General features: G+C 36.7%; 1 long non-coding RNA gene across 1 annotated transcript; it reads right to left on the bottom strand.

The window, feature by feature from the left end:
* Positions 1-19343: 19343 nt before the first annotated feature.
* On the bottom strand, positions 19344-60731 carry LOC105377841 (uncharacterized). Its single transcript, XR_942657.1, has 5 exons — positions 60630-60731; positions 59347-59588; positions 56584-56745; positions 47237-47318; positions 19344-19401 (listed from the first exon to the last, which is right to left on the bottom strand). It is a non-coding gene; the product is annotated as an uncharacterized LOC105377841 (long non-coding RNA).
* Positions 60732-72089: the final 11358 nt, after the last annotated feature.

Genomic DNA, 72089 nt, shown 5'->3' with positions numbered 1-72089 from the left:
CAGCTCACTGCAACCTCCACCTCCCAGGTTCAAGCGATACTCCTGCCTCAGCCTCCTGAGTAGCTGGGACTACAGTCACATGCCACCATGCCCAGCTAAATTTTTTTGTATTTTAAGTTGAGACGGGTTTTCACCGTGTTAGCCAGGATGTTCTCGATCTCCTGACCTCGTGATCCGCCCTCCTTGGCTTCCCAAAGTGTTGGGATTACAGGCATGAGCCACTGCACCCGGCCTTGAGCATCTTTTCGAATGCCCTTTGTACATCGTTTTTTTTGTGTGTGTGTGAAATGTTTCTTCAAATCTTTTGCCTATATTTTACAGAACTTTAAAATTTATTATTGATTTGCATATATTTCTTATATAATCTGGACACAGATTTGTTATATATTTTCTACTAGTCTGAGGCTGCTTTTTTAAAAAAAATTTTGTTTGGGAATATGATATAACATAACATAATACAATAAGAGAGTGTAATCTAAATACAATACAATACACAGGTTTTATGTGTTCAGTTCGATGACGTCTGAGTATTGTATACATAGTATAACCAACACATAGGATGAGATAGTGTTTCCATTATCTAGAAAACAAGTGTCTCTTGTGCACTTTTCTAGTCCATTTGCATTTTCACACAGGTAGCCTCATTATGATTCCTATAATCATAGATTAAATTATACTGTCTTATAATTTTATATAAATAAAATTATATGATATATTGTTTTTAGTTCATCTTCTTTCACTCAACATATGTTGATGAATTTGTGATGAAACATTTTTTCTATATTCTTTGAGGGTGTGGTAAGTATAATGTACTAACAATTGTCAGAACTCAATAAACTAGACAGTTAAAATATAGTGAGTGGTATTGGTTTTGATATAAGAATAATAATGTTGAGATTTTCTTTTTAAAGTTTGATGTACTGAAATATGAAAAACAGTTTTGGGAGGCTAGGCAATTTATTAAATAGGAACTATAATAAAAATGATATATTTTATCAAAATAAGGAGAAGGCAATGTGGTTAATATCCTAGGAGAATATGAAAATTAACAATTGTGAAACCATAACTCTATACGTAGCTGAACTGTGATTTGACAATAAAGGCAATTTTAATACTCTTTTTAGATAAGTGAAAGCATAGTGTTTGTCACTTAAGAAACAGATATTTACATCAGGAAGAAGGAAAATTATTTCAGTTGAAATGTTGATAGAAATAATTGGTAAATGTGGCTTTATCTACAAAAATTATTGTTTAATTTTACAATAACCAATCTGAATGTAGAAAATAATTAAACTCTAAAACTTAGAACACATTTAGAATAGGCTCATATGAAATGGCATGTTTTCAAGCTTTCTAAGATTTTTGTACTATTGAGGAGAAGAAAGGAGATATTTCTTGGTGTTAACATCTCTTAGTATTTTTTTTTTTTTGAGAGGGAGTCTTGCTCTGTCTCCAGGCTGGAGTGCAGTGGCAAAATCTCAGCTCAGTACAACCTCTGACTCCAAGATTCAAGAGATTCTCCTGCCTCAGCCTCCCCAATAGCTGGGATTACAGGAGTGCACCACCAAGCCCTGCTAATTTTTGTATTTTTAGTAGAGATCTTGTTTCACCATATTGTCCAGGATGGTCTCGATCTCCTGACCTCGTGATCCACCCACCTTGGCCTCCCCAAGTGCTGGGATTACAGGCGTGAGCCGCCGCACCAGGCCAAAGTTTCTTAGTATTAAAAGTTAAGTTTTTTAGCAAAGGTTTAAGTATATTCATTATAAAATTTAAAATAAAGAATAATTTCTAAACTAATAAAAAAGAAAATACTGAAAGAACACCAATGATCCAAAAGAAGGCAGGAGAGTAGAACAAATGAAGCACAGAAAGAAACCATGTAAATCAAAAGTGCAAATTATAATAGTAGAAATAAATTCAAATATAGTTGTGGTTACAAGCAATGCACAGAAACAATTATCTCTACTTAAACAGTAGACATGATGAAATTAGGTTAAATATATACACTATAATTCTTTACAATGTATCTCAGGGCATGGAAAAGTCAACAGTAAATATATGGGAAAGTAACTAGGATAAATAATAATAAACAAAGCTTATGAAACTAAAAGAGAATGTCCTATTTCTATGTAGCTAGTGTATAAATCACTTATTTATAAGGAAAACAAATAGGAAACCAATAACCCCCCAAAAAACTCAAACAAAACAATCATATTACAAGAAATGTAAAACACAGCAGGTAAGCAAAATAAAATGATGAAAAAACAAATAAATAATATGAATCATATCAATGATAACAACTTATATCAGTATTTTACTTCTATTAAAATGGAAAGAAAATTAGGATGCATTGAAATGATTAATAATAAAAAATACAAATTATTTGCTACTCCCTAAAACATATCTAAAACAAATTGGCAAAGATGTTTTAAGGCATAAGAATGGGCAAATATGTAAAAAGAAAATAAGTAAAATTAAAGGTTGGACTCTATTAATTTAAGAAAAAGTATTAGGGCAAAAACCATTCAAGGTGACAGAAAACATCCTATTACATGGATACAAGATACTATGTACAATGAAAATATCATAGTCATAAAATTTTATGAACCAAGTAACAGAGCATAAAAGTATATTAGGCAGCAGTGTTAGAAAGTCAGAGATACATACAAACTACACAAATGTACTGGATTTTAACACATCATTATCTGTCCAAGAAATATCAAATAGTAAGAAAATAGAGCCATACAAAATTTGTACTATACATAACACCGAGATGTTATAGGAGACAAAGCTAAAGAACTGTGTTGTAAATTTCATTCTTTTCTTTTTTTCTTGCTTTTCTTTTCTTTTTGTTTTTTGTTTCCCCTTTTATTTGTTTGTTTGTTTTCTAAAGGCGTATATTCACTTACTTTAGAAGCATACTTTTGAGGATATGTGAGGTGGGAAATTAAAAATAAAGAGAATGACTTTTTAGTTACTCAAAATATTTTTTTCCATTCGTTGTAAATAAGACAATGGTGATACAGTTAAGCTTAACTTATATGCTTCACTACGCTATGCCATGCTAATATGTTTATTTATGAAGAAAATTTAATGTAACATTATCAAGACTATATCCTTCTAAAGTTAGAAATATCTTAGCTCCACAAAATAGGAAGTTAGGTGACAAATGCCTTAAAATTTTTGTTATTCTTATTGTGATATGTGTGGAGGTGTATTTTTTTTTCTAAAAGCTCTCTTAAATTGAGACAATGCCATAAAAGAAAAGCTATTTGTAAGTGCTCAAGTAAACTCATGTTTGCTTGTTTATTTATGTCTTTTTTCAGAATTATTTGGGAATGAATCTGTACAATTTTCTCTCTCTTTTTTTTTTTAGATGGAGTCTCACTCTGTTGCCCAAGCTGGAGTTCAGTGGCGCAATCTTGGCTCACTGCAACCTCTGCCTCCTGGGTTCAAGCCATTCTCCTGCCTCAGGCTCCTGAGTAGCTGGGATTACAGGCACTCACCACCAAGCCCAGCTAATTTTTGTATTTTTAGTAGCGATGGGTTTCACCATGTTGGTCAGGCTGGTCTCAAACTCCTGACCTCGTGATCCGCCCACCTTGGCCTCCCAAAGTGCTGGAATTAGAGGTGTGAGCCACCGCACCCGGCCTGAATCTATACAATTATTAATGTAAACTACAACAGCTTTTAAGAAGAGAATGTCTTATCACAGCTTGGCACACTTTTTGGCACTGTATTTTTTTTCCCCTTTTCGCTAAGATTAAATTCTTCTCTAACAGAAAAAAAATAACAATGGCTCAAGTCGAAAGTTTCATTTCTTTCTCATACATTAAAAATAGGTGGTTCAGGATGGGAGAGGGGATATGAAGTCATTAGGGATACTAGGTCTTTATGTTTTCTTATTTGGCCATCCTCCGTGAAGGAATCGGAGGAGGCTGCTGAATTGCAGCCTTTCTTTTATTCTTATTTGTTTTATTGTTCAGCTTTCTCTTTCTGGGCAAAAATCAGAAAATGCATATGAGACATTTTCCATTCTAATATCTGCTTGCTTAAAGTCTGAGCTCCAGAAAGGGATAAAGGACAAACAAAAACAAAACAAAACACCTTGCCCCTCCTGGAGTCCTGTGTTCTGGATGTGACCTAGAATGAACTGATCTTTAACTGAAGGGACATGGGCCTGATGGACAACTGAACATAGTGAACATGAATAAGTGATAGGTAGATTACTTAACAGATTTCCACAGTATAAGTTCCAAAGCCCTTTCTCAACCATTAGAGGCATCTCCAAAACTGTCTGAGATTGAATTATGTACCAGTTTGTTGTGTGAACACAAAATATCTGAGACAGGCAGGTCTCAATCAATTTAGAAAGTTTACTTTGCCAAGGGTAAGGATGCACCTATGACACAGACTCAGGAGGTTCTGACAACATGTGCCCAAGGTGGTCGGGGCACAGGTTAGTTTTATACATTTTAGGGAGACATAAGGCATCAGTCTGTGTGTTTAAGATGTACATTGGTCCGGAAAGGCAGGACAACTTGAAGCAAAAGAGGGTGCTTCCAGGTCACAGGAGACAAAGGTTGCATTCTTTTGAGTCTCTGATTACCCTTTCACTGAATACACAATTTACATGTGACAGGAGGGCAGAGGAGTAGTCACTTATGCCTCAGTCCGGCTTAGTGAAACAAAAGGGCAGAGGAAGCAATCAGATACGCATTTGTCTCAGGTGAACACAGGGCTGACTTCCAGTTCTCTCTGTCCTTTGTCTATGGGAAATTTTCTTGTGTGAAAATTGTGAGGCGGGTGTGTAGCTTTTTTATCTTTGCAGCAATCTTATTTAGAAATAAAATGGAGGCAGGTTTGCCAGATGCAGTATCAAGCTTGATATTTTCCCTTGGCTTAAGTTATTTTGGTCCTGAGATTATTTTTTACAGCTGACATAATTCAAAGATGTGTTGAATGTGTGTGTGTGTGTGTGTATGTATGTGTGTGTGTGTATATATAATATATAATACACATATATAACACAATAGTAATATACATAACATATAATATATGAACAGTACCTAATAGTAATATATAACATATATATTAAAATTTATATAACATACAAATATATGTTATGTTAATATATATGATATAATAATATATATTATTATGTTATAAATTTATATATTATATATCATATATGTATATATTTAAAATATAGAATATATTTAAATATATATAACATATTTATGTAATAATGTATAACTTCATAACATATAATACATATTAATGTAACATTACATATTAATATATTATATGTTAATATATATTTTATATATATTATGGACTGAATTATCTCCCTCCAAAATTCATGTGTTGAAGCTCTAACCCTTAATATGACTGTATTTTGTGATATAGCCTTAATAGAAGTAAGTAAGGTTAAATGAAGTCATAAGAAAGACACCATTATCTAATGGGAATGTGTCTTTACAAGAAGAAGAGACACCAAAGAGTTCTTTCCCGCTTGCCAAGTACACACAGAAAAAAGGTTATGTGAGGACACAGGAAGAAGGCAGTAGTCTGCAAACAAAAAACGGCTCTCACCAGAACTCAAATTTGCTAGCATTTCAATCACGGACTTCAGTGAACAATAAATAACTGAAAACAGATCTGTGTTGTCATTATAAAATGACAAGGAGTTATTTGTTTAAGACACTCAGTCCATAATATTTTGTTATGGAAGCCCAAGGCAACTAATACATATGAACATATGTATGAATAGTTGTGTGTATATACACACTCACATGTGTACACACAAATATTTATAACAAAACTATTTCATTGCATATAATATTATGCTTCCATTGTCCATTTCATACTTATATCATGAGATAACGTTCCATTAATATAGGTCTAACCTGAAATAATGTTCTATTAATGTAGGTCTAGTCATTGATTCCTCATGCAATTTTGTGGGTGATTTTTAGATATATTGAAGAGTTTTCTAGGTAAATAATTATTCCACCGGTTGACCACAAGTTCTAATCTCATAGACGCTTGTCTTCTAAATTTTTTTAAATTTTGATCTACTGCTAGATTTATAGAATAGTTGTAAAAATAGCTTAGGGAGTTTTAATACATCCTTCAATCTAACTCCTCCAGTGTTTATGCCTCACATGTCTGCAACCCGATTATCTTGTAACCAAAACTTTTATGAAAATTTGACATAAACAATGCATTTGTTGAATGCGTTAATGTTAACTCGGTTCTGTTTTACAGTAATAACAGTTGTGTATTAATAAATGCAATTTATTAATATATGTGTGCCTGTTAACTAGATTCTTACCTTTTTTCTATTTTTTCCTATTTTTTCTTGTTTATTCTGAAAAGTCTTGCCTATACTCTTGCTTTTGATACTGTAGACACTTTAATCAACAGACTGTTAGATCATAAACAATGAATTATGACCTCTTATGTGATCAAACAGCAGGAGAGAAAGAAACTCCTCAAATATGACAAATTTAACAATTAGCAATTTAGGGAAGGATGTAACCATAATACAGAACAGATAATTTAATTAATGCATTTTCAGAATGCATGTGTGAATTATTTGACTCAATTCAAACTAATATGAAATCTCAGAAAGCTGTGTCTACCTTATCTTTCTAAGCATTATCGGGCAGGAAAACACCAGAGATGATACCAGCTGTAGTCTACAGTCATCTGCAACATTCTTATTCTTACAGCTCATATTAGCTTTTTAAGTAATAGCACTGGAAGCGTCCACAAAACTGTAACCTCTGTATGATATCAAATTCATAAAAGAACTCCAGTGGCTTACCTTTCTCTACCATTTATATGTGAAAGACACAGAACTGCTCAATCAAGTCACCTTAATCTACTAAAGTTGTTAGAAGAGTAACTCCCATAGTTTTCTCTCTTTTCTATTAAACTTATTTGAAAACATAACCAATATTAAAGAAATAATGGCTAACAGTGAGACACGTCAATGTTCACAAGATAACAAAATTTGAAATCTATTATTTCATGTGGTAGAGTTCTTGTAATTATATATTTTATACTAATCCCTATCATGTGACCTGGGGTCCCCAACCCCCAGGCCACAGACTGGTAGTTGTTTGTGACCTGTTGGAAGCCAGGCTGCACAGCAGGAGGTGAGCAGTGGGCAAGCATTATCACCTGAGCTCTGTCTCCTGTCAGATCAGCAGTGCCATTACATTCTCATAGGAGGGCAAACCCTATTGTGAACTGCACATGCAAAGGATCTAGGTTGTGTGCTCCTTATGAAAATCTAATGCCTGATGATCTGAGGTGAAAGAGTTTCAATCCAAAATCATTGCCCACCCCCAACACCCATGCTGGTCCTATGGAAAAATTGTCTTCCATGAAACTGGTGTCAAAAAGGTTGGGGGACTGCTGATGTAAGTGACCAACCTGAAAAGTAATTGAGCTAAAGCCTCAACTTATTGGATAATATTTTATTATCTATGTGTTCTCCATGATATTTAAATGAACTCATAGCTTCATTAAATGTCTAAATTATATAGACTATGATTACATATCATTGCTAAATAAAAAATATTTTCTAATGTAAGCTTAATTTTTGTATTTTAAAGTCTACTCATATAGAAAAAGGATTATGAAATTTAAGTGTGAGATGCTTTAGATATTCTATTACTATCTACTTAACAAAATGTAGTATTATTAATTTAAATAATTCTGTGATTTCTTCTTTTCAAATTACTTCTGAATGACTTCACTGAATTTTTATGCTACATTCATATATGGCAGTCAGAAAATTGTCCTTTCCTTGTTAGCAGAAATGAAATATGCCATTTTGTAACTTTTAAAGGGCAGAAGGTAATAAACATATTTGAACTATTTGCAGCTTTAAATAGGTGAAACAAAGTATTATAGAATGTAAATCACTAAATATATAATACTTAAACTGAGAACTGTCAGTCCACAGACCTATTATATCACCATATGGAAGTGATATTTCCTTATAAAGTGATAAGATGATAATTAATACATGTGTTTTTCACATCAGAGTTTGACTGTCTATAAATGCAAGACAGAATGAGAAGTACATCAAACAGAATACAAAATAACCTGATCACTGAGGCAAAACATTTCTTTCTCTTTTCTTAAAATATGTGAAAAAAATGATGCCTTGTTACAGGCTTATATTCAGGTTTTTATTTTGAGTCCTCTTTAAATGACCCAAATACTACTACTCCATAACGTACAATGGAGTGATGTCAACTTTAATGGTAGAATAGACGCTAAACAGAATCTACCCTGTTCTGCTCTGTTACACACTCGAGAATCTGAATTTTCCACATGTACTCCTGGGATTCTGTGTCACAGTTGCCATAGGCAAATTTATGAAACTTTATGAAATATACATTTGCATAGTGGGGAGAAAAAAATAAGTAAAACAACATACATTCAAACCAAAAATTTATCTCAATTGTTCAACTCAGAGAGTGGTCTCAATCAATATGAATCATTAAAACCATACTGAATCTTCACATTTTAGCTGTTAAAACGACTGACTAGCATTGCCTTTCTGCAGCATATATTTTTAGTCACTTATAGCAATAGTCCCAGTCTCAGGGCGCTTATTGAAATTAGCAAATCTATAACACATTTGGAATAGTTTTGAAGGCAGTCTAATGAAACACACAGTGTACAATCAATACAAAACAGCAGGAACAGAGTTATACAGTGATTCTCAATCATACATTGTAATGCAAATTGTGAAGCTTGCTGTGTAATGCTTTCTATAAATCCTTACATTTCAGAAACTGTAGAAAATGGTAGGATTTTTTTTTCCTTGAAAAGAAGAGCAACTAAAATAGTATGCACTAACTTGAAAAAGAAAAGAATAAAATAATAAATGTACCTCTATAGTTTGGAAGTCATACTGTACAACAGGTTCATAGTAGATTTTTCTTTTAACAATTCTTTACTTCATTAAAAACAAATATTCATTTTCCCTTTACTTTATTTGTTCTTTTTCTCATTGCCAGTGTTATACATCTTTCCCTTAAATCTCCTGGCCTATGCCTCATAAGTGTCACTGACACCCAATAGGACCTTAAAGCCAAGGAGATATGAACTTTACTCTTCTTTTCACAAGAGCAGAAGCAACAAACAGAAGTCAGATTCCACCACAGCGTGCAAGATACTTTCCTGTACCCTTACCTAAATCAGTAAGGGTGATTGTGCCCTTCTCAGGGGATATTTTAAAATGTCTAAAGACATTTTTGTTACAACTTCAGGAGGAGGTGGTTACTAGCACATACAGTGAGTAGAGGACTGGGATGCTGGCCAGGCATCCTGTAATAAACAGGTCAGACCCACAGCAAGTGATTACCCATCCCAATATGACAATTGCCTAGAGATTAAGAAATTCTGCTTTATATGAGCATTGGTTTGCATGTATGTTTTTCTGGCACACAAATATATCTTTCATGAAATTTATTAAGATTTGATTTTTCTCTTCAACTTTAACTATGACAATTTCATATTTTCTCCTCTTTCTGATGTTGCCTTTATTTTCACTGTCTCTGGTAAACATTATTTTTGCTTGTTTGCTGTCAAGTGTTATTTCTGGGTGGGCTTTTTTTTTTTTTTGCTTCAAATAATTATATATTCACTAAACTTCTCTTTTTCTTTATATAGCTTATTATATTGCATTCCAAAACCTAAGTAGGACCTAGAAAGAAATATTTAAATTTAGGAATTCTACTATTGAGCACATGCCATGCATAGAGTATTTTCTGGATACAGATGTGTTGGATATAGGAAAATAGAAACAATCTCTCCTGCTTTCTTGGTCATTAAAAATTTGGAAGAAAGAATACCTTGCATAAATATTTTATATCCTTCATACTTTCAATTGAAGGAATTATCAACATATTTATAAATAGTGGCATATGTGTTTGTGTTTATCTGTAGGTATATGTACAAATATATGTATATACATACACAGGTATACACACATAATGCACATAATGACTGTAATTTTAATAGAGTACATCTCAGAATCATTTGAATATTACATGGAATTCATATAAAATTTTAATCTATTTTGATTTTTGTTTTGTAAATTAATTTTTTAACTAAACTATTTTATACTATATTTTATAATGAAGTATGCTTATGCCACTTGAGTTTTTATTTTAATGTAATTCAATTCAACAAAATTGTATTACACGTATTGCAAGTGTTACAAAATAAGAAAGCTGAAAATTTGGAAATGGTAACTGGGATTTATGAACTTGTAATTCAAAGGCAGGAGAGTTTACATTAATAATAAAGGTCATTATATGGCCAAGGAAAAAGGGTTGAAAAAAATGGAAAGGCAGAGCATTGGAAGAGTTGGTCAAGAAAGCAAGAGGCCAGGATTTTGAATGGATCACTCACAAAGATAAAATTTTGTCAAAATCTGGACTGTGAAGGAATTGCCAAGTTACTGAGGAATGATGGAGATTGACCAGAATGTTGCTAAGTGCAAAAATGAATGCGGCTATAGGACAAAATAGGCAAATTATATAAAGCTTGAGTAACAAGGACTTGCTTATTTATTTTTATGTGTTTAGTTATTTATTTTTAAATTTAAACCATGAAGGAACAATGTTTTCAGAAAAACATTGCTTAGGAAAATAAAGAGGAAAGTGATCTTTTCACTCATGTTACTGTATCAGTTACTGTATCAGTAACATGAGTGAAAAAGTATCAAAATTTGAAAAAGTATCAAAATTCCACTTGAGACAATTTCAAGAAAGCAATCTTATGAATTACCAACTTTAAGGCTAAGTGTTACAGGGAACAGTCCTAGAAGATTTTAAGGATGTTGAAGCAGCCTATTAACTGCCTTCCACTTCTAGGTAAAAGGGAATTGTGAGCATCAATCAAAAAGTCATATCTATTTCTACTTACATATTCAATTAAAATATGTTTGATTGTCTTGAAAAGTAATTTTAAATTACTGAGCGGTCTTTTGTAAAGCAAAGGCTATCTCTGATTTCCAGTTTTTCACTTGCCATTTTTATGGCAATAAGTGCTGAAACGCTCAATAAGAAAAGTATAAGAAAAAGAATCAAAACTCACATATCTCAGTGTGATAAATAAGGGTAAGTTTGTGTCAAAGAACAACAGACTTCTCTAAGACTTGTTGAGTAAAATTCATGAAGCCTCATTCCCTTTGTCCTTAAGTCAGTGAGGTCATTTTTGGCAAGGTCTGCCGCATTTATTTGCTGTCCATGTCAACAAAAAAAGCATCACAAATCTATGTTTCAATTTTGAGGTCATCTGAGCAAGAGTAACCTTCAACAATTTTCTTCAGGGTTTCCAAGTTTCTGCAGATTTCTGCCTGGAGATAAATTAAATAGGATAATTTGCATAGTTGCCTTTCCCAAGTAACTTTAATATAGAGTACAGAGTACTAGCTAGGCCAAAAGCAGAATCCATAATAATGACTTGCAGGATTTTGAATTCCAAATGCTTTTACTCACTCATACATTCCTAAAACTCTACCAAACAAGCCACATTATGGATTTACTCATTTTCAAATTATTCTAAAAGTGGCCTTTTCTTACATTTAAAAGCAGATCCTTCTGCTAGATTTTGAATGAATTATTTTATCACATGCTTTATTAAACATTATGTAGTTGGGAAACTTTGCATTTTTCTCTTCGATTTTTACAAGTCCACTTGAAAAGGCTCTAAGTTTTAGTTCATAGAGATATGATTTCATGGCATTAGGTTTAAAGTATATAGTATTTTTCCCTTCACAAAATCCATCAAAGCTCATCAGTTGTGAAGAATCAAAAAAGTCTCATAAGTTAATGAATTATCAAGAATTTGCTTTCAGTTGAGCTACTCTTTGACAAAAAAAAGGCCACCCACAATTTTATGTTGTTCCCATAATGTTAGTATATGTGTTTTGAATTTTGAGGTGACTATTGTAAAAATAGAGGTCATGTACTACCCTATATTACCATATATCACCCTAAATACTAGAAATCAGAAATTATCTGAAAAACCTAATTTGGAGTTCCAGGTTAACAAAATAAAGACTTACTTTTTTTTGTCCTTATGAAATTTTATTCTAGCTATTGTAAGAATACTATTTTTAAAACTTAAAACTACAATAATAGAGATTATAGGAGATACATGACAACAGCTACAAAAGTTTATCAGTTGGAAAGAGATAAATGAAAGCAGCTCTGAGGTAACTGAAACCTAAACTAGAGTGGACAAAGGTGAGAAAATACATGATTTCAACTAAAGATCCCTAAAGAGGATGAGGAACAGGTGTCTTTGAAATTAGCAATAAAGGATTGGTGGCTAAGATAACAGGGGTTGCTTGAAGGCTATTTGAGTCCATTAGATCTCTACATCACAAACAGCAAGCTGCTACAGAATTCCACCTTTCTCATCCCAGCTGAATTATGAAATTATATTCTCTGTTACCAATTACAGTTCAAGTATAGATATCAAGTATAGATACCTAAAGCTATTCTTCCTTTTAAATAAACATATCAGAATTATGTATCATGTTTAATTATGAGATCCACAATGGTGATTTACTATGTCTAAAAATAAACAATGAGACCAGAATGAAGTATCTTTGATGTTTTCATTCTACGATCATCAGCTACAATAAAACCAAAGAATATGTGCTTTCCAGTTTATTTATTTGTTAACATATTACATATTTCCATACTTGCAAACATAAATGCCTAAGCTTGAAAATTCTTTTTTAAACAATAACTTGACACATTCTCCAATGTCTACAAATGGTAATGCAGATGAAAACACAAAATTGCCAAAGTGTCTGAATAATCATACATTTGCAATCTGTATAGATGCCTGGCATTTGTGTAGGCTCAAGAAGAAAATACGGATAACAGGTATTAGTGCTTGCTTTGGAGAAAAAGAATTAGATGGCTTGAGTAAAAGAGTTAAAAGGATACAATGGAAACTTATTCTGCACTTTATTTTGTGCTTTCTTAACTTTGTATAACAACACATTACCTGTCTGAATGTAATTAAAGATATATATATAAATATATATTTTTATCTTTATATGTAATAATTATATATATTATATATAATTTAAATATATACATATTTCCCTCTATCAATAAATAGGTAACAGTGCATCAACCACTGGAAGAGAATAAATTTTTAAAATTCAACAAATATAAAATATTTCTTACAAATATTTTAAAAGGACAGGAAATCTTTGAAGAAAAAAATGTTCTTTTATATTTGAGACATGACTTTCTTCAAGTTTATTCATTAAATTTCTAACTTAATAATATCAAATTTTAGAGATTACAATTTTTTTAAACCATAAATTTGATAGGTATGGCTTAGTTCCACACTTCTTGTATTTTGTAGCAAGCGCATTAACATACGAGGCAATACATTTATTTTATGCATCCCCTTTTCCCTCTGAAATCTGAATAGAGAATGTATGTAGAGCATTAAGAGGCAAAATAATAGAGCTTATGAGCAAAACAAATATTAAATTACATGATGCTAGTTGCTAGATTTATCTATTAGGGATGTTTTAGCTGCAAGTTATTAAGCATCTGACTAGACTGTCTTAAAGAAATAGGACTCTTTAGGATTTATTAGGATGACAGGTCTACAGGTAGAAGCTTACTGGTTTGACAGTGCAATGGTATCAGAAACAACACACCTGTGATTCTTTCAGCATCAACTTCAGAGTTGTAAGATGGCTCAGACAGACTGAGCCATCACATAACTATCTAACAAAAAAGAGGAAGGAAAAGATATAAGAAAAATTCCAGGGAGCTTTGGGTTATGGTTCACTAATAATAATTAGAAAAAATGGGCATGCACATTGAGAGAGATAATAGTTAGGTAACATTCTCAACAATAGTGGCAAGCATAAGAAAATATAGGTTGAGTGTGCCATCTTGCTGTTTCTTATACACCATAAAGAGAGGCTACTACTTGATAAACTATTCCTTATCTTCGTGATGGGCATTGACCTTATTTTCTAGAATTTCTCAAATGGACTCAGACCTAAATAAATAAAGTAATATGTTTTGTTTGCAGAATTGGCCAGCACACCATCTTCCACTATCTTCTTCCATCTGACATTGGATGTTGACTCTAGAGTGACTCAGAAATCATGTAGTGAAGATGGTGAAGTCTCCTGGATCTTTGAATGTTTAGAAATACACTTTCTACTACCCATTAGAAACACATATTTTAGAATTAATGATAGAGAAAATTTTATGTATAAGCTACTCAAATTTTGAGACTTATTTCTTATAGCAGCTAACTTAATTAATATAGCATCTTAATTTTCTTTATCACTATAGCATTTAACAAAATTTATTTTAAAGAATCTATAAAGACTTCTCTCACAAATAAAAAAGTCAGTATAAGAGATGTTTATTTTTTCTTTTTTGTAATTTACCCATCCTCAATAAAATACTGAGCTATTGAAGTATTTTAATTTGAAAATTATACTACTAGTTGTGCATTTTACAATATTTACTATGGCCATGGTGTAAATTTGCTGTATGTAAGACTGCAGATGGAAGGATATTGTCAAAATAACTTGAGTAAAATGATGAGTTTCTAAAAGAAGAGATATACAGTGGGGAGGAAAAGAAGTTTATAGATAAAAAAAGTAGAATATTCAAAAATAAATTTGTGATTAAATTATTGGAAAGAAACATGGTTTCAAGAGTGTTGACCAAATTTCTAGTTAGGTAAACGTGTAGAGGTGGAGTCACTCACAAAAAGGGATCATGGGAGAAGAGGCATATTTGAGGAGACAATATATGCTCAGCTTTAGACATGTTAACTTTGAATTTCATGTCTGTGGCACATAAATGTATAATCATCCGGGTTATGGAACTTATTATAAAAATATAGATTTGAAAGACTCTGATGTTAATTGGGTACATAGGAATAAATAAAATAATAATGATATGAATGAGAAGGAAAACAAGATCATTCTTGAGGAAAACAAAAAGCAGTCATCTAAGAGGAAGACAGTGAAGGATCAAGAAATAGAAAACAAAGAAAAGAGAATTATAAGCAGTGTAGAATGATCAATGATACCATCTGCTGTTTAAAGCACATGCTAAAACCCAGTCTACTAGTGATTTTAGCATGACAATCCCTCCAGGTTTTGTGGGGTGATACAGGTCATGGTCAAGTTCGACGTATTGAGGTAGAAATGCTACATCAGAAAGAAGAGACAGTGTAAGTTCTCTGACAAGCAGCTACAGGAAGAATTCCTATAAAACATAGGATTCAAATTTTTTAAAGGAGATACTGAAACATATTAATGCTAGATTAAAAGATCACATAGAGGGAGTGAAAATACTGGTCAAAAAGGGAGAAATTGTAAGATTTATGTTTCTAAGACAGCTAGGGATGAAGAGATCCAGAGTGGTGGGATTACATTGACTGATTGTATGAAGAAAAATTTCTGTGATGGTTGTCAAAACCTGAGAATGATGACAGTAGATTTTGAAATTTAGGTAAAGTAGACCGAAAGACATTCTAAAACCAGGCACTGTGGTGTGCACCTGTAGTCCCAGCACTCGTTAGGCTGAGGCGGGAGGACTGCTTGAGCTCATGAGTTTGAGGCTGTAGTGTGCTACGATTGCACTTGTTAATAGGTACCACATTCCAGCCTGAGCAGCATAATGAGACCATTTCTCTAAAAATAAGAACAGATTCTTAATTGTATAGGGAAACAGAAAACTGGTAAATATTGAGGGCCAAACTGGGATCAGATAACTTGATACCAATTAAAGACATAAAATCTAAAGTTATAAGATATTTTCCATTTTTGTTTAGTAGCTTAAAACAGATACGGAAAAGACAGGCAGATAGACTGATCTAATGTTAGAATTTTGCCAGGCTTTGAAACACAGAATAATGGGCCAAGGAAGTAGTGACTTCAGTAAGGAAAAAGTTCTGGTGATTTATTTTGAAGTCTACATTAGATATATAAAGAAAGTTGTGTAATTGCAAATGACGAAGTTGGCAGCAAGTAAAATGTAATGAGTTGTTATCTGAAAATTTTAAAGTATGTAAGTTCTGGGCTATAAACAGTGGGGTGCTGGAGCAGATTAAGCATATCTCCTTCCAACTTATGTTCAATGCAAGAATCTATTACATGTAAATCTACAAATCAGAATTTTTTTGTTTGTTTTCTGAGAATTGGCTGTTAAACAGTTACGACACACAGCCAACTATAAATTCCAAGACATGTCTATGGAAATCGGATGGCTGGCTAACATGAGTAAATAAAGAGAGATGCTGAGTTATTACTTAGCTCATCCACATTACAATTTTAAATTCTTGATCATAATAGGAGGACTTAGTGTGAAAGAGTTCAGTGTCAATATTTTCAATAAATTACAATAAACAAATATTTGATAACTTAAATAAATATATGTAAATGAATTTACAGCCTACCATATTGTAAATAAAGGTCTGAAGCTGGATAGGGAGCAATAATGACTAGATGACTATATATAGAGAGAGACTATATATATGTAGAGTATTACGATTATAAAGAGAGTATTACATATATAAAGAAAGAGTATTAGGATTATATGGAGTGGTATTGTAAAGTGAGTATGACTGAACTCACGTATTGATACTGAGGTACATGGGATGTAGGTGAAAGGCAGTCCTGAGAAGGCACAGAGTAAAGAATATGCCAAAAGGAAAGGAGATTTAACTGGGAATAATAGATGGAGTAAGTATGCAGTAATGAGATCAACTACACATAACAATATTTATCTATCAGAGAATAAGCTTTACAGATGGTTAAGACAGGAATTTAGTCTGTGTGCTCATTTTCTTAGACGTGAAGTGGGGAAATGTGGGCCACAGAGAAGAAGCCAAGTCTATGTGGTAATGAGTGTATGAGATTATGAAGGTCAAGGGACTCTTACATTTTAGTGGTAACAGAAACCTAATTAAAGCATAGATGGAAAGTTTTTCAGAGGAATTAATCTCAAAAGCCCTAGTAGATGGAGATCTTAAGTGTCTCTAGAACCTTATTTAATTGTGTTTCTATAGCAATCTGCAAAGAGGTTGTTTGCTTCCTGAGCAATCTGTGCGCATTGAAAAGACAACTGTCTCTGATGATTGCAAGAAACACCGAGTTTTAGAAGAAGCCATCTGTGTCTTTAATTGATTTTATTCCCAAGGAAGTTATGACCTTTGTTATTTTTTTTAAAAAGCCAGCAATGAAACTAAGTCATTTTCCATCTCTGATTATTTGCTCTAAGAAATGTGGACAAGCTCTACCGGAAAAGTAAGATAAGCAATTCAAAGAGATCTATCTTGAGTAGTAACTACCTGCTAGAACAAACGTTTCATAATGTGTGGCCTCTGGTATTGCTTGTCTGCTCACAACCTCACAGTAGCCGCTTTTATTAACATTATATTGTTTTGCTCTGCACTTACACAGCCTACCCCTCAACTAAGAATTGAGGGAAACCCCCATACTGCTTTGCTGTGTCTCATTCTTCTTTTTTCTAAGTGCCCTATCTCCCAAATTCCAAATGCTTCAGCAGCCACGAATTCTGATCCATGCCTCCTTAGCTCAACAGAAGGGCAAAGTTTTGCTGTGGGAAATTGTTCACAGGCCATTGACTGAGGTAATCGTAGGGTTCATCTTATGAATTTACTTTCTTTTAGCAATTGCCATCTTAAAATGTCGGTTTCCCATGACTAAAAACTGTGCCTCATATATTTTGCTATTTTTGTAGTTGCTGCTAGTAGGAAACCTAGCATAATAATTATTCTGTCATGTCTGAAAAAAAGATGTTCTTTACATTTTGTCTACTCTTATACTATTCATTCCTAAAATGGAAAGATAAAATCTTGAATGATAATTATAAATTTTGTTTATTCAGTCCTGTACTTTGTCTGTTTTTATTTTATGTTTGAAAGTTCTATTAAGCATATCTTCTTATATGATTACTGTGTCTTTTGGAAAAAGTGGCACTTTAATAACTGTGAAATGACCCTCTTTATCTCTAGTATACCATTTGTCTTTAAATATGGTTTTTCTAATATAAATGTAGTCACATTTTCTTTTTTATAACTAGAGTTTCTATTACATACATTTTCCCTATCCTTTTACTTTTAAAGTATCAGTGTCTTTATATTTAAAATGGAGCTGTTGACGATATCACAGAGTTGGGTATTGCATATTTTAATCTACTCTGACAATCTTGCCATCTAATTTTGAATTGGGAGTAAATTTACATTTAATGTAACTATTAATATGATTAGATCTATTTATACTCCTATTATATATTTTTTACTTGTTTCCTGTATTCCTTGTTTTCTTGTATTTTCTATTACTTTTGGTTTGCATGATTTTAAAATTTTTGTTATTTTTTTCTCTTCTATTGGCATATAGTTATGTGACTTTATTATACTGTTTAAATGACTGCTTTTTGAATTAAAATTAAGAAGCAGAAAGAAAAGGCAGCAATAAAAGGAAAGTAGAATAAAAGTTTACCTAAATCAACTTTATTTCACATTTTATATAAAAGTTTTATTTTCAGCGGAAATATTTATACTCAAATCATATCCAGTCAAAGCCTGTATTTTTCTTCAGTTACAATTGTAATTAAAATGTTTATTCAGTATTGTTTAAGGATAAAGCATAATTGGGATAAGCCAGGTCTCTAAATCACAGAATTTACACTAAATAATTATTTAATCTTGGGCAAATTTTTTAACTTCACTTGGTATCAGTATCCTTATCTGTAAAATGAGGATAATGGTATTTGGTACATACCTCACTTATTTTAAGTTCTCTTTTCCTGATTATTTTGAATGACTAAGTTTTTAAAATCAGTAATTCAACTAATTCAGTATTTTTTTATCCTTTGTATGGACATACTACTATATTTCTTTGCCTCCCACCATCAGTTGGTTTTCTAGGAATCACTATATAAATGAACTTTTCCCAATCTAATTTGAATTAATATTATATCACTTTACCTATCATATGCATATCATTTCACTTATGAGAAACAGTAAGTACCTCTGTTGATACCCATCAATCTCTATTCTATCACTGTCTTGTACATCGATGTTAATTATAAATCTCAAAGCATATTTTATTATATTTTCATTAAATAACTCAATTTCTTGATTTAAATAAATCAAAAAAGAGAAAAATAGTTTTTACATATACACACGTATTTATTATTTTTGCCTTTCTTCTTCCTGTAAATCTGAATTTTCACTTGGAATAATTCTCTTCCAGTGGGAAGGGCTTTTCTAGTATGGCTTATCATGCAGGTCTGCTGACAACTGATTGTTTTTCTGAATCTGTAAATAATTTGAAACATATAAGTTAACAAGATATATTCACAACGATGCCAGGATGCTTACATTTAGTATGAAATAAATAGTATAATTTTTAAACCTTCACAAATAGACTATAGGAAATTATCAGGAATAGACAACGTAGGATATTACTAACTAATTTAGAAGGAGTTTATGCCAAGTTGATATCCTGAACACATAAATATTTATGAAATCAGTCATTTATTTGGGGCTACAGGATTTAGCTTTCTCTTGATCATGCCTAGTTATCTGTTATGTGTGTGACAATATGAAAATGTGCACAAGCTGCTTCTATTGATTTATTGTCCAATAAATAATTACTGTTCATCACTTATTGATTATATTCTTTCATAATCATTTCACTTATCTCCTATTTGTGGTATCAATGTCACTTTTAGAGCCCGAACAATTCACACATAAAAGCTAAAAGTCAGTTTTACAGACAATATTCAGTGTCACACACTCTGTCCTGGCTTGTCTATTTGCATATGACAAAAGAATGTATTACCAGCATTAACTCTTCTGAGTATATTGAGCAAATCTCACTAAAGAGGCAGTTGAGGCTATTTTAATTGGTCATGTGAGGTTTCAAATGGTCTCATGTCAGAAATACTTCATGACAAGAGCCAAGACATGGCACCTGGAGACAGAACACTCAGGATCCAGATTTCCAGGTGGAAAGGAGTCTAAGGAAGCACTTTCGGCAGCTATTCATATTTTTTTTATTCCTCTTGGTGTCCCTAGTTCTACTAGTGAAAATTACTGCTGGCACTTGTTTTAGCCAAAAAGAAAACAGGACAATGAAAAATACAGAAAAATAAAATAATAGATGTTTACTCAAATATTATTTCCTCAAGGAAAGAAGCTTCATCTTTCTCTCATGTTATCACAGCTATTAAAGTAGAAGGAATTATTGACAATATTCGATATGTCAGTTTCCCCAAATGTGTTTCTCAGAATGAAGAAGTTTAAAAAATATATCAATTTAGGTGTGGATAATGGCCTTTACGTGAAGCATGAAATAATTCTGTGTGTTCTGTCTACAGGGATTGCCAGAAATCACAGGAAGAGAAATAATCCTCCCAACAAGGGTTTCAGATGTATTAGTCTTCATTTTCTTTCAGAGTAACTAGCAAACATGAAAATAACTGGGAAATTTTAAAATGTCCCATGGGTGAAGTCAGAAGTAAAGATTTACTTTACCGGGATTTCTGTGAACACTGAGAGCAACTGATTCTCTTCTGTTCTTAAAATGACAGAGAGATTAAAAAGTGCGTGCCACAGTACAAAGGCTAAATTGGTTTTATTTTTATTAGCATTTAAACAGTTTTAAGAGATATTATAATATAAATCTGAATAATTATACACAATTATTTACAGCATAAATATAAATAATTATAAACTAGAGTCTATTTTTAACTATTAATAGATGCATAAAAGTATATAACATTTGACATAATATCATCATGTTTGTTTGCTTTCAAATAACATAAAATTACGATAAAAGTTACAGACAAAATTAAAAAGCAGTAAACTAAAAAGTTTTATTGCACACTTGTTTTTTTCCTATTGTGACTGTAAAGATTTTTCTTAATACTAACTGACCAAACAACAGGTCCTACAATTAAATCAAATTTGACCTCAATGTCACAAAAACACTCCTATTACTATACTATTTTATATTAAGTGGGTCCCTTTAGGAACTAAGATGTCTCCTACCACCTGAGTTCACCATAAAAAATAACTTATTCATTCTGTATGAAGTATATTTTGCCAAAATTATTAATATATAAACATATTAATAGATAGATGGATAGATATAATTGATTTGCCAAAATTCTCTCTTTAACCTGCTTGTGTCCTTGGAGCATCTTAGCTCTGTAGTTTGCTATCTGTCATTAATTTTGAAAAAATTTTACCTAATATTCCTTAAAATATTGCTTCTTTTTTAATCTTTCTTCTTTTTTTAGTATTTCAGTTATGGGTCTATAAAACCTTTAAAGTTATCTCATAGTTTATGGACATCCATCCATTCTGCTTTATTCTTTTCTCTCCTGTCAGATACAAGAAAAAGTTCTTCTTCAAGGTTTAGCTTGTTTAGTTTCCTTGTTCTTTGTTCTCTACTTTCAAGGCAAAATGTTCTTGCTCTTTGTGCCTCCCTGCCTTGGTTTCAGTAAAAAACCCTTCCATCGGTCCATATCTATGGAGTCCACATCTGCTACCCACTCTATAAATTACCCCACCTGTCACAATGTCCCTTCCCCCATGAAACTGTCCTTCTTGCCAATCTAACCACATTCCTGTGCTTTTCAAGTTAGCCAGCCGAGTTTAGCTTAAATTGTGCAGTTCAACTCCAGCCAATGGATGCAGGACACAGTAGCAGGGACAAGCTGCATTAGAAATAAAAACCCCTTCCCTCCTTTGTTTGGTGTGCTCTCGGAGTGACCAGATCTGTGAGAAGCACCCTTCTGCAGAAGTAAATTTGCCTTGCTGAGAAATCCTTCGTTTAAGTGCTTGTTTCCTTTGCGACTCCAAGCTTTATTTCCAACAACTTTGGGGATCCGCCTGGCAACCCATTCTCCTCTGAGGTGGGGTCTCTGATCATCTCTCATGAGGAGACACATCCCACTGCCTCGCTGTGATGGCCACAGGGGTAAGAGATCAAGACCCACCTGGCATGACGAATAAACCCAGACACTCAGCAACACAGGAAGAGAAGGCCCACAAATATAATGTGGCAACCAGGTAACTCTGTGCACAGACCAAGGTAAGAAAAGCCATGGGGACAGTGAGGTATTTCTTGATGAGGACCAAGGTAAGAAAAGCTACGGAGGTCATGAAGTATTTCTTGGTCAGGACATTCCAAGGCAACAAAAGCCTTGGGGGCAGTAAAGTGTTCCTTGGTTGGGACATCAAGATACCTCCAGTTGGGTGGGTTAAGCCTCTAAGACAAGGGAAGTAAAAAAATTCCTAATATGAGGGATTAAGCCTCAGCCAGTCTTTAGAGAAGAGAGGGCAAGAAATCCCTAATACGAAGGATTGAGCCTCAGCAGCCTTCAAAATAGAAAATACCCCAGGTAAATACCCCAGGAGATAAAAAGGGTCAAGAGGATAATAAAATTCCCCCTGACAGTCCCCTAGACCTCATGCTAAAATAAAGGAGGGATAATGAAAGGACTAAACATAAGAAAAAAAAACAGCAAATGATAAATGATAAAATATTGTTGTTTCATTTGGACCAAATGACCCATCCTCAAACCCTCAGTTTTCTGGCCAATGTTTTGGTCAAATGAAGATTGGATTTGCCAACTTTTTTTTATTTTTATTATACTTTAAGTTCTAGGGTGCATGTGCACAACGTGCAGGTTTGTTACATATGTATACATGTGCTGCGTTGGTTTGCTGCACCCATTAACTCATCATTTACATTAGGTTTTACCCCTAATGCTATACCTCCCCCAACCACCCACCCAATGACAGGCCCCCATGTGTGATGTTCCCCACCCTGTGTCCAAGTGTTCTCATTGTTCAGTTCCCACCTATAAGTGAGAACATGTGGTGTTTGGTTTTTGGTTTTTGTGATAGTTTGCTCAGAATGATGGTTTCCAACTTCATACATATAGCTATAAAGGACATGAACTCGTCCTTTTTTGTGGTTGCATAGTGTTCCTTGGTGTATATGTGGCACATTTTCTTAATCCAGGCTATCATTGATGGACATGGTTGGTTCCAAGTCTCTGCTATTGTGAATAGTGCTGCAATAAACATACGTGTGCATGTGTCTTTATAGTAGCATGATTTATAATCCTTCGGGTATATACCCAGTAATGGGAATGCTGGGTCAAATGGTATTTCTAGTTCTACATCCTTGAGGAATTTCCACACTGTCTTCCACAATGGTTGAACTAGTTTACACTCTCACCAACAGTGTAAAACCGTTCCTATTTCTCCACATCCTCTCCAGCATCTGCAGTTTCCTGACTTTTTAACGATCGCCATTCTAACTGGTGTGAGATGGTATCTCATTGTGGTTTTGATTTACATTTCTCTGATGATCAGTGATGATGAGCATTCTTTCCTGTGTCTGTTGACTGCATAAATATCTTCTTTTGAGAAGTGTCTGTTCATATCTTTTGCCCACTTTTTGATGGGGTTGTTTTTTTCTTGTAAATTTGTTTAAGTTCTTTATAGATTCTAGACATTAGACCTTTGTCAAATGGGTAGATTGCAAAAATTTTCTCCCATTCTGTAGGTTGCCTGTTCACTCTGATGGTAGTTTCTTTTGCTGTGCAGAAGCTCTTTAGTTTAATTAGATCCCATTTGTCTATTTTGGCTTTTGTTGCCCTTGCTTTTGGTGTTTTAGTCATGAAGTCCTTGTCCATGTCTATGTCCTGAATGGTATTGCCCAGGTTTTCTTCTAGGATTTTTATGGTTTTATGTCTAACATTTAAGTCTTCAATCCATCTTGAATTAATTTTTGTATAAGGTGTAAGGAAGGGATCCAGTTTCAGCTTTCTACATATGACTAGCCAGTTTTCCCAGCACCATTTATTAAATAGGGAATCGTTTCCCCATTTCTTGTTTTTGTCAGATTTGTCAAAGATCAGATGGTTGTAGATGTGTGGTGTTGTTTCTCAGGGCTATGTTCTGTTCCATTGGTCTACATCTCTGTTTTGGTACCAGTACCATGCTGTTTTGGTTATTGCAGCCTTGTAGTATAGTTTGAAGTCAGGTAGTGTGATGCCTCCAGCTTTGTTCTTTTGGCTTAGGATTGTCTTGGCAATGCTGACACTTTATTCTTCCCATATGAACTTTAAAGTAGTTTTTTCCAATTCTGTGAAGAAAGTCATTGGTAGCTTGATGGGGATGGCATTGAATCTATAAATTACCTTGGGCAGTATGGCCATTTTCACGATATTGATTCTTCCTATCCATGAGCATGGAATGTTCTTCCATTTGTTTGTGTCCCCTTTTATTTCGTTGAGCAGTGGTTTGTAGCTCTCCTTGAAGAAGTCCTTCACATCGCTTGTAAGTTGCATTCCTAGGTATTTTATTCTCTTTGAAGCAATTGTGAATGGGAGTTCACTCATGATTTGGCTCTCTGTTTGTCTGTTATTGGTGTATAAGAATGCTTGTGGTTTTTGCACATTGATTTTGTATCCTGAGACTTTGCTGAAGCTGCTTATCAGCTTAAGGAAATTTTGGGTTGAGATGATGGTGTTTTCTAAATATACAATCATGTCTTTTGCAAACAGGGGCAACTTGACTTCCTCTTTTCCTAATTGAATACCCTTTATTTCTTTCTCTTGCCTGATTGCCCTGGTCAGAACTTCCAATACTATGTTGAATAGGAGTGGTGAGAGAGGGTATCCCTGTCTTGTGCCAGTTTTCAAAGGGAATCCTTCCAGCTTTTGCTCATTCAGTATGACACTGGCTGTGGGTTTGTCATAAATAGCTTTTATTATTTTGAGATACGTTCCACCAATACCTAGTTTATTGAGAGTTTTTAGCATGAGGGGCTCTTGAATCATTTTGAAGGTTTTTTCTGCATCTACTGAGATAATCATGTGGTTTTTGTCTTTGGTTCTGTTTATGTGATGGATTATGTTTATTGATTTGCACACATTGCATCCCAGGGATAAAGCCAACTTGATCTTGGTGGATAAGCTTTTTGATGTGCTGCTGGATACAGTTTGCCAGTATTTTATTGAGGATTTTTACATCAATGTTCATCAGAGGTATTGGTCTAAAATTCTTTTTTTGTTGCCTCTGCCAGGCTTTGGTATTAGGATGATGCTGGCCTCATAAAATGAGTTAAGGAGGATTCCCTCTTTTTCTTTTTATTTATTTATTTATTTATTTTTATTGATCATTTTTGGGTGTTTCTCACAGAGGGGGATTTGGCAGGGTCATAGGACAATAGTGGAGGGAGGGTCAGCAGATAAACAAGTGAACAAAGGTCTCTGGTTTTCCTATGCAGAGGACCCTGAGGCCTTCCGCAGTGTTTGTGTCCCTGGGTACTTGAGATTAGGGAGTGGTGATGACTCTTCAGGAGCATGCTGCCTTCAAGCATCTGTTTAACAAAGCACATCTTGCACCACCCTTAATCCATTTAACCCTGAGTGGACACAGCACATGTTTCAGAGATCACAGGGTTGGGGTTGGGATTCCCTCTTTTTCTATTGATTGGAATAGTTTCAGAAGCAATGGCACCAGCTTTTCTTTGTACCTCTGGTAGAATTCGGCTGTGAATCCATCTGGCCCTGGAGTTTTTTTGCTTGGTAGTCTATTAATTATTGCCCCAATTTCAGAGCCTGTTATTGGTCTTCAAATTCAACTTCTTCCTGGTTTAGTCGTCAGCGGGTGTATGTGCACAGGAATTTATCCATTTCTTCTAGATTTTCTAGTTTATTTGAGTAGAGGAGTTTACAGTATTCTCTGGTGGTAGTTTGTATTTCTGTGGGATCGGAGATAATATCCCCTTTATCATTTTTTATTTTGTCTATTTGATTCTTCTCTTTTTCTGCTTTATTAGTCTTGCTAGCAGTCTATCAATTTTGTTGATCTTTTCAAAAAATCAGCTCCTGGATTCATTGATTTTTGGAAGGGTTTTTTGTGTCTCTATCTCCTTCAGTTCTGCTCTAATCTTAGTTATTTCTTGCCTTGTGCTAGCTTTTGAATTTGTTTGCTCTTGCTTCTCTAGTTCGTTTAATTGTGATGTTAGGGTGTCAATTTTAGATCTTTCCTGCTTTCTTTTGTGGGCATTTAGTGCTATAAATTTCCCTCTACACACTGCTTTAAATGTGTCCCAGAGATTCTGGTACGTTGTTTCTTTGTTCTCATTGGTTTCAAATAACATCTTTATTTCTGCCTTCATTTTGTTATTTACCCAGTAGTCATTCAGGAGTAGGATGTTCAGTTTCCATGTAGTTGTGCGGTTTTGAGTGAGTTTCTTAATCCTAGTTCTAATCTGATTGCACTGTGGTCTGAGAGACAGCTTGTTGTGATTTCTGTTCTACATTTGATGAGGAGTGCTTTACTTCCAACTACGTGGTCAATTTTGGAATAAGTGCAATGTGGTGCTGAGAAGATTGTATATTTTGTTGATTTGGGGTGGAGAGTTCTGTAGATGTCTATTAGGTCTGGTTGGTGCAGAGCTCAGTTCAAGTCCTGGATATCCTTGTTAATCTTATGTCTCGTTGATCTGTCTAATAGTGACATGGGGTGTTAAAGTCTCCCACTATTATTGTGTGGGAGTCTAAGTCTCTTTATATGTCTCTAAGGATTTGCTTTATGAATTTGTATGCTCCTGTATTTGGTGCATATATATTTAGGATAGTTAGCTCTTCTTGTTGAATTGATCCCTTTACCATTATGTAATGGCCTTCTTTGACTCTTGATGTTTTTTGGTTTAAAGTCTGTTTTACCTCTGCTTTTTTTTCCCTTTCCATTTGCTTGGTAGATCTTACTCTATCCCTTTGTTTTGAGCCTATGTGTGTCTCTGCACGTGAGGTGGGTCTCCTGAATACTGATGGGTCTTGACTCTTTATCAGATTTGCCAGTCTGTGGCTTTTAATTGCGGCATTTAGCCCAGTTACATTTAAGGTTAATATTGTTATGTGTGAATTTGATCCTGTCATTATGATGTTAGCTGGTTATTTTGCACATTAGTTGATGTAGTTTCTTCCTAGCATCGATGGTCTTTACAATTTGGTATGTTTTTGCAGTGGCTGGTACTGGTTGTTCCTTTCGATGTTTAGCACTTCCTTCAGGAGCTCTTATAAGGCAGGCCTGGTGGTGACAAAATCTCTCAGCATTTGCTTGTCTGTAAAGGATTTTATTTCTCCTTCACTTATGAAGCTTAGTTTGGCTGGATATGAAATTCTGGGTTGAAAATTCTTTTCTTTAAGAATGTTGAATATTGGCTCCCACTCTTTTCTGGCTTGTAGAGTTTTTGCTGAGTGATCAGCTGTTAGTCTGATGAGCTGCCCTTTGTGGGTAACCCAACCTTTCTCTCTGGCTGCCCTTAGCATTTTTTCCTTCATTTCAACTTTGCTGAATCTGATAATTATGTGTCTTGGGGCTGCTCTTCTCGAAGAGTATGTTTGTGGTGCTCTCTCTATTTCCTGAATTTGAATGTTGGCATGCCTTGCTAGGTTGGGTAAGTTCTCCTGGACAATATCCTTAAGAGTGTTTTCCAGCTTGGTTCCATTCTCCCCATCACTTTCAGGTACACCAATCCAACGTAGATTTGGTCTTTTCACATAGTCCCATATTTGTTGGAGGCTTTGTTCATTTCTTTTTACTCTTTTTTCTCTAAACTTCTCTTCTCACTTCATTTCATTAATTTGATCTTCAATCACTGATACCCTTTCTTCCACTTGATTGAATCAGCTACTGAAGCTTGTGCATGCATCATGTAGTTCTCGTGCCATGGTTTTCAGCTCCATCAGGTCATTTAAGGTCTTCTCTACACTGTTTATTCTAGTTAGCCATTTGTCTAATCTTTTTTCAAGGTTTTTAGCTTCCTTGCGATGGGTTTGAACATCCTCCTTTAGCTCTGAGAAGTTTGTTGTTACTGACTTTCTGAAGGCTTCTTCTCTCAACACCTCAAAGTTATTCTCCTTCCTGCTTTGTTCCATTTCTGGCAAGGAGCTGCAATCCTTTGGAGGAGAATGGGTGCTCTGGTGTTTAGAATTTTCAGCTTTTCTGCTCTGCTTTCTCCCCATCTTTATTGTTTTATCTACCTTTGGTCTTTGATGATGGTGACCTACAGATGGTGTTTTGGTGTGGATGTCCTTTTTATCGATGTTGATGCTATTCCTTTCTGTTTGTTAGTTTTCCTTCTAACAGTCAGGTCCCTCAGCTGCAGGTCTGTTGGAGTTTGCTGGAGGTCCACTCCAGACCCTATTTGCCTGGGTATCACCAGCACAGGCTGCAGAGCAGCAAATATTGCAGAACAGCAAATATTGCTGCCTGATCCTTCCTCTGAAACTTCATCTCAGAGGGACATTCAGCTGTATGAGGTGTCAGTCGGCCCCTACTGGGACATGTCTCCCAGTTAGGCTACACGGGGGGTCAGGGACCGACTTGAGGGGGCAGTCTGTCCATTCTCGGAGCTCAAACACCATGCTGGGAGAACCACTGCTCTCTTCAGAGCTGTCTGACAGGGATGTTTAAGTCTGCAGAAGTTTCTGCTGCCTTTTGTTCAGCTATGCCCTGCCCTCAGACATGCAGTCTACAGAGGCAGGCGGGCCTCACTGAGCTGTGGTGGGCTCCACCCAGTTCGAGCTTCCCGGCCACTTTGTTTACCTACTCAAGCCTCAGCAATGGTGGACGCCCCTCCCCAAGCCACGCCTGCAGCCTCCCAGTTCGATCTTGGACTAGCAGTGAGCAAGGCACCGTGGGCGTGGGACCTTCTGAGCCAGGCGCAGGATGTAATCTCCTGGTGTGCCATATGTTAAGACCTTTGGAAAAGCAAGGTGTTTAGGTAGCAGTGTCCCGATTTTCCTGGTATAGTCTTCAAGGCTTCCCTTAGCTAGGAAAGGGAAGTCCCCCGACCCCTTGCGCTTTCCAGGTATGGCGATGCCCCGCCCTGCTTCAGCTCACCCTCCATGGGCTGCACCCACTTTCTGACCAGTCCCAATGAGATGAACCAGGTACCTCAGTTGGAAATGCAGAAACCACCTGTCTTCTGTGTTGATCACACTGGGAGCTGCAGACCGGAGCTGTTCCTGTTTGGCCATCTTGGAACGGAAGCCCTCGGATTTTTCAACTTTTAATAGAGTATGTCAATGACAAAAGTCCCATCTCCCAGGAGGAAACAGATGATGTCCTGTGTTGGTGGCAAGGACCTGTCCTCCTTTATCCCCTAAAGGCTATAGGGGGCAAGCCAGAAACCAACTCCTCTGAAAGGAGTGAGATTTCTACCCCCAAACAGCCCACTAACATCTAGAACCCAGTAGACCACCTGCCTCCGCCAAATCCCCTGCCCCAAGCAGACACACTGGAATCCCCTCACTCAGTTCCTCTAACATATAACCCTGAATCAATGCCCCATGCTTCCCCTAGCCACAGGCTTGAGCATGTGCCTCCCCCAGGAAAGCTCCAGTGTGAGATAGAACAATGTAAAAAGGATATCCAAAACTTCCCTTTCCCCTTCACCTCTAAGGAATCAGCCCCAACCCTCTCCCCCTTAAGGGAAGTGCCCCTTAGAGGAGGAGGTATTGGCTGTGTAAAATACACCCTTAACCAGCTCAGGAGTCCAAAATTTAAAGAAACAACTCAAGCCATTGTTAGGTAACCATTATGGGGTAGCAGATCAAATTAATCCATTTTGGGGGCCACAACTGTATATTTGGGCCGAGTTAATATCCATCCTGGGCATCCTCTTTTCAGAGGAAGAAAGAAGCATGATTCGCGGGGCCAATATTGTAGTCTGGAAATGTGAACATCCTCCTGGTCAAAATGTTCCTGCAACAGATAAAAAATTCCCAGCCCAAGACCCCCAGTGGGACAATAAAGCAGCTCAACAGAAAAATATGAAAGACCTTAGGGAAATGATAATTAACAAGATTCAGAAGTCAGTTCCCCTGACCCAAAACCTGCCTGGAGTATTCGATATACAACAAAGGAAAGATGAAGGACCCATAGAATTCTAAGATAGACTTAAAAAAAAATGAGAAAATATGTGGGCCTAGATATAGAAGATCGTCCAGGGCAAGGAATGTTAAAGCTTCATTTTGTTACTGATAGTTGACCAGACATCTCAAAAAATTGCAAAAGAGAGAAAATTGAAAAAAATAAATCCATAGAACTTCTAAGGGAAGCTCAAAAAGTATATATAAGAAGGGATGAGAAAAAACAAAAAAAAAGCAAAAATTATGCTCTCTACTTTCCAAGAGGGGGTCACAGAAAATAGAGACCACTGATACTACTCTCCATCACCCAAAGGCCCACATGCATCTAAACAAAGTATCCCAGGGCCCAGGACTGATAAAAAATTTAAGCCCCCACTTGCCGGGCCATACAAAGAGCATAAGAAGGCAGCGCCAGGGAACCCAAAAATAGGAAGAGTGGAAGGACAAAATAAATGTTTCAAATGTGGAGGAGTAGGTCATTTTAAGAGTGAATATTCTGAATGAGAGAAAAAGAAAGAAATCATTCCACTTATGACCTCTGAAGAAGAATAGGGAGGTCTTGTCTCAACTACATCAAGAAACCAATTGGGGACCCCAAGCTATGTGTGACGCAGTTTCCAGAGCTTATAGGTGTATAGGAATCTATACCCTAGCCAAACAGGTTACAAACAGTTGCTTGATATGTAAGAATACTAATAAGCAAAGTTTAAAAAAATCACCCCTCTGGGGAAGGGATCCAGGCCTAAGGCCATTCCAAAGTGTTCAAATTGACTACACTAAAATGCCCCCAATTGGTCACCTGAAGTACTTATTGGTAATAGTAGACCACTTTACTCACTGGGTAAAAGCTATCCCCTTCTCAAGTGCAACCGCCAGTATTGGAGCTAAGGCATTAATTAAAAAATCATACCCAGGTTTTGAGTAACAGAAAACAGTAATTCAGAGAATGGAACTCATTTCACAGCACATGTGATTAAAAAGTTAGCTCGGGTGCTTGACATAAAATGGGAATACCATATCCCTTGGCATCCCTCTTCCTCAGGAAAAGTAGAAAAAAATGAACGACGCTCTAAAAAGCCACCTAACAAAATTAGTCCTAGAGACCCATTTGCCCTGGATTAAATGTCATCGTATTGCCTTGTTAAAAATCAAAACCACCCCTAGAAAAGATATCATCTTGTTCCCTTATGAAGTGATATATGGGCTGCCTTATTTACATCTACCACTGATGCTCCTACATTTGAAACAAAAGATCAGTCCCTCAAAAATTATATACTCGATCTATCTTCCACTTTCTCTTAAGTCCAAAAGTCTCCTAGCACAGGTGCCACCCCTGGAGATCACGTCCTTATCAAAGGGTAAAAAGAAGAAAAACTCGAACTAGCTTGGGAAGGACCTTACCTAGTGCTCCTGACCACTGAAAGCACAGTCTGAACAGTAGAGAAAGGATGGACTCATCATATCTGAGTCAAGAAAGCGTCACCACCTACAGAATAACGGGCCATCATTCCAGGGGAAAGCTCTACCAAACTAAAGCTAAGAAAAACCTAACCCTCTTATATCTACTATATTATTCTGTCACCTTTTCTCACTTTACAGCTAGTCACCTGATTATTAATGTAACTAGATCAAGCCTACTTCAAGTTATCACTTTTGATGCTTGTCTCATTCTGCCCTGTGGGGATCTCCAAAACCAAAGAAAGCTATCCTCTATTGACAAGTATCTCTGCCCCTCTAGAATAAATAAAACTGCCTATAATAGTGACACTTGTACCAGAATTGCATGAAGCGCTGAGTGAAGGTTCTGTTATGGTTGGGGAGATGTAATCTGGACCACCAAATATCAGGGCTGGACCTCTCCAAGAAGAGGCTGCATTCATCGAAAACCCTAAATCCACTTTACCAAAAGAGTAACTCCCTCTAATTGTCAGCTTCATCAGTGTAATCCTCTGCAAATCTCCAACACTGTCCCCACCTCCACCAACACTAACCCCACTCTAAGTCACTTCTATGGCCTAAGAGCTAATTTTCAATCCGGGACAGACCCAATAGGATCTTTTAAAATAAGCTTCATTGATCCTCCACCCCCTTTCCTTTCTCCTTCCCCAGAACCTTCTCTTGATCAAACGGCTATTATTTCCAATAACAAAACCTTAGTCAACATTGTAGAAATTAGAGATTTAGAACAAACTTTATCAATGGAAACATGATATGAAGATACAAATGCCTGGTTGGAATGGATTAAATATTCTATTCACAAATTAAATAAAAGTGACTGTTATGCTTGTACAGCAGGCAGGCCAGAAGCTCAAATAGTCCCTTTCCCACTTGGACGGTCCTCTGACCAATTGGGCATGAGCTGCATGGTAAGTCTCTTTCAAAACCTCATATCCTGGGGTAGTAAGGTGTGCAAGACTCTCACTACTATTTCCTGAAGTCAAAGGCTCTGCCGGCCAGCCCCTGATAGCCATCAAGCCCACAGCCTCGGATGTTAATTTTACCTCATGTCTCTCATGACAGGGGGGAGAAATTGTCATCTCTCAGAGACCTAAAAGAGTGAAATGAAACTAAGACTTTGCAGTCTAGCTGCCCTTGTTCACTCCCGAGCAGATGTATGGTGGTATGGTGGAGTTCTATGCTAAATAATTGGAGCAGCACTTACGCTCTAGTCCAATTGACCATCTCTTTCACCCTGGCATTCCTATTCTCACAGTAAGCAAGAAAATCACCACTGAGTTAGAAGAAGCACCCCACCCAGATCACTTAACACTCACATTTACATAGATGCTATTGGAGTCCCATGAGAGGTCCAAATGAATTTAAAGCTCAAAATCCAATAGCTACAGGGTTTGAGTCCATGTTGTTCAGGTGATCAACAATAAATAAAAATGTAGATTGGACAAATTACATATATTACAATCAACAACAATTTGTTAATTATACCAAGGATGCTATTAAAGGAATCACTGAACAATTAAAACCCATCAGTCAAATGGCTTAGGAAAATAAAATAGCATTAAACATGATACTAGCAAAAAAAAGGTGGAGTCTGTGTTATGATCAAAATCGAATGTTGTATATTTATCCCCAACAACACAGCTCCAATGGAACAATTACCAAAAACTTTACAAGGTCTCACCTCACTATCAAATAAACTGGCCAAAAATTCTAGGACAAATGACCCCTTCACAAGTTATATGGAAAGGTGGTTTGGTAAATGGAAAGGGCTCATGTCCTCAATCCTAACCTCTCTTGCAATTGTCATAGGTGTACTTATTCTCATAGGATGTGCTATCATAACCTGTGCCTGGAGATTAATACAAAAACTTATTAAAACAGCTCTCACCAAAAACTCCCTCAATTCCCCCTTCCCTATTCAAATGAACATTTTCTTTTAAAAGGCCAAGCAAAACAACAAAGTCAAGAAGTGTTAAAAAGGTTTGAAGAGGAAGACTTATAAAAATTAAAAAGGGGGGAGTTTTCAGATACAAGAAAAAGTTCCTCTTCAAAGGTTTAGCTTGTTTAGTTTCCTTGTTCTTTGTTCTCTACTTTCAAGGCCAAACTTCCTTGCTCTTTGTGCCTCCCTGTCTTGGTTTCAGTAAACAACTCTCCCATCAGTCCTTATCTACAGAGCCCACATCTGCTAACCACTCTATAAATTACCTCTCCCATCACAACAGCCCTTCCTGCCAAAACTGTCCTTCTCTCCAGTGTAACCACATTCCTGCACTTTTCAAGTTAGCCACCCAGGTTCAGCTTAAATTGTGTGGTCCAACTCCAGCCAAAGGAGACAGGACACGCTGGCAGGGACAAGCTGCTTTAGAAATAAAAACCCCTTCCCTCCTTTGTTCAGTGTGCTCTCAGGACAACCAGACTTGTGAGAAGCACCCTTCTGCAGAAGTAAATTTGCCTTGCTGAGAAATTATTTGTTTAAGTGTCCATTTTCTTTGCAACTCCAAGCTTTATTTCCAACATCTCTCTTTGCATTTCAATTTGGGAAGATTCTATTGACATATCTTCAAGCATAGTGTTTTTTCCTCATGTCATTCTACCAGAGAGCAAATCAAAGGTGTTTTCATTTCTGTTACTTTTAATTTATAGCATTTCCTTTTGATTCTTCTTTAAAATTTCTGTTTCTCTGCTAAAATCATGAATTTCTTCTTGTATTTTTTCTACTTTTCCCATTACTGTCATAATATTAAACATGGTTATTTGAAACTCCCTGTCTGATCATTCCAAAATCCATGTTATATCTAAATCTAATGATGATGCTTATTTTGTCCATTAAGGTTGTGTTTTGTTTCCCTTTTCTTTTTAGCAAATTTGTAATTTTGTTTTTGTTTAAAGGTATATATGGTGTATGGTCTGACAGTATTACATAAATATGGTTTATATCAGTTACTATTGTTTGGGACAGAAGGCAGGAAAATTCTAGACAGGAAAAAGTGGGGTACCTGGCAAAGCCCACGCTCAAGCCTAGAACTGTAGCACAAATTGAGGACATGTATTCCTGTTTTCCTGCTCCAATGGTTGCCTTTTCAAAAACCACCCATGTTCCTCCCTGCCCCCCATGCTGTATCCATAAAAAACCCAGGCTCCACTGTCAGAGAGTAGAGATGGGGAGAAGAGAAGAACCAGCTGAACATCAAAGAGAAACAGCCTGACTTCGGAGGGACAGCTTGATGGCAGGACTTTGGAGAAGAGTCGGCCAGAGACAGCTGAACTTCAGGGGAAGGATACCTTCCCACTCCATCTCCTTTCCAGCTGAGAGTCACTTTCATTGGCAATAAAGTCTTCATATTTACTATCGTTCAATTCATTCACATGACCTGAGTTTTCCTGAACCCCAAACAAAAGATTGGTTGCCATGGGTGCAGATGCTAAAGGCTGTCACACTGACCCTCTTTCCTCACCAATGAAGAGCAACCACCTCACATGAAAAGGCAGAGGACCCAGTGAGCTGTTTAACACTTAAGCCATCTGCGGACAGCAAAGCTAAAAGAATGCACTGTAGCATTTGCCTTCTAGGACTTTGAGGATCATGGGTACTCCCTGCCTAGATGCTACCATGGAGCCTGTATGGAATTTTGCTCCTGCTGATGCCCAGAAGCCCTTGCCCCAGCTCCTGCATCCACTCATCTGCTTGCTTCCCCTCCCGTGAAGGCTTGAGAGCTGCAGGCTGAGCAAGTGAGGCACCCTTGTGGCGAGGCCCACGAAGGGGTCAGGGAAAATTTCCTGTGTCACTGTTACATCATATGTAATAGTAACTGACATAAATAGGCCTTTGTTGTGATGTTTGTTGTTAGATTGGCTAGTTGTTGCTCTGCGTTCAATATTTGCTGTAGCTTTAGGTGCCAGAGGCTTCAAGTGCTTTTGTTGCTATCCCTCTTTTTAAATCTTCATATAATCATTGGGCTTCCTTAAGGCTCCCCCTCAAATAGAGGTGGCACCTTGCAGCTTTTTCAGCTGTAATCCACTGTTGTTATGACGTAATGATGATGGTGCAGTGGTAATGTGTGCAGAAAGATAAGTATTGTATAATCTTATAATTAAATTTCTGTTTTTTAGTGAGCCTGTATCCCTGGGCTGTGACCTTCACAAATGATTCCTCTTTTAAGTAAGAGAGGAAGGCTAGAAGGGTCTGGAATGAGGGAAATGCCTTTATTCCAGGTAAGATAAAGACTTTTATCCTGGAGCATAGGCTTCGTTACCGGAGAGTTATCTGGTAACGCATTTAACAAGGGTTACTCCTCCCTTCCCCTGAAAGAGCCATGAGGGGAACTCTCTTGGCTCTTCACCTTGAAAACCCTAGGGAAATTCCTGGAGAAAAAATTCGTGAATGTCTAAGGCCCCTTCAAACTGTGACCATAGCAGTTTCTTACTGTCAAGCAAGTCCATACTTAGTTTCCAAAAATGTATCAGTATTTCTATTTAAAAGTTCTACCAGTTTATAGTTAAGTAATTTCTGCTCCAGGGAAGCAAATCTCAGCTGTGACTATCTAGATTTGTCTCTCCCTCCAAATTTCCGGATGGCAGTTTGCTCTGCAAACTCAGCTCTCTGAGGAGTCCAGGAAAAGTGATCAATTTTCAGATCGCTTAGCTTTATAATGGGAGTGATGATTTCCAAACTCTTTGCATATCAGACCTAAAAGAAGAATCTATTCCATAAACATTACAAATTCTCCTGCAAAAATGTCAATATTTGAACTTATAGTAGCTAAATAGAAAGAGACAGACAAAAAGAAGGAACATAGGAAGTAAATACAATTTTTTTTAACTTATAGTTTAAACAGAACAAAATTTGATAGAGATATGTATGGATGATTAAATAATTATAGTACAAGAAGGTTATGAATGTATACTGAGTAATAAAATAGGCAGAGTTTTATTTAAAATATCATCTCAGTTTGCATATGACATAAACTTGTATATAGGAAATCATTAAAAATTCAAGAAACTTTGACATTGAGGCTGAGTTTTTTTAACAAATACTGGCAGAAGATATTAATGGCATAGAGAATCAAAACAGAATGTATACCGTTTATAAAACTGTTTTCTTTTAATCTGGAAAGAAACGTGTAGCATAACACCAATGCAAAATTTGAATAAGTCCTGGGCTTGAAGTCACTCAAGAGCTTGAATCCAAACCCACCACTTAAGTACTTGTATGACTTTTCACTTTTCTAAGTCACAGTTTTCTTATGTATAAAACAAGAATAACAGCTTGCATCTCATTCTGTGGCTGTAAGGAAATAAATTGGTTAAATCATTTCTTTAAATGCACCAGTAAATATTATCAGTGGTTCAATAAATGTTCAATACATTTTCTTCCTTTACTTTTCATTGTCTGATGGGAGTATTCACATCTCTTTTTCAAATATTGCTCTTCACATCCAATGCTACAGTGGTAGTCTTATCATCAAATGGAGTTCTGACCCTTGAATGAGCAGTGTGTTAAAATCTATTTGCCTGGAATTTTGAGAATGAATGTCATTTATATAAAAACTAATTGAAGATGGAGTTTGAAATAGAAAACATTCAATCAAAATTAAACCTTTTAGTGGAAAATATGTATAATAATTATAGGTGTTATTAAATTTGACTATGATATATTAACCTGGTTTTATATTACTTCCTTCAACAATTATCACCACTTTCAATGTCCTGGGCACTTGGTGAAAGGGATAAGATAGTGAAGAAAAAAATAAACTGGAGCCCTGAACTTTAGTTCTAATGAGGCTAATGGTAAATTTAAGTATCTAAAAAAATTCATAATGTTAAAAAATGTAGTTTTATTAAATCTCCTTTCTTAAACACTTTTTAAAACAGTCTGTACATGTCATTAAGATGGTAAATGTAAAGTATGTAAAATATTACATAGAACATAATAATTTGTCAACTACATTTTTTTCTTGACTAGAAAACTTCTGATTCATTTTGGCAACTAAAATGAGGTAATTGGCTTTAAAAAGCTTTGTGGGTTTATTTGTTTTGATTTTTCTTGCTATTTTGGTTTTAGGGTGTGTGTGTGTGTGTGTGTGTGTGTGTGTCTGTATGCACAGTATGGTGAACATTGTGGTGGGTTTTAAACTTATTTTTCAGTTCACCACCTAAGCTGAAGTTTTTAAAATCTTCTCTGGACTTGTCTATAGTAACTCTATTAGTAGTGAAATATTCTGCCCAAAAAATGTATTCTCATCTGTGCTTACAAATGAATAACTGCAGTAAGCAAGAGATTATACCAACATCTAAGATAGAGAAGAACAATACAAGAAAAGAAAACTGTAAGCCAATATATCTGATGAGCATAGGTATAAAAATCCTCAACAAAATACTAGCAAACCAAATTAAATAGCAACTGAACATGATCATACATCATGACCAAGTGGACTTTATCTCAGGGATGCAAGGATGCTTTAACATATGCAAATCAATAAATACGATACACCACATTAACAGAATGAAAGACAAACATGATCATCTCAAGCAATGCAGAAAAGCGTTTGACAAAATTCAATAATCTTTCCTGATAAAAATTCTCAAAATATTATCTGTAAAAACTGAACCTCATGATAATAAATGGCATTTAAGAAAAGGTCATAGCTAACTTCACATTTAATAGTGAAATTTCCTCTAAGATCAAGAATGATACAAGGATGTCCATTCTCGCCACTCCTAACCAATATAGGAATAGCCAGAGCAATTAGGCAATAAACAAATAAAAGGCATTTAAATCAGAAAGAAAAAAGTGAAAATTGTCTCAGTTTGCATATGACATAATCTTGTATATAGTAAGACTCCACCAAAAGTAGTTAGAACTAATAAATGAATTCAGCAAAGTTGCAGGATACAAAACCAACATTCAAAAGTCAGTAGCATTTCCATATAGCAACAATAAACTATCCAAAAAAACAGAAATAAAGAATCTGATTTACAATAGCATAAAAGTACACTTAAGAATAAATTTAACCAAGGAAGTGAAAGATATGTACACCAACTCTATGAGATATCAATGAAAGAAATTGAAGAAGACACAAATTAAGGGAAAAATATTTTCATCTATGGATCAGAAGAACCAATATTGTTAAACAGCCCACGCTATCCAAAGCTCTATAGATTGAATGCAATACCATTAAAAATTCAAAAGGCATTTGTCATATAAATAAGAAAGATAAGTGTATAATTCCTAAGGAACCAGAAAACACCTCAAATAGCTAAATCAATACTAAGAAGAACAAAGCCAAAGGCATCACCCTGAGTTCAAATTATTTTACAAAGATATAGTAATCAAAACAGAATACAGAGACCAGAAATAAACCCACCCATACATAGTCAACTAATACTCAACAAAGATACCAAAAATATGCAATAAGTTAAAGATACAGGCATATCCTGGAGAGATACGGATTTAGTTCCAGACCACTGCAATGAGGTAAATATCACAATAAAATAAATCACATGAATCTTTTCTTTCCCAGTGTATATAAAAGTTATATTTATATTATACCATAGTCTATAAGTATGCAAAAGCATTGTCTAAAAATACTTATTTCGATTTAAAAATATTGCTAAAAATGCTAATGTTCCTCTGAGCCTTCAGTATGTCATAAACTTTTTGCCAGTATATAGAGTTTTGCCTCAAAATTGATGGCTGATACCTTATCAGGGTGATGGCTGCTGAAGGCTGGGGTGGCTGTGACAATTTCTTAAAGCAAGACAACAATGAAATTTGCCACATGAATAGACCCCTTCCTTTCATGAAAGATTTTAGTCTATCATGTGATGTTGTTTAATAGTTTTTTACTCAAAGTAGAACTACTTACAAAATTGAAGTCAATTATTTCAATCCCTGACACTGCTTCATCAAATTTAATTCATATTCTAAATCCTTTGTTGTAATTTCAAAATTTTCACAGCATCTTCACAAGGTGTATATTTAATCTCAAGAAACTACTTTTTTTTGCTCTTCTATAAAAAGCAACTCCTCATTTGTTCAAGTTTTATCATGACATTGTAGCAAGTCAGTCACATCTTCAAGCTCCATTCTAATTCTAGTTCTCTTGGTCTTTCCACCACATGTGCAATTACTTTTCCCACTGAAGTCCTGAACTACTCAAAGTTATTCATAAGGGTAAGAATCAACTTCTTCTAAACTCCTGTTAATGTGGATATTTTGGCCTCTTCTCCAAATTATAGGTGTTTATAATAGCATCTAGAATGGTGATTTCTTTCCAGAAGATTTTCAATTGACTTTGCCCAGATCCATCAGATAAATGACTATCTATGGCAGCTATAGCCTTATGAAAGTATTTCTTAAATAATGAGACTTAAAAGTCAAAATTACTTCTTGATGCACTGGCTACAGAATGGACCTAACAAGGGAGTAAGCATGTCCTTTGAAGCTTTAAGGCCAAACATTGACTTCCCCTCTATAGCCAGGAAAGTCCTATGTGGCATCTTCTTCCAACAGAAGCCAATTTTGTCTCCATTGAAAAGTATAGACACCTTCATTAATGATCTTACTTAGATATTACAGATTATTTTCTGTAGCTTCCACATCACTGCTTGCTGTTTCACCTTGCCCTTTAAAAAATGCTTATGGTTATATAGTAGCTGTATATATTTATAGAGTACATGAGATATTTTGATACAGGCATACAATACATAATAATCACATCAGGATAAATGGGTTATTCATCTCACCACAAGCATTTGTACTTTCTTTGTGTTACAAACATTCCAATTATACTCTTTCAGTTATTTTAAATTGTACAATATGTTTTGACCGTAATTACCCTGTTGTGCTATCAAATACTAGATATTATTTATGCTAACTATATTTTTGTACCCATTAATCACCCCCACTAACTCCTCCCAGGTCCACTACCCTTCCCAGATACTGGTAACCATCATTCTACTCTCTATCCTCATGATTATAATATTAAATATTAAAACAATATGTAACCCCCATAAATGAGTGAGAACATGTGAAGTTTGTCTTTTTTGCCTGGCTTATTTCACTTAACATAATGACCTTTAGTCCAATCCATGATGTTGCAAATGACATGATCTCATTCTTCATTATGGCTAAATGGTACTCCATTGTGTATATGCACCACAGTTTTTTATTGATTGATTTGTTGATGAACACTTAAGTTGCTTACAAATCTGGACTATTATGAGTAGGGCTTCAATAGGATTATTATAAATAGGGAGTGTCGATATCTGTTCAATATATTGATTTCCTCTCCTTGGGGTATATACCTAGCAGTGGGATTGCTGGATCATATTGTAGTCCTATTTTCAGTTTTTTGAGGGAATGCCATACTGTTTTTCATAGTGGCTGTACTAATTTACATTCTCATCAAGTGTGTATGAGGGTTTGCTTTTCTTCACTTCCTAACCAAAATTTGCTATTGCCTGTTTTTTGGATTAAAGCCATTTTTACTAGGGTAAAATGATATCTCATTGTATTTTGATTTGCATTTCTCTGATGATCAATGATGTTGAGCTTATTTTCATACATCTGTTAGCCATTTGTATGTCTTCTTTTTATAAATGTACATTCAGAGTTTCTGCTTATTTTTTAATTGGATTACTGGAGTTTTTCCTATTGAATTTTTTGAGCTCCTTCTATATTCTGGTTATTAATCCCTTGTAGAAGATAGTTTGCAAATGTTTTCTCCCTTTCTGTGGGTTATCACTTCACCATGTGAATTATTTTCTTTGCCTTGCAGAGGCTTTCTAACATGATGTGACCCCATTTGTTCAATTTGGCTTTGGTTGCCTGTGCTTGTGGAGTATAACTCAAGAAATCTTAAATGACTTTTTCTTTTACAATTTGGATGTCTTTTATTTCTCTCTCTTCTCTGCTTTTCCTAGGATTTCCACTACTGTGTTAAACTACACTGGTGACTAGGTGCATCTTTGTATTGTTCCAGAACTTAGCGGAAAGCCTTTCAGGTTTTTTCTTTTTGGTATAATGCTAGCTGTGGGTTTGTCATACATGGCTTTATTGTGGTGAAGTATGTTTCTTCTATAGCCATTTTAAAGAGTTTTTATAATAAAGAGATGTTCAATTTTATAAAATACTTTTTCAGTATCAATTAAAATGGTTATATGGTTTTTGTTCTTCATTTCATCGCTATTATGTATCACACTGACTGGCTTGTGTATGGCAAACCCCACTTGCATTCTTGGAATAAATCTCACTTGGTCATGATGGACTTCTTTTTATACTATTGTTTAATTTAATTTGCTAGTATTTTCTTGAAGATTTTTCCAATATTCACTAGGGACACATTCTGACGTGTCTTTGTCTGGTTTTGTTATCAGTATAAAACTGGTTTCACAGAATGAGTTTGAAACTATTTCTTCTCCCCAATTTTTAAAAATATTTGAGTAGAACTGGTATTATTTCTACTTCACATGTTTGATAAAGCTTGGCAGTGAAACAATTGGGTCCCAGGCTTTTCTCTTCTGGGGGATTATTTACTTATTTCTTTTTACAACTTCTATCTCATTACTTACTGGTCTATTCAGGTCTTGAATTTTTCATGGCTCAATCCTGGTAGATTGTATGTCTAGGGATATATCTATTTCTTCTAAGTTTTCCAATTCATTGGCATATACGTGCTCAAAGTAGTCTCCAGTGATCCCTTGAATTTTGCAATATCAGCTGTAATTACCTGTTTTTCATCTCTGATTTTTTAAATTTATTTGTCTTTGTTAATCTGGCTCGAGTTTTGTCAGTTTTAACTTTTCAAAAAATGATCTTTTCATTTCTTTGACCTTTTGTTTTGTTTTTGCTTCAATTTTACTTATTTCTGCTCTGATTTTTAATATTTTTAATATTTCTTTCATTTTATTAATTTTGGGCTTGGCTTTCTCTTTCTTTTCTAGTTCCTTAAGATGCATCCCTGGGTTGTTTATTTGAAGTTTCTCTAATTTTTTTATGTAGGTGTTTATTGCTATAAACTTTCCTATTAGTACCACTTTCTCTGTATCCCATAGGCTTTGGTATGCTCTCTTTCCATTTTCATTTGTTTCAAGAAGTTTTAAAATTTTTTTCTTAATTTCATTATTAACCCACTGGTCATTCAGGAGCATATTGTTTAATTTCCATGTGTTTGTATAGTTTCAAAAACTTCTCTTCTTGTTTATTTCTAGTTTTCTTCCCATTGTAGTCAGAGAAGACACTTTTTTTGAATTTTTTAAGTTTGGGTTTTTTTGTGGCTTAACATATGGTCTGTCCTTAAGAATGAATATATGTGCTGAGAAGAATAATGTGTATTCTGCAACTGTTTGGGAAAATATTATTTAAATGTCTTGTAGGTCCATTTGGTCCATAGTGCAGATTAAATCTGGTGTCTTTGTTGTTGATCTTTTGCCTGGATGATCTATCTAAGGTGAAAGTGGGGTTATTAAGTCTTTAGCTATTATTGTATTGGGTCTATCTCTCTCTTTAGGTCTAATAATATTTACTTTATATATCTGAGTACTCCAGCTTTGGGTGCATATATATATATACACACATATACAATTGCTACATTTTCTTGCTGATTTGACCCTTTTATCATTATATGATGACTTTCCTTGTCTCTTTTTACAGTTTCTTTCTTGAAGCCTATTTTACCTAATATAAGTATAGCTACTCCTGCTCTTTTCTGGCTTCCATTTGCATAGAGTATCTTTTCCCATGTCTTTATTTTTAGTTTATATGAGTTTTTACAGGTGAAATGTCACCTTGCACTTGTATGTTATGGAGATTTAATGGTATGTTAACTCTTGAACCAGCCTCTGCTAGTATCAAATTTTTCTTCTGTATCTTTCTTACATCTCTCAACCTTCACAGGTTTGAAGTGAGTTAGGCCCTTGACCTGAAGTAGGCTTTGGCTTAAAGAAATGTTGTGTCTGGTTTGATCTTCTATCCAGAACACTCACTTTCTCCATAACAGCAAGAAGACTGTTTTGCTTTCTTATAATTTATGTGTCCACTAGAGTCTCATTTTAACTTCCTTTGAAAATCTCTCTATTGCATACACAGCTTGGGTAACTGTTTGGCACATGAGGCTTGCCTTTTGGCCTATCTTATGTTTCTACATGCATTTCTCTGTAAGCCTAATGATTTTTTCAAGCATTTGATTAAAGTGAGGGATATGAAATTCTTTCTTTTACATGAACACTTAGAGGCCATTAGAAGGTTATTAATTGGGCTAATTTCAATACTGTTGTATCTCAGGGAATAGGGAGGCCCAAGAAGAGGGAGAAATGGGGAATGGTTGGTTAGTACAATAGTCAAAGCACATACAGTCTCTATCAATTAAGTTTGTCATCTTTTATGGGTAGAGTTTGTGATGCCCAAAACTACTACAATAGTAACATCAAAGATCAGTAATCACAGGTCACCATAACAAATATAATAATTTTTTAAAGTTTAAATATTTAAAAAATAACGAAACTGTGACACAGAAACACAAAGTGAGCATATATTGTTGGAAAAATAATGCCAATAAAATTGAATGACACCGGGTTGTCACAAACCTTCAATTTGTTAAAAAAAAAATCAGTATTGTGAAGTACAATAAAATGAAGTATGCTTGTAGTCACTTTAGTAAAGGGTATTGGAAAAACCGGATAGCCATAATAAAATTGAAATTGGATTCTTATCTTACACTATACACATAAATCAACTCAAATAGACTATAGACTTAAATATGTCATGATATTATCAATATTCCAGAAGAAAATCTTCTTACTATTGGTCTTGGCAATAGTTTGTTTGGATATGACACCAGAAGCACATGTAACAAAATAAAAAGCAAACAAATGGAGCTACATCTAACTAAAAAGTTTTTGCACAATAAAGTAAACAACAAAATAAAAAGACAACCTATCAAAGGTCACAAAATATTTTCAAACCATCTATCTGATGAAGGGCTAATATGCAAAAGACATAAAGAATTCATACAACTCAACAGCAAAAATGAAAACAAATAAACCAATTAAAAATAGCCAAATGACCTGAAAAGACATTTCTCGAAAGAAGATATGCAAAAGGCTAGCAGATATCTGAAGAAATCTTCAACATCACTATTCAGCAGGGAAATGCACATCAAATCCATATTGAGATGTCTCCTCACATCTGTGAGGATGACTGTTATTTAAAAAGTAAAATAAAAAGTTAGTGAAAATTTAGAGAAAAGTAAACCCATGTACACTATTGGTAGTGTTGTTATTTGGTAAAGCCATCATAGAAAACAATATAGGGGTTCCTCAAAAAACCAGAAGTGTTTCCATCATAAGACACAGCAATCTCATGATGTAGTATACACCCAAAAGAAATGAAATCAGTATTTTGACAACATATCTGCACTCACATGTTCATTGCAGTATTACTCACAATAGCCATAATATAGAAAATTCTAAGAACTGGTCAATGAATGAATACATAAAGAATATGCAGTGTCTGAACACAATGGAATACAACTCAGCCTTAAAAAAAAGGAAACTCTGACATTTGTGACCTGTATAAACCTGGAGGACATTATTTTAAGTGAAATAAGCCAGACACAGAGAGAAAAATATTGTGTGATCTCACTTATATGTGCAATATAAAAATTTGGATTCATAGAGAGTAAATGGTGGTCGCAGGAGGCATGTGGTTCACAGGATAAAAACTTTTATTTATAAGTGACTAAGTTCTGGAGACCTAATTTACAACATCATCACTATAGTTCATAATAACGTATTGTACATTTGAAAGTTGCTGGGGAGTAGATATAGAATGTTCTTCCCCTCTCTCCCTTGCACCCCCCCAAAAAGATAAGTAAGAGATAGTTTAATTAGCTTGATTGGGAGTCCTTTTACAATGTACACATATATCAAAATATTGCACAGTATATCTGAAATACATGCAATATTTATTTATCACTCATACCTAAATAAAACTGAAAAAGATTATACAATGTGGATAATTATAGTAGCTTGTATTTGTATCATATTTTTGAATTTGTCTTAAAGAGAAGTAAAAAGGGACTTGTTTTGAAATTAAGATAATTAGTTTTTAATTATTTGATGCTTATATTACTTTCTCAGATATAATATACACATTAACTTATTTTGCTTTTGCCAAAAACAATTATACATAATAGGCAGCTTTTGTATATATCATGGTAGTAGTGAGTGTACTTAAATTTTAAAACATATTTTTAAAAAAACTTCTTTGTGAATTTAGATTAAAAACAATGGGGAAAGAATAAAAAGTATATACAAAAGTGTTGATTTTCTTAGAGGAAATAAGAAATTAGAATAAATAATGTGAGGGATTATAATTAATGCAGTGACAAATAAATGGATGCTAGTTGATGAAGGAATGTTTTACAAGTTTTCATACCCACATTTAATGATTTTTGCAAATTAGCCTTGAAGAAAAGCATTCAAGTGGGGAAACAAGTAGCTTTTGCTGTTAATACAACTAATGCAAGAACAGTATCCATTAGGTATTTACATAGTGAATATTTGTCTACTATTCCCCTTAATGAAAATAAAGTTTCAATTAGAAAGTCACTAAGGATTTGTTTCAGAAAATCTAATTGGCTATATTTTTAAGTAAGTATTTAAACTGTGTGAAATAAAAGAAAGCTAGAAGAATGAGAAACATCAAAAGGAGGGAGAAATTAGGAAGCCAGAACTTGGAATAGGTAATGGACAAGATAATTTTTTTCAAAGATGTATTGTGAAAGGACTGCCTTGCTGTCTTCAAAGGCAGCTCAAAAATTGCACTTTATTATCACCATTATTATTTCTGCAATCACTGTAACCACAGACATGCACAGCTTTACAGAGGCATGAGTAACAAGGAAGATAATTCACCACCCTTCTTTAGGACAATATTAGGAATTTGAAAGCAATATGTTTTCCCTTGTGTGAATAATGTGCTCATAGATGATATTAGATTTATTTTGAAGCATCACAGATAATTCCAATGACAAATGCATTTCATTGTATCTTTTACATTACTTTCTCAATTAAGCAATTTAGAGAGCTATCTACTGTATATTTACTGCAGCATTAGGCAAGACCTCCAATTAACCTAGTGAAGCCGCTGGATGTTAGCATTACCTTGGACAATCAAATGGATACTTTTCTTATCCAGAAGGCTATAGTTTTTTATAGTAAACCCCAAATACTTGTCATGATGGGATGACAATAGACCAAAATGAAAATACCTAGTATTCTAGTAGATATATAGGCTACAAAACAATGTTTAATAAAATACCCAGCACGATATGTCAGCTAAGGTATGGGAAAAGTCCTTTACAGAAGACACCCCTAAGTAATCTATTATTTTCACATAAAAATATCTTAAAAATAAATAAATAAAAATATCTTAAAAATTTTGTGGAAATATTTATAGGTTATTTATTTGTTTGTGGGGAGGTATACCTCAAAAATACGGTCACTGAAACAAAGTTTAAATAACAATAATAATAATAATGAAACATTTATCAGCAATGTATTACAATCAACTAAAAAAACACAACAATGTATCTTAAGCTCTAAGTTTGACTCCATAGAATGCTTAAAATTTTTAACTTTAGGTTTATAGCTCATTTATTAAATTTTTCTTGTAAATTTTATTAAATTAATTTTTGTGAAGAAGAAAAATTACTTACATTAGTCACAGAGGCAGTTAATTAAGAGGTAGCCATGAGGCTGCAGCTGTAATGTAGGATCTGCATGGGACAGATGGGGACACTGAATGGCAAAGAGAAAAAATGAGAGTAGAAATGAGACTTGAATCCATGTGGTGCATATTATAAGTACTTTAATGGAATCTAAATATTTATTTTATTTACTTTCATAAGCCAATAAACACCTTTATTACTAATTTTACAATGTTTACTAACATTCAAGATTACTTTGGAATTTTGTGGAAATATTTTACTACTGGTAAGAGGATAAAGATTACTATTAATGCAAATTAGATTTTTCTATTTATAACTTTAAACAAATTAAAGGCCTAAAATTAACTCTGAATTTTCTCTACATATATAAAGTTTAATAAACATATTTCTGTAACAATATATAATTTAACACATAAAATATAATTATGTTCTTACTTCATATGGTAGATTTTTCTATAAAAATTAATTTTACTCTTTTAAAATTACCAGTAAAGAGAAGCAGTAAATTCTGATTACATGAGCAAACCGTTAAAGTTAATTTTATAATTTTTAATTAAAAGTTGAAAAAATGGGAAATCAGTTTGGATTTTTTCTCCAAAATAAAAATACTATATTGTAACCAAGTCAAAACTTTTACAGCTCACTGTATGGCAGCCAATAAGTCAAGGGACTAGTTGATGGAGCAAAGAGTTGACTTTATTTAGAAAGCCAGCAAAACGAGAAGATGGTGGACTTCCATCCTAAAGAACCATCTTAATATGAATTTTAGATACCTTTTATGTTAGGGGAAGAGGAAAGAGGGAGGAGGTTGAGGTCAAGATATGATTGATGACCACAAACATCTATGCAGCAGTGAGGGTCTGAAGAGATTGTGAAACTTCTTTGTTCTTGATCCGGTCACAGTGCTCTTACAAAACTTTAGCATAACATTTTTATTTGTGTGTACGCCCTCTTTATATCCTCAAGGTTTAGTTTGGGGAAAGGACTATTATCATTCTTGCCTTAAAGTTACACTAAAAACTAAGTTACTCCCATTGTTAGTTTTTCTTACAAGCAGAGATAAGTAAAAGGATTTATCCTAAAAGTTATCACCACAGGGAGAGGAAGAGTTAGAAGCAAAATGGAGATAGTCATGCGGGGCCCCCTTTTCACTGGTACATATATGGCTTTCTATGACAGAGTAGGAGTTTGTGCAATCTCATTTCTCTTGAATGTCACACAATAGCTTTGGTGACATGAGTGTGGATACAAAAGGTTGTCACACTTGCCCTTTTCCCTCACTGGCAGAAGGCAGCCACCTCACATGAGAAGTCAGAGGACCCACTGAGCTGTTAACTCTTAAGCCACCTGTGGACAGCAGAACTTACAGAGCACTGTAACACTCCCTCTGGGGCTTCAGGGGTTGCACCCTCGCCCCCCAGATGCTGCTGCGGGGCATGCATGGAATCTGCTCCTGCTGGTGCCCAAAATCACTAGTCCTGGTTTCTGCACCCACTCACCCATGAGCTCCCTCCCATGAGGTGTGGAATGCAGCAGGTCTGAGTGAGTGAAGTTTACTTCTGCCATCACTGAAGTGGCTGACTAGTTCCATTCATGCACTCCAGTTCCCACCTCATTCACTCACATGCTCCCTCCCATGAGGAGCTGAAAGCTGTGGACTGGGTAAATGAGGCACCCCTGTCAAGGGTCCCACGAGGGGTCACGGAAATATCCCGCTTCATCTAGGGATATGTCTGGGATGTATCAGAAGGGTGAATAAATAAATGCAGATATACTGGATCTGTGTCTTTACTTTTTTCCCAAGACTTCTTGTCCTCAGACTTTCCTCTGAGCTATGCCATTTTCAGATAACAGGATGCAACCCTGCCATATCTCTCTTTCAGGTGAAAGAAAGGTTGGCTCAGTGTCCCTTCATGAAGGTCTACCTATCATGTGGGACCAGAATAAAGTCCTGGAGCTACTCTGAAGTCATCTGGCCAAAGACACTCTTTAGCATTGCTGGAAGTCCCCTAGACTGGGCCCTGTCTTCAACCACCTGACAACCAGACTTTTCTGTCGCATCTTTTCCGTTCTTCTTTCAGGGTGTGAAATGGCTCCTATCTCTTCTTTTATAATGTTAAGGGTTTTGCTACAAACTGCAGAAATGTTATTAGGTAAAATGGGCATTTGGGCCAGCCACCAGATATGCAGTTCAGAAAATGTGATTTCCATTTGTTCTTAGAGATGCCATCCCAACCCCCTCCCCAACGGTGAGTGCAGCACACAGTGGCTCCCTCCTTACCTTCTCCCCTCCCAGCTGGGGTACTTGGTTGTGTTCGCAGCATGCACTTGCCACACCCAATGGCCATGTGGGGTGGGTGAGACCCGCAGCCGCTGCCAGGGCACCAAGACACTCTAGGGCGCCAGGGGTCCCATGCAGCCCGTTGACCAGTGTTTCCCACTTGCAGTCCCCTTCTGCCACATGCCCAAAGAGTCTTTTCTCCTCTGTCTGAGGGGTCCAGCTCGGTCCAACCCACGGGAAGAATAGGGTGATTCAAGGAACCCATATTCATAGAGCAAGAGTTTCTTCGCCCGGGCGTGGTGGCTCACACCTGTAATCCCAACACTTTGGGAGGCCGAGGTGGGCGGATCATGAGGTCAGAGATCGAGACCATCCTGGCTAACATGGTGAAACCGTGTCTCTACTAAAAATACAAAAAATTAGCCGGGCATGGTGGTGGGCACCTGTAGCCCCAGCTACTCAGAAGGCTGAGGCAGGAGAATGGCGTGAACCCGGGAGGCGGAGCTTGCAGTGAGCCGAGATGGCGCCACTGCACTCCAGACTGGGCGACAGAGTGAGACTCCGTCAAAAAAAAAAAAAAAAAAAAAAAAGATTCTTCTCCCACTTGAAAGAAAAATCAGATCTGACGGATCCAAAGCCAGGCCACAGGCACAGTGTAAATTGGCAGGACTAGTTTCTGCCGATTACGCCCTCTCTTCTTGGAAATAGGCCATGCTCAATGGTATAGATAAGGCTCAGGGAACCCAAAAATTGGGGATGGAGGTGTAGGTGTGTGTGTGAATAATTCCTTTTCCCTAGGGCCTTCCTGCTTTATGAGTGCAGGCCACAACGGCACCCATGGGTGGTGTCTAAGGTCTCCAGGTCTCTGGGATAAAAAGACAAAACAGAAAAGAGGGAATCCTGTATTCTTTCTCTCCCACATGCTGAGTTTTTGCTGAAAGAGGGAAGGGAAATGTGGGACATCTATTTTCCTCTTCAGAATGGGTGACCAACTATCTTCACCATCCTCAGTCTATATTTCTCCGAAGTGTATTTTGAATCACGGGGGCTGCTTTGATCCTTAGACTCTGGAGCAAAAATGTGTTTTGCACAAAGGCTTAGCCAAATTATAATCTGCTAGAAGGACTGACTCGGGAAGGACCCATTCATCTTCATACCATCCTGCAGTTGGACCTTTTCTGTAAATATGAAGACAAGTGGTCTGAGGCCCCATATGTGCAGGCTTTCTTTACCCTTCAGGGTAATAATCCAGGCCTTTGTCAACAGTGTAGGATTGATCAAGCCCTCCATGTTGCCATCTCAGGAGAGGCTGCCCAATATCAGGAAACTAAAGAAACAAACTCCAGAGGCACCTCAAGCAGGACGGTCAGCTCTGTCTGTCCCTGTTCCTCTGGGTCCACTCCATCTTCCCTATTCAGTTTCTCACTCGCACTTGCCCTCTCCTAGAAATCCTCATCCTAGATAAGCCCCAGTCTCACTGTTGCCCCTCCAAAAGATGCCTGGTCAATTTGGCCCCAGTAAGATCCAGGTCCCCTTCTCTCTACAGGACTTAAAGCAAAGTAAGGGGCATCTTGGTAAGTTTTCTGATGACCCTGACAGATATTTAGAGGCTATCCAGAATTTAAGCCAAGTATTTTAACTCACCTGCAAAGGTGTTATGTTACTTTTGAATCAAACCCTGACTAACATTGAGAAGCAGTCCACTCCACAAGCAGCAGAGAGATTTAAGAATGAGATTTGTATCACATATACTGTCAGAGAAGGGGTCAAACTTTATCCAACTGGAAGATAAGTAGTACCATTGAATGACCCTAAACGGGATCCCAATGATGAGAAGGGAGAATGGAAGAGAAGACACTTTCAGGTGTGCATAATGGAGGGCTTACATGGGCCTAGAACCAAGCCTCTTGTTTATACCAAGCTATCCATAATAGATGAGGAATTTGATGAGATTCCACTGCCTTCCTGAAAAGGCTAAGAGAGGCCTTGGTAAAGCACACCTCTCTACCTCCTGATTCAGCTGAAGGACAACTAATCCTAAAGGATAAATTTATTACTCAGGCAACCCCTGATATCAGGAGGAAACTATACAAACAGGTCCTGGGACCAGACAGTACTTTAGAGAACCTCCTGAAAGTGGCCACCCTGGTCTTTTATAATAGATACAAGAAGACCCCAGAGAGAGAGAGAGAAGACAAAGGAAAGAGGTAGAAACTTTAATGGCCACCATGGAAGCCCACAAGCCCCAGAATCTCTGAGGTGCACTTGTTAACAGCTACAGATTTGGTAAATCAGGGCATTTTAGGGAGGATTGCCTAGGCAGCATGAAAAACCCATCTTGACCCTGTTCAATCTACAGTGAGGATTACTGGAAGGTGAACTTCCCCCAGGGATTCTGGTCACTGGGCCCAGAGCCAATTTCCCAAATGGTCCAGTAGGAATGAGGAGTCGTGGGGCTTCTCTCCCTGGCTCTGATGGTCCAGATCACCATTAACATCCAGGAGCCCTGGGTAATTCTGGAAACTGAAGGAAGGAAAGTAGACCTCTTTCTGGACACCGGGGCTGGTCTCTTGGTTATTTTCTCCAATTCTGGCCCCCTCTACTTTCTTAGCATGACCATGTGGGGTGTCTCAAGAAGGTCTTTAACCTGATATTTTTTCCTAATCCCTTAGTTGTTGGTGGGGAGACCTCTTGTTCACTTGTGCCTTTCTAATTATGCCTGAAAGCCCAACTCCTCTGTTTGACAGGGATATTTTGGTCCATATGGAGACCACCTGATGGCTTCAGTACAAACTCTTTGTTTCTTCCTAGTAAATACCAATATTAACCTAGAAGTTTGGGCAATTCAAGGGAAAATTGGCTGAGCCAAAATTGCCATACAGGTCCAGATCCATTTTAAGGATCCCAACCCCTTTTCTAACCAGAAACAATACTCTGTGAAACCAGAAGTTAGGAAAGAACTAGAAGCCATCATTGGTAATTGAAGGTGGCAGGGCCTCCTCAAACCCTAAAACAGACCTTGTGATACCTCAATGTTGGGGGTACAAAAACCCAATGGGAAATGGAGACTACTTCAGGACCTTCAACTCATTAATGAGGTTGTGGTTTCAATTCACCAGGTGGTTCCCAATCCATACACCCTGCTAGCTCAAACACCTGAGGGAACTAAATGGTTCATAGTCCTGGACCTAAAAAATGTCTTCTGAATACCATTACACCCTGACTGACAGTATTTGTTTACATTTGAGGATCTCTCTAACCAAATCACCCATTTATCCTGGATGATGTTACTCAGGTATTCTGAAACACTCACCACTTCGTTTGGGCAGGCCTTATCAAAAGACCTCTCTGAGTTTGTTTATCATCAGGGTAAAGTTTTACAATATGTAGTTGACATTATTCTGTGCACTCCAACCGAGGAAATCTCTCAAGAGAGCAGTAAGGCTCTTCTTAATTTTTCTGGCTAACAGAGGATATAAGGTTTTAAAATCTAAAGCTTAGCTCTGTCAAGCTTCAGTGAAGTGACTAGGTCTGGTCTTTTCAGAGGGGACCTGGAAATTGGAGGAAGAAAAGATTAAGCCTGACTTCTCCTTTTCCCTCCCCAAACCCTCAAGCAACTGAGGGGATTCATAGATATTATGGGATTCTCCAAACTATGGATCCTTGGCTACAGTGAAATAGCTCATCCCTTATATCACCTAATAAAAGAGACTTAAGCAGCTAATACCTACTCTTTAATTTTGGAACCAGAGGCTAGAAAGGCCCTTGACTAACTAAAACAAGGCTTGCTTAAGGCACCAGTCATAAGTTTTTCCATAGGAAATATTTTTAACTTTTACGTGTCAGAAAGGAAGTGAATGCTCCTGGGAGTTGTAACCCAGGCTCGGGGTCCAGCCCAGCAGCCTGTAGGGTATTTAAGTAAGGAACTTGTTTTTGTAGCCAAAAGATGGCCAGCCTGTCTCTGGGCAGTTGCAGCAGTAGCTTTGCTGGTACAGGAGGCTACTAAGTCAACCATAGGAAATAACTTAACTGTTTATACTCCACATAATGTGGCAAGACTGCTGTCTTGTCTATGGCTAATGGACAACTGCCTCTTCAGGTAACAAGCTAGCTCTGCTATTATAGGGTCTGCATTCCACTTAACAAGCTGTCCCTAGTCCCTAAATCCAGCCACTTTCCTTCCACAGGAAGCTGGAGAGCTTGAATATGACTGTGAACAGACAGCAGTACAAACCTATGTGTCCAGAGAGGACCTCAAAGAAACACCATTAGAGAAACAAGACTGGATTACCTTTATGGACAGTTCTTTTGTAGAACAAGGAATCCATAAAGCAAAGTATGCAATAGTTACTCTGAATGACATTGTTAAGAGCATGTCTCTCTCTTCAGGCACAAGTGTTCAACTAGATGAGCTAATTGTGTTCACAGGGGCACCGAAACAAGGGAAAATGGTTCACATTTATGCTGATTCTAGTCAGCATAGTCTTCCTCACAGCTAACAAGTCTCCCATTAAATACCATCAGGAAATTAGTAGACTATTATCCTAGGTTATCCTCTCATGAAAAGTGGCAGTAATACATTGTAAATGCCACCAAAAAGTGACTGGATAAAATAGCCAAGAGAAATACGTTGATAGACCAAGTGGCTAAATCAGCAGCAAAAGGGGTCCACATTTAGGAGTCACTTGAAGCCCCACTGATCTGAGAGGGCTTCATAAGTGAAATAAAACCTCAATGATCTGCAAAAATAGAATGGGCCACCTCTTGGGGATATATCTTTCAGTCCTCAGGATGGCTAAAATGAGAGGATGCCAAGCTTCATCTACTGGCTGCCAACCAATAGAAAGTCCTCAAAAGCCTTCACCAGGCCTTCCACCTAGGTAAGGATAAAACCTATCAACTGGTCCAGATCTTTTTCTCAGGTAAAAACCTGATACAAGTGGTTAAATAGGTTTTTAATGCTTTCCAGACTTGCCTTAAAAAGAATCCCCTCAACTGATGCCTTCTTCCCGCAGGAACCCAAAGGACAGTTGGCTACCCAGGGAAAGACTGGCAAATGAATTTCACCAGTATGCCAATGGTAAGGGGCATCTAGTACCTCCAAGTATGGATAGGTACTTTTACTAACTGAGTAGAAGCATTTCTATGTTGAACAGAGAATACCTCTGAGAAGATTAAGATATTAATTAATTAGATACTTCCTTGTTTTGAACTTCCTAAGTACCTCTAGAGTGATAATGGACCCTCATTCAAGGCAGCTGTCACCCAGGGAGTCTCAAAGGCACTAGGCATACAGTACCATCTTCATTGTGCTTGGATACCAGTATCCTTGGGAAAGTTAGAAATGAAAAATGATATTATCAAAAGACACTTCAGGAAACTGTCTCAGGAGATTGATATCCCTTGGACTATCCTCCCCATATCCCTACTACATGTTAGAAACACCCCTTCAAAGTTAGGTTTGAGTCCGTTTGAAATGATATATGGAGGGCCTTATCTCACTGATGTTTTTTGCTAGACTAAGAAACCTCTGATTTAATTAAACATATAATTTTTTTGTGCCATATCTAAGAGGAACTGAAACAACTGATGGAGGCCCAATCCGATGAACTAGGCCCACTCAATTCAACCCAAGGAATCTAGTACTGGTAAAGGTACTTCCTTCTCTTGCTCTCTCTATAAGCCCAGACTGGCAGGGACCTTACACCATACTTCTTTCTACTCATATGGTAGTGAAGGTCACTGGAATAGATTATTGGATTCATTATAGCTGAGTAAAGGACTGGGAAGTTAACAGAATTACCCTGTCAACCCAGAAGAGCATCCAAAGTACCAATGTGAAGATATCGGTGACCTCGAGCTAAAACTTACAAAAGATTAGTGTTAATAATTAACCTCCCATTGGTATCCTTTTTATAGTCTTGCCTATGCTTGTTATTCTTACCTTCGATCTGTTCTATACCAGATCGAATAATTTCAGAATTAGTATATTTCACTTTTTATTTCTGTAATCTTTGGCAATAGATTCTTTCCTCTTAACTCCTTTTTTGTATAATACACATATTTGATCTATGCATACTTAACCTTGTAAAATTTGTTTCTTCTTGTCAAGAGGCCATTAAACTCCAAATGATCAGGCAACTGGAGCCTCAGATGATGGCTCCCTTCTGCCGAGGAACCTTAGGTAGACCTCTGGGAGGAATTCCTCAGGGAGGAATTCTCCCCAAAGCAATGTCCCCTGTAAGCAGGGAGTAGCTATGATTGGTCATCATCCATATTCTAACTGCAGTTAGATGTGTCTCTTAAGAGGAGGGAAATAATAGGAAGAGGAGGCAGAGAAATTCTAGGCAGAACAAGGTGGTCCCCAACAAAATCCCATCCTCAAGCCTGAAACCATGGCTCAAAGTGAAAACTTACATCCCTGTTTTTCTGCTTAAATGTTGTCTTTTTCAAAAACACCCATGGCCCCGCTCCACCCATACTGCGACTAAAAAAACCCAGACTCAGCTGGCAGAGAGAGGAGAAGCAGCTGGATGTCAAAGACTACTGCTGGACTTTGGAGAAAATTGGCTTGACTTCAGAAGGATAGCGAGATGTCATAACTTTGGAGAAGAATCTGGTCAAAGATGGCCGGACTTCAGGGAAAGATTAACTTCCTGCCCCATCCCATTTTCAGGTTCCCTTCCTGCAGAGAACCACTTTCTTTGGCAATATAACCTCCCACATTTACTATCCTTCAATTTCTTCATGCGACCTAATTTCTCCTGAATGCCAGACAAGAGCTCAGGTGCCACATGTGTGGATACAAAAGGCTGTCACACTTGCCCTTTGCCCTCACTAGCAGAAGGCAGCCACCTCATGTGAAAAGGCAGAGGGCCCACAGAGCTGGTAACACTTAAGCCGTCCATGGATGGCAGAGCTAGAAGAGCAATTTAACACTCCCTCTGGAGCTTCAGGGGTCACAGGAAACCCCCATTTGCTGTCACAGGGCCTGCACAGAGTTTATGCCTGCCAGAACCCAAGAGCACTCGCTCTGGCTTCTACATGCACTCACCTGTGTGCTCCCTCTCATGATGGATGAAGCGCAGGAAGTCTGAGTGATTGAAGTTTGCTCCTGTCAGCTCCGAAGTGGGTGGTTGTTTCCAGAGTTCATGCATTCCAGTTCCCACCTCGTTCACTTGCATGCTCCCTCCCATGAGGAGTTGAAAGCTGCAGGCTAGGTAAATGAGAAACCCCTGATCAATGGGTTGTCTCTGGGTCAGGAGAATAGAGAATGGTCACCCGAAGTCAGAACTCCTGAGCTTTCTTCAGGGCTCATGGAATTTGACGAGACTTACAAAGGGTTCTCTGAGTTATGCCTGCTGGATTTCCATCAGCAATTCCTTCAGAGATCCTCTCAACACATACAAACACAACAAAGACAAGACAGACCGAAGGCTTTCCAAACCAAGATCCCTAACCAAAAGTTCTAAGAGTATTCCTTCCAAACTAACCTCTTATTTTCCCACTTCCATTTTCCATTTTCCATTTACCTCCTTCAAACCTTCCAGATTGAGGAGAAATCTCTCAAACCAAGACTACTTCTATTAATTAGGAAGAGCCAATTGAGACTCCCAAAGGTGCCAAACCAAGACGCTGAAGGATCTGGACCAATCAGGAGAAGAAAGGAGGTATTGGCAGCAACTAGAATACTCACCAAATTAGACACTCCATAATCAGAATACATCTACAGGCACTCCATTATGGGACTACAGACTCCTCATAATGGGGATAGAGTTATGGGATGTCTTCCCAAGACTATTTCTCTATTGTAATCAAATCCATGCACATTGGGTTGGCAATGACCCACTGGTAGAAACAGTGTCAGAGTCAGCCCCCAGTCCAAGAGAACTAGGTGGCCACTTGGCTGGCCTCCAGATCCATCACTGAAGTGAGGCTCCTAAACCACAGGCAAATAGTCCCAAGGGCAACCTCTGCTGAGCCCCCAAATTTGTAAACACCCAACGTGTTAAACTTGCCACTGCCTAGAAAAAGCCAATTTATCAAGACAGGGAATTTGCAATACAGAATTACTCACACAGAGCTGGCTGTGTGGGAGATCAGAGTTTTATTATTACTCAAATCACTCTCCCTGAGCATTCGTGGATCAGAGTTTTTAAGGATAATTTGGTGGGTAGGGGCCACTGAGTCAGGAGTGCTGATTGATGGGAGCAGAGATAAAATCAGAGCAAGTTGAAGCTGTCTTCTTTTGCTGAGTCCGTTCCTGGGTAGGGGCCACAAGATAAGATGAGTCAGTTTATTGATCTGGGTGCTGCCAGTTGATTCATCAAGTGCAGAGCCTGCAAAATATCTCAAGCACTGATCTTAGATTTTACAATAGTGATGTTATCCCTAGGAGCAATTTGGAGAGGGTCAGAATCTTGTAGCCTCCAGCTGCATGACTCCTAATCCATAATTTCTAATCTTTTGGCTAATTTGTTAGTCCTACAAAGGCAATTTAGTCCCCAGGTAAAAAGGATATTTGTTTTGGTAAAGGGCTGTTATTGTCTTTGTTTTAAACAACAAACTAAGTTCCTGACAAAATTAGTTTGACCTTTGCAAAGGAATGAATAAGGATAGCTTGGAGGTTAGAAGTAAGATGGAGTTGGTTAGGCCAAATCGCTTTCACTGTCTCAGTTATAATTTTTCAATGGCAGTTTGAAAACCAAAGGCTAGGTTGTCAGGAGACCTGCTGTTCTGTGGGAACCTGCTGGTCTTCTGTGCTGGACAATGTCAGAAAGGGTTGTTGGGTATGTCTACAGGTGGTCTCTTGATGCAGAAGGCCAAGGGTGGGGAATCTTTGGGGATAGTGGTGTTGCTGTAGGTGAAACTGTTGCAGCCTGGGGATTTTTACCCAGCAGGCAGCTGTGGGGACCACCAACTCATTCTCCACTCTCCCTTGAAGAGATCTCCTTCTCAGTATCTGGCCCAATTAGTTAGTTTTGTCCCAAACTTCCTATGCCCAGATCACTAGGCAATTAGATGTCCTGAGCCAAGGGAATCCACCAAGCAGAAGCTGTGGCTGGCAGACAAACCACACTCTTCCCAAGCCAGCCCTGTGGTGGGAGGCACACCCGGCTTCCAACATTGGCCCACAAACCCATGCCTCTCTCTCCCCAGTGTTCTGAGAGTGAGGGCTTTTCCCTCACTTGAGTTCTGGCCACAGATCTCAGTTCTGCACTCCTAGGTTCTGTGCTCTAACTCTGGGGTGTTCACACCAGACCCATGGCTTTTTAATCCGGCCTCTAAATATTATGCACCAGCTGTGTTAGGGACCAAGATGCTCTCAGGCCATTGGCAAAACACTCTCACAGGGGTTACTGGAGAAGTGCTCCAGCACAGGTAGCCAGCAAAATGCTCCAGTGGGGGCCACCAGAAAGGCAATTCAGTGGAACAGTTGAGACTGTGCTACAAGCCTGCTTCTGTGGGAGTGGCCAGGCATGGACCTTTGGAGGGGCTTGCAAGTAAGGTGCATACAGACCTGACATCCCCAGTCTTATAGAAAAGACAGCCCTGTTTTTTCTAGATCTGGCAGTGAACAAAGGCTACAGCCACTCACAGCAGTATGGAGAGCCCTGGGAGATAGACCCCTATGGCTGTGTTTTGTTGCAGCTGTCTCTTTATAAAACACTCTAGGCTCTGTGAAGGCATAAGCTCTGTATCTGCCTACTTTCTGGGAAGTATCTCCAACTAGCTCAACTGTCGATGGAGTTTGTAGGATCCTTTGTAGCTAGGATACCACAGTGACAGTGGGTTGTCCCACAGTTATTTAACTCACCACTTCCTTAGGAGTCATTCAGGGCCAAGAATGAGTCGTGGTGCACACAACAACCCCTTGCAGGGCTCTTAGGTTCCCCCTCTTCAGCCTCATTGTCGGTGTCACTTCTCTATCAACTCTCAATTTTTTTTTCAAAAGATGAGTTGGATATATGTTCATTTACTTGATATTATTGTCTCATTTGGTGCAAGAGGCTTTTCCTGGCTATGTCTTGTTGGCTATCTTGTGCCTTCCTTTTCTTTCTTTAGATTGAAAAAGATACTGATTAATAAGAAAGATAAGCTGACTGGACCAGAGAAAATGCACACCCCAAGAAACTCACTGACTAATATGTGTCTGGGTTGAACTGAGTAATGATAGTGAGGAGAGAATTATATGATTGACACTCCTGGGTCTCCTCAAAAGGGTATGTAGTAAGCCATCAATGGGCTTGAGAGCCACTACAGTGCAGAAGCATAAAGGACTGCAGCACCACCCAGGAAAAAATTTGCAGGGCCTTAGAAGGAAATATAGTCTTTCAGCAAAATCAACTGACAGACAACAGATACTTAAAGACCCTCTTGACCCAGTACATTACCAAACACTGAAAACCATCTGAATAGCAACAGTTCTAAATCTGAAAGCAGATACCACAGGACACCTGGAATAGAAATAATTTGGGACCCAAAATATACACAGACTGGTCTAGGATTAATTCATTATCCAGTTGTGGTCCCAGAATTAATATAAAAAAAGAAAAAGTGCCAGTCTGCTTAGAATCCAGGTTCACATTACTCTTAAAATAAATGAAAATGTATTGATATTCTAGACCAAAAATTTTAAATTTTAATAGATATTATTGGAGAAAAGACTATGTCTTATCTCTGGTCTGCCCTTAGCATATTTATAGTTCAGGGAGTGATAATATCAATTAAAGTCCATATACTATGTGTTGAATACCCAAAACTTATAACCAATCAATGAAATGTGTTTTATCTTCTTCACCTGACTAACATTCCTTCATAATAATGTGGAAGATCATATCTGAGTGGAGGATACTTAGACTCTTCTGAGCTCTGAACAAGAATATGCTAGTAAGGAGAGAGCCAGCTCCTGGCCTTTGGCTGATCTCCCCTTCTCCACCTCTGCCAGGTTCAAACTCTCACCATGACAAGAGTTTTGCACATGAGCATGGACACAACAGCCTATTTAAGCTGTGTCCACAGTGTGTGACAAGAACCATTCTTTGTCCCCAGTCTTCTACTCCTAGGCTTAGAGATCAACGTAATTGCAGCAGAGCCCACCCTGTAGAGGATACATTGAAGAAGAGATCCATGTCTATGCAGGTCCTGGAATCAACTCGTGAAACATTTAGGCTTGGTTTTTCAGGTAGTGGATATCAGGACAATGATCTGGAAGGAAGGATATGGGATCAAGGTGACCATATAACTTTGGGAATTTTAGAGAGGGAGAAAGGGATTTTATGACTGACACTTACATAAAGGTAAGTGTCACAGTTCACTGAGGATAACCTAGAACTCAGACTTTTTCTATGATTTTTGTCTATGTAACTTAGAAGTAGTTATAGAGTTAGAGAAAAAATACAAATAGTTCTTATTATACAGTTTTTCAGTCATTCTCAGTTTTTAAATATAATTATTGTTTTGCTTTTAAAAAGCTTTAATGTATTGAAGTTTCTAAAAATAAAAATATTATTTGATAATTTGACCTCTAGAGTAAAAAATTGTAAAGTAAGGAGTCAATATCTGAATATACCCGATGAAGAATTATCCTTCTTATATATTACATGATCCAAATATAAACAGCTGTGGTTATTTATCTACAATCAAAAGAAGTTCCGTTGCGTGAAAATGCACTCTCAGGTTAACTGTTTAGAATGAGGTTGTTTTATTCAGGAAGGATTTGGTTTCATGGGTCCAAGAGTCTTCTGATAAGCCCAGCTTATAAAGGTAGGTTATTGTAAATGTACAGAGAACTCCAGGCATCCAATTTGAAGCAACACAGTTGGAACTCCCTCAAAACTGGAAAGTCTTTAGACAGTGATCCTCTCTCCACGTCTAGGACTGCATGGTCTTTGTTTTCTATTCCTCTGTGTACACATACATCAATATCTCCTAAGTATAACAGTTCTTCTGCTCAGTGTTCGGTTTCAGCTTCCTCAAATTTAATTTGCTCAGTGTTGGCATATAATGGTGCCATTGTTAGCTGGTTCTACTTACTTTACTGCCCACAATGTCCAATTTAAGAGTCAAGTCACTCATTTTTCTATTTCTTATTTCAAATTACTGAATGACAGAGTTTGGATATTTGTCCCCCCATATCTCATGCTGAAATGTGGTCCTCAGGGTTGGAAGTGAGGCCTGGTTGGAGGTGTTTTTGGGTCATGAGGGTGGATCCCTCAGGGCTTGGTGTTGCTTGAAAATAGTGAATCAGTTCTCATGAGATCCGGTTGTTATAAAATTATGTGACTTCTCCTCACTGTCTCTCTTGCTCCCATTCTTGCCATGTAAGACACCTGTTCCCTCTTTATCCATCATTATTGTAACCTTCCTGAGGTCCTCAACAGAAGCTGATAGCAGTGCTATGTTTTCTATGCAGCCTGTAGAACTGTGAGCCAATCAGACATCTTTTCTTATAAATTGCACCACCTCAAGTATTTCTTTATAGCAATTCAGTAATGACCTAACACTCCGATAAAGAATGGAATAGGCTCAAACTTGGACAACTGTCAATCCCTTTTGATGGTTCTTTATTTTTGGTGAAAATTTATTTTAGCTCTTCTTTACATAAGGTGGCAAAAGTCCATTTATATGTTTATATGAATTGAAAACTGCAGAAGGGAGATACATCTCATTTTCTTAAAGATAGTCATAGATCAAACAGATTTTTCTATTTTTAAGAGAGAGAATGAGAATAAGAAGAATTTATTTGGATTTATATCAATAACAACATACAGAGTTACATTATTAGATATTTTTTGAATAATTTGTTCTCAATTTTTTATAATCAAATTTTCAAAAATATTCACAAATTGTTTCTTAACATCTCAAACTTGCAGAATAGGTGCTTTTTGTAATTATAATACATTCTTTGTAGTTTTTTCACATTTGAAAAAATCCAGACATAGTTGACAACTATTTTATTTAGTAATTAACAAAACAGAACGGCTTGCTAGTTAATAAAATATATAAGCTATTAGTCACACAAATTACTACCATACAGGAGGAAAAAAACATTAAATTTCATGAGAAAAGCTAATGACAGGAAGCCTACACTGATTTTCACTTCTTTATTGGAGTAAGCTACTATGATATTAGAAACAGAATGACATTGTTATTAGCAATGTATATAGACTCAGAGAAAAGAAAAGAGTTATGAATATCAGAATGAGTTTTGTTATTGGCAGCTATGTTTGCTGTTATTTGATACCTCTCTCCTGGGCAGATACAAAAGCACACACCAATCAAATGTCTATCTGGGGTCTCTATTCCAATGTCTGTAGTTCTGCTTTTGAATGTATTTATGCTATTCTGTTATGAATACACAGATTGCTAGATATTCTGGCAGTCTTACACTACTAAATCTATATTCTTTGAATGCCAATTTTAAAAAGACTCCTTAGAAAGGCTTCCTGGGTTAAATTCTTCCCCTGATATTTGCTAATGGAAGAAGTCACTTTGAAGATTGCCTCAGTTTATTCATTTTTTAAAATGAGGACAATAGTTGTACTTATCTCAAAATTGTTGTGAAGATTGTATCTGGCATTAAGTACTCTGTTTGTGTGAGCAATAAAGATGATGTTATGACAAAAATGATAGGGAGAAAGATTCCAACACTAAATATTGTGGAGGGTAGAAGAAATCAGAGATATGCCATGAACTTAAGGAGCTAAAATATCATCACTAAAAAAAGAGATAATGAAACCATTTTAAAGTCTACTAAATTGAAATGTCACTATTTCTATATTTGAGATTTACTGTGTGCAGTATTTATAAATAATGGGGTAAAAATCATAAAAATCAGTATTTAAAGAAAAAAAAAATGCATCATATGAAAAGTTACCCGCAAGAAACAAAATAACTTTCAGAACAGGGCTTAACCTCCCATTAACCTATCTAAATTTTCTTAAGTATAGTATTCTAAAATACTTTTGTAATTCAATAAAAGCATAGAATAATCATTTATTCATTCTTTTTATTTAAAACATACTATGTATAAGCTGTTGTAAGTATCAATTTAGTTCTTACAAAGAGTAAGCACTGGAGATTAATGTAAAATAAGACTTTACCTGTCTTTGAGATTAGCTTCACTAAAGAAGTAATTCTTAAGGTATGCACTAAAGGATGAATAGGATTTAGCTAGAAAACCAAGTGGAAATACAAGTGTTTCACTAACAAGGACAGTACGTTCAAAGGCCAAGGGCAGGAAAGTTAAAGGAACTTCTGAAAAACTGTGAAAAGCCTATTATTAATAGCTGAAGAGGAAGAGTGATGGAACCTAAGCCTGGAGAAGTTTTAAAAATGACTAAAGTACTCAAGGCCTATTAGACCATGACAATGATTGCTTATTTTATTCTATGAATAATGGGAAGTAGTTAAAATATTTAAAAGCAGCAAGTGAAATAAATTATTAACTTATTTAATAATTTAAATAAATTTAAATTATTACATACCAATGTTTATCAATATATCATTATGATCAATATATTAATATTTAAAATCATGGAAATTCATGTACTTGTTTATGGAAGGACTGCATAATAAACAGCAAAGTAGACCTTGTCTAAGAAGAAGAATGAGAGTAAATATTTGTAGTACTCATCTAAGCAATGTCCCAGGAAAAAAGATTCCATGCCATCTAATATTAGGAATTTCCAGACTTATATACAGGACCTTTGCTTTGTGTTTGTCTGCTCGAAATTATAAAAGAGTGATTATTTTTCTTCTCATTGGCCAAATGAAATTTTCTGATTGTATCTTTACAATGCTCTAGAATGCAATATTTTCAGTGTCTATCTACTACATATTCTCAGTATTTTGAAGATTTGGGGAAGCATTTTTGTTGCTTGTGTGACGAAAATTTGACGTGTCACATGTGTATCTATATATCTGTCTGTAGACCTATATATTTACATCTATCTATACATATACACACTTACATTTAATATACATTCAATCCCTTCCAACAAAGTTATCAATATGTACTTGAAGAGTACTATGCTTCTATGTTTGAGACACAACCAGTGATATTATTGCTATGGGGCAGTATTAGCTTGAAGTTGTTGAATATTTAAATTACTAAACTTTCCTTGATCTTATTCTATACTTAACAAATCATTTTGATTGTGATTTTGTTGCCCATGTACTTTAAGTATCAGTAGCAAAACCAACTTACTAAGTACACATAGGAGTGTTCAGGGCTGTGTTGGAGTTATCAGCAGCTTTCCTAGATTCTATACCTAGTAAGCTGCAAACGAGGGTCTCTAATATTGATCTCTACATAACTCTGGAGTCCATGCACTTAGAATCATGCAGAACTGAGGCAAATGCCAGTTAACTATAGTGTTACTCATTCTACAGCCGCAATAAGTTACTTAAACTCATCACTAAAACAGGTAAAGCATTATTAACCTCCTGAAGTTGTGGAAAGGAATAAGCTGGATATATTTAGTGTTCTGCCTTGTACATAGTATGCATTTAATAAACTGCAATTTTGAGTGTTTTTGCTTTAGTTACCTGTGCATTTTCTATTCTTCTTGGGGCCCTGATAAGGATAAATGACTGGGCTTATACAACAAGCACTGTAGCACGAGGTTGTCGTCTTATCAGCTTTCTCTCAATGAGCTTTTCATAACCTTAGTTCATCTAATTTTCAGGGAACACTTTCCTCTCATGACTTATGTTCACAGATACGTTCAGGAGTAAGAAGACAAGTGCATGCAGTCAAAGGACCTATATATTGAAGAAAAGCTAAATATCTAATGAATATTTACTATGTGCAATTATAAGGTATAATGTAGAATATAACATATGTATAATTATGGTGAACAAACAGTTCAGATTAGCCTTAATAACAATACTTTTTGAAGTTCAAGAGTGATGATTCACTAAAATTATAATTAAAAGTGATTGGATTTCAAGGATTCCATTGATAAAACTTCACGAGTTAATTTAAAAAGTGTGAATGTTTATATATTGTTGATATTTCATTTGGGAAAGGTTAGGAAAATACTGTCCACACAGCTACATATACTGTCAAAAAATATCAAATCAATTGAAACCAGTGTTCTTCTGCTGTGTTAGGAAACGATCATATTAGATACCCTATGAGCTTTTTCAAAATATATGATACTATCTACTGGTTTCCCAGCTTTAATCCACAAACCTCCTAAATGCAGGAGAGTCTCCAAGAGTTCAGAATAAGACAGAGGACAGAGAGCGTGTGCAATTTGGGAAACATTCCCTAACACATTCAGAGAGGCATTTTTTTCCAGCCATTTCCAGGCAACCTTATGATCTCATCAATTTAATTGTCAAAGCATAAGTATCCAATCACTTATTTTCCACACAATGCACTTCCCAAAAGTCAGTAAATCTGAAATAAAATTTTGTCTCTCTTTTGTTCACCTATGTTTGGTAGTAGGTTAGGAAGAAATTTCTGACTTTCCAAGAATGACCTTATGGCCATTTCTATTCTAGCTATCATGTTTTACACAGAAGGCTTCAGAAACTTTTTCCAAGACATACAATTAATTTGTGAAAAACTCATGTCTGCTGACTTAATTAGTGCTATTTTCCAATACTTTGCATTCGAATGAAGCCATACATTTTGATCTTATCAATATGTTATATACATGACAGGAAAATCAGAATAACTCTCAGACTTCTTCCACCACAGGAAATACTGATAATTTTGAATTGTTTAAAAAGGGAAATTTAGTGACAAATATGCTTAATTGGGTATGTTAAATACTGTTTTCTTCTAAAGTTAAGTTATTCATTTTATTTGGATGTAATATTTACTTTTAAGCTTTACAAGTTCTAATTTTTTTGTTCCTCCAATATGATCCTGGTTAATATTTTTAGTTAATTAAGGTGCCTTTTAGGCAGGCATACAAAGTTGATCACGTCAGTTCTTTAGATAGAGCAGTCTGGAAGTCAAATAGAAGGATTTTTTAGTCTGGCTTCTGACAGTTTTTCTTCTTTCTACATTTGACTATGCTATTTAAATGAACATTTTTAGTAATATATTTACATGCTTGCTCATAAAAATGTAATTATGTTCTTTGTCTTCTAACTCTACAGTTTCCTGTCCCATTAGAGTAAGTCATGGGATTCATGCTTTCTTCTTCTAAAACCACCATATTGCCATAAGCCAAATATGATAAGTAGGAAATTTATCTGACAAACACATGGTGAAATTTCTGCCCACCAAATGGTTTTCAAATCACAGAATGAAAAGGAGCCTTGGGAGATGAATCTACAGATTCTGAAAGAAGCTCTGTTAAAATTACCGGAATAATCTCCTTCATGGCCCAAAGCAACATGTAAATTAAGAAGCAATACACCATGAGTGTAATGGAGCATGTACTTATAAATTCATGGTTCCATTCATCTCATGTAAACAGCTCACACATTGTACCTCCCAGGAATAATTACACAACACTAAGGAGTTTGAAATTATAAATATTAAGATAGAAAATTTTCTGTGCACTTCTTTGTGGAGTAAGTTTGAAAATATTAAGAAGGGCTATAATGTTTAATTGTTATAGTACTTTCTAATTGCATACTTGATAGGGTGAATGCCAAATGAATCAAAAAAGCTTTGGGAAAAATCAGTAGGAGAGATGTGCCTGTTGCCAGTTCAAAATAAACGTTTGCCAGCCTGTTGGCATGGCAGCAGTGTGTCTCATGACAAGGCGGGCTTTTAGCATTCAGGAAAGAACATGAGGCTTTTAGTGTTCAAAGTGCTAGAAACTGGATTCATTAAATAGATAAAAATTGACCTCTTCAGGAAAATAAACTATTAGCAGGAGACTGACTGAACAAAAGGTGTCTTGTACAAGAGCAAAAGGTATCTTCAGAAATGCTACCAAATGCAAGCTTTATAAAGCCATCCAGATTAGGTTGGGGAGGTTGTATGTGCATTTAGTATAATTTGGGAAAAGGATAAGAACAAAAAACTATGAAGAAAATACTGTGTAGAAGCCCAGAGATACTTTGAACCTGGGAAATAGAATTATGTCTTAAAATATTAGTTTTCAAAATTTTAGAAATATCTATGACATAAATCCCAAGAGACTGGTATTAAATATATTGGAAGTGTAAACAATATATTAAAAAAGTACTAATTTTATATCATAATAAGAAAATATTTTATGAGAACAGCTAATTCAATAGACCAAAAGCTGATTTTCTGATGTGATCACCAAGACTCTGAAATATTTGAGATTGCAAGGGCCACAGATAAATGTCAGAAAATCAATCATGGCATATAGCCTTCATTTTAATGGAATAAATATAGGTTTGGAAAGTGGACTGCTAAGCCTAGTAGTGAGCATGAGAAAGGGAACGCTCCAGAATAGCGTGTTAAATTACTGTTTTGGATAATCATAAAAAGGGAATAAAAAAGATAACATCATATTTCATGTTGTAGCTTCAAGTCATATCAAAACCTCAGTTGTAGGTATGAAACAGAGAAAAAGCAGAGAAGGAAATATAGCAACTAATCTGTCTGCTGTCCTGCATGATGCTAAAATATTAGAAAAGAGCAGCCAATCTCAAATTTAAAAAAGTTGATGTAATTCCTCCCCACCTCCCACCCCTTGCAAAGATGGTGAATTGGAGACATCGGTAGCATGCCTCTCTCACTTGGAAAGAGAAAATAGTATGTAGAAATTTACTCTGTGAATTGTTTTCCAAGAAGCAACTCAGAAACTTAACAGAATAACTTACAGAAACCACCGACCTTCGAAAGAAGCAGCAAGCAGTAGCCTACACGATGAATCAGACAGAACACTGTATCTCTAGAGGATGAGTGGGAGAGAGACTGCCTTCATGATGCACACTCCCACAGGGGAGCCAGGCAAACCCCGCCACAGGGAAGGCCTTAACCCTACCCAGTGCTGGAGGTGATTTAGTGAGCAGTGAGGAATATATGAGAAGGAGAGGCATCAGGGCGTGCTTTGCATTCACTCCCAGACTAAAGCAGGGACAGAGGGAAGCCATTCCAGATCATACCTCACAGGGGACCTCACAGAACTCTGCCAGCTAACTCAGGTGATGGGCACAGGTTGAGATAAGCTCCCAATGAAGATCTGCAGTCGAATATTGAATGGGAAGGAACCTTGATGAGCAGAATCAAGGGGCAAGTAAGAAGTGTGTTATAAACATGGGTGCAGGAGTTGGACACCTCAGCTTCATGGGCAGGGGTGGAGGGGTGTGGCCTGAAAGCACGGTTTCTGTCTCCATTGGGAAAGCTTATGGCCAGAGGCAGTTTTGAGCTCTGAGCACAGGCTGCCTGGAACCCAGCTGGCTGCCACTAGCAAAACACTGGTTCTAAGACATGCCTTTTCAAGTGTGTAGAAGCTGAGTGGGGCTTACTGCTGCCTGCTACCATCCCCCGTCTCTGTGTGGATTATTTTGTGCAGCAGGGGCAGCTGTGCTCCTCCCTGGAACATTTCTCCAAAGGCTAGGGAACTGCCTTCTGATCTCCGTTGGAGCCGATACTTGTGCCTGCATGCAGGGAGCCAGAGCACAGACTTACCTGGCCCAACCCCTACCTGGCCTCTCCACCCACCCTGGTAGGATAACACAACAGGAACATTTAAGAGCTCCATGGCCCTCCCTCTTGCCTGAGGCACCAGAGTACATTCCCTGGGTAACACAAGGAAAACATAAATTCCACTTCTTCCACCACTACCACCACAGCTGGTGCTTTTTGCAATCACCAGCTCCCAGATGGAGGTCAACTGGCATAGCCCATTACAAAATTTGCAGGCACAATAACACAACAGTAAAGAAAGAGAAAACTTTTGCATGATATCAGCTATTTCCATTGCCTAGATTACCCTGGCTAATCAGGAGGTCTTGAGTCCATGTGTCAGGTACATTACTACTACATTTGGCATCTGAGGAAGCCAATATACTAAGGCTATTTATAACCAAGGAAACCTCAGAGTCTATGTCATTCTCCTTCCACTCCTGTCAGTGCAGATGCTGGTACCCACTGCTAGGAGATTAGAGGGGAGGTCACATCACTGGATCTCTTACAGACATTCCCCAGCACCATCCTGGAGTGTGGCAGTCCCAATCAGCAGCTAGACCCAGAAGAGCCCAGAAGAGCACAAGGATTCTCAGTAGTCTGTCCCTCAGGGGCTGTTACTCCAAGCGAAAGGAGAAGTGCATCACATTAAGGAAGCACCCCATAGGACAAAGAAAACCAGCCTGCAGGCCTGAGTCTCTGAACTCTCGACGTGTGAGAAGTTTATTTCAGCACAGGTACAGGTGCAGTGCTGGGCTCAGTGAGGAGTCTGCAGCTCTACCCCAACAATCAGGCAGCCACAGTGCTAGTGAAGGGTTTTGGAGAAGAGGACTTCTAATCCCCTTCTCCCACTACTGAAAACACAGCTAGGGCTTCTTCCATGGGAGCATGGCATGAGTGCAATACACAACCTTCCTGGAACACCTCAGGGTGACTGCATCACCTCAAGAGGAGTGCCCTCCATGCTCAGGCTCAGATAAGAGGTAGCGTCAAACTCGCTCTCTACATGGAACATCAGCATTCCTGCAGATAAAAAGGGGTGTTAGTGTGATCTGAAATAGCTGGGACACTGGGTCGGGAGTGTGACTAGGAGGCTGATTGGTTTTCTGCTGGCTTGGAAGGAGAGCTGGGGTAGCTCCCTTCCTCTCCTTTGAAAAGACTTCAGTGCATTTCAATGAGAGTTTACCCAGGCACCTGTATCAAGGCTGAGACCTCTTCCTAACATGGGGATATTGGATTTACCCACCTGCTTTAGCTGCAGCCAGTTTTTACCCATGGGCACCCCCTACTTGCCTGAAGCCTGAACTGTTCAACCCAATGAATAAAATACTGAGGTAAAATTTAAAAGAAATAAAGTCTTCCAAAAAATATGGAATTATGTAAAACAGTCAAACCTAAGTATTATAGGTGTTATTGAGAGAGAAAAAAATATAGTTTGGAAAACCTATTTGAGGAAATCATTGAGGAAAAGTTCCCTGGTCTTGTTAGATGTTTAGACATCCAAATACATGAAATTCAAACAACTCCTGTGAGACTCATAGCAAAAAAGACATCAACAATGTATATGGTCATCAAGGTATCTAAAATCAGTGTGAAGGAAATCATTCTAAGAGAAGTGAGACAAAAGCATTAGGTAACCTGTAAAGGAAAATCTATCAGCCCAACAACAGACTTCTCAGCAGAAAACTTATAAGCCAGAAGGGTTTGGGATCCTAACTTTATTCTCCTTAAACAGAATAACTATCAGCCAATAATTTTATATTCAGAAAAACTAAGTTCCCTAAATGAAGTAGAAATAAAGTCTTTCTCAAACCAGAAATGCTGAGAGAATTTGTCAATACTAGACCAGCCATAAAAGAAATGCTAAAGCGAGTTTTACATCTTGAAACAAAAGGTTGATACACAGCAGAATGGAAACAGAAACTCCTGAAAGCATAAAATTCACAGGACTTATTAAAAAACACAATGAAGAAAACAAAGTCACTAGTTAACCATCAATACTGTGACTGGAATAGCACCTCACTCTCAATATTAATGTTGAATGTAAATAGTCTAAATGCTTCACTTAAAATACATAGATTGGCAGACTGGATTAAAAAATAATTACAAACCAAATATATGCTGTCTTCAAGAGACACACCTAACACATAAGGATTCTTACAGACTCAAGAGAAAGAGATAGAAAAAAGATATTCCACACAAATAGAAACCAAAATTGAGCAGGAGTAACTATTCTTGTATCAGATAAGACTGACATTAAAGCAACAACAGTAAAAAAAAAAAAGAAAAATAAGAAAATAAGATAATTATAAAATGATAAGAGGATCAATTCAACAAAATATATAATTGTAAATATATATGCACCCAGCTCCAGAGCTCCCAGATTCATAAAGCAATTACTACTGAACCTAAGAATAGAGATGCACAGAAACAACGTATTAGTGGGGGACTTCAACACTCCACTGAAGCACTAGACAGATCATTGAGGCCAAAGGTCAACAAGGAAACACTGGACTAAAACTGTACTCCAGGACAAATGGATCTAACTAATATTTACAGAGCATTCTACCCAAGAACTGCAGAATGTACATTCTTTTCACCCTCATGAAACATTTTCCAAGGCAGACCATATGATAGGCCACAAACAAATCTCAATAAATTTTAAAAAATTAAAATCATATCAAATATCTTCTCAGACCACAGCAGAACAACACCTACCATGAACACCTCTATGCACAGAAACTAGAAATAAATTCCAAAAGGAACCTTAAACACTGTATAAATGCAAGGAAATTAAAAAATTTGCTCCTGAATGATTTTGGGCTAAACAATAAAATAACGATAGAAATTTAATAACCTTTTCAAAATGAAATGGCAGGAGTGACACAAGTTACCAAAGCCTCTGGGATAAAACAAAAGCAGTGCTAACAGGAAAGTATGTAGCACTTAATGTCTACACCAAAATGTCTAAAAGGTCACAA

Source organism: Homo sapiens, chromosome 6, assembly GCF_000001405.40.
Source record: "Homo sapiens chromosome 6, GRCh38.p14 Primary Assembly".
NCBI classification, from domain to species: Eukaryota; Metazoa; Chordata; class Mammalia; order Primates; family Hominidae; genus Homo; species Homo sapiens.
The sequence above is the reverse complement of the archived record's forward strand: the minus strand, read 5'-3'. Positions and strand labels throughout refer to the sequence as shown.